This window comes from Culex quinquefasciatus, chromosome 1 (genome assembly GCF_015732765.1).
Source record: "Culex quinquefasciatus strain JHB chromosome 1, VPISU_Cqui_1.0_pri_paternal, whole genome shotgun sequence".
NCBI classification, from domain to species: domain Eukaryota; kingdom Metazoa; phylum Arthropoda; class Insecta; order Diptera; family Culicidae; genus Culex; species Culex quinquefasciatus.
The window spans coordinates 79,480,667-79,550,318 of NC_051861.1; the positions used below are offsets into that span (position 1 = coordinate 79,480,667).

A 69,652-nucleotide genomic window follows, 5' to 3' on the forward strand; every position below is an offset into this window, starting at 1 on the left:
GTTTTATAGCGCCACAACTCGCTCTTGCTGGCGGGTACAAATTTTAACCTTAAAACCCTTCGTGCACAAACACGCAATACATGCGCACGTAGATAACTCTATGGTCTCTCATTCCACCAAGATGAGAGTAAAAACCCGACTGAAAGTAAAAAGTCACAGTGAATTAGAGCATAGATCACGAAATGACTGCGAGGAGTTACCTCTCAGCTTCATTCTCAAAAAAAAATCACCCATAAAAAATTATCAATAGAGGAGAAAATCGTGACGTCATAAATGAACTCAAATCACTCAAAGATCATTTTTTGAGTGACTTTGACAGTTTGGCCTTGTTTGACAGCTACATTGTCCACAGTTTTCTGTGAGAGAGAAAAGGAGGCGAATACTTTATGAGTTCATACCTGTCAAAATTCCTAGCCTCAAAATTTTGTCGCGAGTTGATTTGCTCCTCTATATCGGGACAAGCTTATTTGTTTTTAAAACAAAGTCAAAAATGCGCAAAAGACACATGCGCGAAACATGTCTTTTGGAGAAACTCAATTTCTCTTATGAAGTATCATGTAAACTGTTTTTTTTTTTTTTTTTTTTTCAATTACAGTTAAATTGTCAAATGTTTGGTGATGCAATAAGTCTTTCTAGTCGAAAATTTACTAACACATTCATGCCTCCTTGCAGACATGCATCGGCAATAAGAGCTCTTCTTAACGGCACTTAGCTTGTTCTAGATGGCATTTTCGTTTGAAGTAATGTTATGCTTGCTACCCGTTTGCAAACGACTTGATTTGAACAAGAATAATGTGTAGAAAACGATAATTCATTAAAAAACAATTTTAGCTATATTTTCATGTGATTGTGCCCATAAGCTCTCAAGAAAAAAACTACTTAAAAGCTCTTTGAGTACACTTAAAAGATTCTTACCCTATATCTCACTTGGTTTTCAATGAAATCTCTCCGGGTCTTCGGGGGCCTTAAGATTAGCACAATTAGAGTGCTCTAATTACTTGCACAACATGCGGGAAATCATCTACGAAAAATGCCAAACAAGTTCTTCTGAAAAAGGAGTTAGAGCGGATGCATTTCTGCCTCTGAGTAGCCACAGAAGTTGGTTTGTTTGCATCGAATCTGCTTTCACTTTCTCGCAAAAGTTGTTCGTCAACAACTAAAGGGTGTTTAAGGCCTACCACCCGATGACAGTTAGCAAATTTCACAGGGACAGTGACAGTTCGAGCTCGATCTTTGTTTGCATCAGGACATTGTGACGAGGAGTTCGTCGAATTTGATAGCCTTATTTCGAATAACAGAGAGATTTATGCAAATATAAATTACCATTTTTGATGCTTCTTTGAGAGTTTGAAAGAGATTTTGATCATCAAGTTTCACAACGTCTCACTTTCATAAGAAATAAAAAAGTTTACCATGCAAGAACGAAACATTGGCATACAAAAATTGACAAAAAGAACTAAGCAGGCTCAACTTGTACGTATTCGAATTAAAAAGCACTTAATCGTCAAAACCAGTTGCCAAACTGATGTTGACATTTCAACCCCATTGACGATTTGCGAGCACGTGGTTGCATGCTTTTGACAGCTATCAGTCATTCCAATCAGCGAACTTGGATTCAAAGTGCAGTTCCATTCGAGTTAGCGAATCCACTCTGTGGTTAAATTCAGAATTTTGATGGCAAGTTGAAAAAAGTTGGAAAGCTGAACTCGTGTTTGCGTAACTTGCGCAAGTATTTTTTAAATATCTTTCCGAACTTCTCAGTTCTTCAATAGAAAATTCAGAACCCACAATTCCACCCCAATGAATTAAAACCAAATTAGGCCCATTTTCAGGCAAACATATCTCAAAAACATTTTCAAAGACATCAGCAAAATTTAGGTTTCGAAATTTCGGATGTTATGTGACTGTTTTTTTTTCAGTTTTATCAAATAGAGCGAAACCTTGGATGTAAACAAACGGTTTTTCACACTTGCTCTAGTGACAGTTCACGTTGAGTGGGAACAGTTGTAAATACCGTAATCTGGGGTGAATCGGGACTACAGTCTGAATAAGGACAGCAGTTTTTAGAGTGCTTAAAGCTTTTAAATTTGGAAATGGATGTACATATTTTGTTGGCCTGAGTCTGTTTTAACCGAAACCAACCAGAAAAATCAAAATATTGTGCTCCAACATGGTTAAAACTGCTGTCCCAATTCGCCCTATGTGTCCCAATTAGGCCTTCAATAGCCGATAACAATACATTATACTGTTACTTGAATCGGAATGCAACAATCATTTCAGTAATTCCATTGACCACGAGTAGCCCTCGTTAAAGGGACACATTATATTAATTACGAACCTACAGTCAAAACATTCCCAGGGTGCCAACCCAACCTCAAACATTGTTTAACCAAATCAAACAGTTGCAGTTTCCACAACAATAAAGGTCAATTAAGTTCCCATATACGGCTCGTTCTCTTCTGGGAATAGCCTTTCGTCTTAAGAATCGGAGAGTGAGCAAAGTGAGGAAAACTGCACAATTCAATTAGGGGTTTCTGAATGGGGTCATTATTTTCGTCACCCTACCGGTTCCCGTCTCCAATCACCGTCTGGGGCGACACCTGCACCAGAATCATCAAAAGGAAGTCACACACACGCACACATACGCCAAGATTTGGTTCCGAGAATCGAAAAGCAATTAATAATGATGGCCCTTCGTATCACTAATTCAATAATTAATTCCTAATTAATAATGCGAGCGGGCTTTGTTCATGGCCCGGGGCCATCGTTGCATTCCGGGCGAAGATTGTCGCCGGGACCGAGATTGACACAATGTATGACAAAATCGGAGACGAGGATAGATTTCAATAATTTATTGAAATTTATTGCTCGTTTTAGCGACAATTTGCATGAGCTATTGCCATCTGCTTTTTGCACCGCGAGATGGCGCGCGCTTTGCAACGCAACGGTGCATAACTCTGGGAGTTTTACTGTTGCAAAGTGACTCCACTTGACGGTCCAACTGTCTTATCACATCTAGCAGACATCGGGAGAGATAGAAGGATGGTAACAATCGTTTCCTCTACACTCTGGATGGCGCCGCTCACAGCTGAATCATTCATCAATTATTCAATAATTAAAAGATCCTATCTTCTTTCCGCTTCTTCGCTCGGGGAAAGGCAGGGAAATGCACAATACGCAATCTGTTCTCCGCTCTGAGCGAGTGCATTCGAGAAACTTGCAGATTATGTAACGAATGGAATTGCCAGAGCTAGAGTAATTGAATTTGAGTAAATTAATTGGAACTGAGGCACTATTATGGAAGGGAGAAAAACGCTTTAATTTTGCTCCTTTTCCGCCATGACGAAGACGAATTAGGTGGGTATTTGTGCCTGCATCAACTGCTTTTTTTTAACTCAAGTTTTTTCAGAGCGAAAGAAAGAAGCTTAGGTCGTAAATGATTATAGTGTTTAAGTAAATGATTATAGCCTTTAAGTTCAAGTATTATCTATGATTTAAAACTTGAAAATTCAAGAAGACAGAAGTTGTTTAATTTCAAGCTCGTCAAGCTACCAAGTACAATACCCAAAAATGTTTTAATAATTTGATTATGGTTTTGTGAGTCCACATTTTACACAAATTTTGTTTGGAATTTTGGGAAATAAACGAAAAATTGTAATTTTTAAAACCACTCTTTAGAGAAATAATCCGGAAATACCCAGAACTGAACTATGCTGTATCAGCATATTCCAAGTTTGATACAGATAAGCAGTGTTGCAAAAGAGTGATAGAAAAGCTATCAATAGATTATCTCTGCACCAAAAATATGCCGTCACTATAGCTTGTGAGATCTCTTGTGTCTCGTGATTCCCAGCGATGTCATTCTCCTCTATCACTTTCCTCGACTATGCGCTCACCGCTGAGTCTCAATCTCTCCGAAAATTGCAATGAGAGAACGCGAGATGGCGATTAGAGCCGACCACGCATGATTCAAACTGCGTTTGAAAAATTGGTTGGGCAGCTTTTGTGGTTAAACGCTGTTGCGGTAGGATGATCGTGAAGCGAGAATGAGAGAGAAAAGGAAAATGTCACTCGCGAGTGGGTAAACACGAAAACGTGTTCGGCTATGTTCGGCGCTGAGAGTTTTAATGAAGAGAGAAGAGCAGTTGTATTTGGGGCATGAATATTCAGGCGAGATAATTGTAGTTGCTGAGAGCTGATATTTTGATATTTTAACAACCCTGCAGATAAGCATTTTCCCTAATTTTGCTGCTAGCCAGTGGGTATTGGAAGCACATAAAAATGTCAATTACTAATTGTCCTACAAAAATTAACAAAACTGACTACGCAAGTTAAACTTTGAGGTCGAGGTTTTGTTGGTAAGTGTTATTAGTCTAAACATCAGGAACCCGAGCAGACGGAAATAACTTGGGAATAACATTTTTTGATATTTGAAAATACTAGGCCAATAACATTTTATGTTATTTATAACAAGATTTTTTATTCATCGTTATGAATTTTTTGTTATTGGATTGTTATTGTAACAACATTTTTAGTTATTCTTAAAACAAATCTTTGTTATTATTTTTTCTTATTTTAACATCTTATCCGATCATCCCAACAACAGGTATAAGGTAATCTTCCATAACGAAAAATGTTATTCCAAAGTTGTTTTGGCTTTCAACCAATATCAGACCAATAACAAATTTTGTTATGATAACATAAACTGTTATTAGTCAGTGGTTATTTACATGACAAAAACTCTAAAAAATTGCATTATGCAATACTTGGTTTGCAATGATGCAAACTATAGTTAATTTGACAGCACTGCACAGAAAGTTTAACTCCATGTTGCAGATTTGACAACTCGATTGAATAAACTCGTGCACACAAAAATGAATAATCATGCGTCTCCATGAAAGATGATAAACTCATTTGATGGAGACGCAAATTGCAACAATTAAATGATTTTTTTTCTTTTTGCCGAAATAGAAAGATTAACCACAATAACAAGCTTTACGTCGACCATATTTCATCAAATTACCAAGCGCCAAAAACGATTTCGAAACCAGTCTGACCACTGACCGGATTCACAGAGCGTTACTTCTGCATGGAAAACTCCACGAGTCCGGCAAAATCCCCTGCCAATTAGTCCAGTAACCGGTTCGCTTAATGTCATTTTCCAGTGAAATTTGCGTCCCAGATTGCAAAATTTCAACTCGTTGGCCGGGCGGAACCGGACTTGGTTGAAACTTTGAAGGGAAATTTATGAGGGAAAAGAAGGACGAGGGAGGGGGGGTGGTGGTGGTCCTCTGACGGCCAAGCTGATTGTTGTGTGATGGCAACGCCAGCAAAGATAGAGCTGCCATTTTTTGTCACAAACCACACACGTACACGTGCCACTTCAACTTCCCTCTCTTTTCCTCGCTTTTCAGCTGGGAAGGACCTTACCACGAAATTCAATTTTCAGGCTGCAATGTGTGGGTTTTTGTCCCTCTCTGAGTTTGTGGGAGTTAGTGTGGTTTTTCATCAAGTGAACGAAATTAAAATGCACTGGAAACCTAAAAGAGAAGTTCCCGGAAAACCTGAGTAATTATTTGGTTTTTCGAAATTGATTTTCTATTAATAAAGCCCTTGTCAGAATTGACTTTAAGGGGAACCAAAGTGAACAATATTGAATGAACACAATTTAGAAAGATGATTGATTTCAGCCTAAATCGAAAAATATGGCCAAAAGGTCGAGCACTAACAATAAATTAAGACAGGGATGGTTTTGAATTATAGCTTGATTGTCAGGGGATTTACTCTAGCTTACTTTTTCAAAAAAATCCTATCTACATAGGAAACCCATGGCACATCGGTTGTTTTGAAAAAGTGTACTAGACTACTACTGAGAATTCTTCCACACACGGATAAAAATTCTGTAAGCTGATCCGGTAACTCTATGTTGTCGAATTTGTAAACATTGCAATGTGTGTAAAATAGGATGTAACAAAAATGACTTTTTGGCGGGCATTCAGGGGTTTGTTGGTGGGCATACCAAAAGAAATATGAGCTTGATTGGAAAAAACAGGAGCTGGCGCTCCGCCCTTCAATTTTAAATAGTATTTAATCCGCAAAAAGATTTTCAAAATGTCACTTGAGGCGTTTTACAATGCGTTTACCAAAAACATCACTGGCGTGTAGGCCAGATCGCGCATCTTTTGGTATATATAACATTAAAGTTTACAGCTGGAGCTCGATACAGACCTTCAAAGTTTGGCATTTTTTCAAAAAATCGGTCCCAGCAAAATCAAATGGTGTCGGGCGTCGCGAGGTGCGACGCATATCTTTTGCCGGGGCCGATTTTGAAAAATGCCAAACTGAAGGTCTGTAGAGCTCCAGGATGCTCCAAACTTTAATGTTATATATACCAAAAGATGCGCAAGGATCTGCCTACACGCCAGTGATGTTTTAAACATGGTGGCCAAAACGCCTCAAAAAGTGACATTTTTGAAAAAATCTTTTTTTACGGGTTAAATCCCATTTAAAATTGAAGGGCTGAGCGCCAGCTCCTGTTACGTCCAATCAAGCTCATATTTGTGATTCAGGCTCATTATGCCCACCGGAACAAACCCCTGAATGCCCGCCAAAAAGTCATTTTTGTTACATCCTAGTGTAAAATCGCCAACATTTTTTCCGAATCCGAAGAACCATGTTGTCGATTTTGAAAACATTTGCAGCAGCGATGGGAGAATCATCATCAAAAGAAAATCATTTAACGTTCACAAAGAGAAAAAAAAATCCGGAGGGAACATGGCTCTCCTCTCTCGCACACGAAAGATCGGTAAAATGAATCTAAAAAATCATATTCGTGATTATTCTGCAGAACATCTTTTTCACTAATACACTTGGTAGTGTAATGTCACACGTCGAAAAAAGACCTGTCACCTTTTGCCGATAGATAATGTGTGTAAACAAAGCGAAATAAATAATTCAAAGTGATGCTGACAAGGAAATTCATAAAAAATCATCTACAGATTGAATTTCTTGGAGAAGTTCGGGAGTGATTTTCTTTTGCGCGATTTGCCTCCTCTCTTTCGTGGGTGAAGAAAACTCGTAAACGAACATTATTTTTTTCGATAATTTCATCGGTTTTTTTTTTGTCGATTTTTGAAACATGTTTACAATTTTGACAACATAGAGTTACCAGATCAGTTTGAAATTGATTTATTTTTTTCGATCCCTTTATGATTAGCGACATGCTCGACTTCTTAGAAATACGGTATTTGTCCCTATATTGGGCCTAGTACCTATTTTGGGTCTACCAAACTTAATTCAACGAAATTGAGCATTTCATCAAATCTGGCAGAAATCTGCCACTTGAGAAAAAATCGTGCTGTCATTACCTTCATTTTGGTGGGCAAGAATAGTTCACTTTTTCCTCCTAAATTAGAAATAAAGCAATAAAAATAGAACTCTTAACTTTTGTCTTGGCAAATCGCTAGTTTGCACATTAAGTTGAAAAATTTTGATCACTTTTGCTTACCGCTTGTTGAAACTCAGCGCCCGGCTTTCACCGCGGCAATATGTTATTATTGGTGGGATGCACAATCCCGTTGCAAAACACAATCACTAAACTGCCACCAAATCAACAAAATAACTGATTAAAGTTACTTCGTCCATCTCGGAGAGATGGCTCTATATTCAGTCCATTTAACACTTTTACAAATTGTGACAGTGTGTGTGCGGTTTGAACAAGTTACAGTCTTTCTTGCATATTAAGGTGTTGTTGTTTGGCTACGCAAAAAAAAAGTGAAATTATGTTTAAAACTCGTAAATGAATGATATAAATCATGTCCAAGCTTATTATGCACGTAAAGCAAGTGAAATCAATCATTCTAATGTTGATTTGTGGCTTAAAACATCACAATGATTATGCATATTTGTCGATCGAATTTGTGCGGCTGTCAGGGTTGGTATTTTCTCATTTCCTCGCCGATGGCCGAGGGCTTTTAGATATCGTCCCTCGCTAAAATCATCAAATTTTCGGCGTTCTTCCAAAACTGCATCAAGAGAGCGAAGCGAAAACGACGCCGATGAAATAGCGAGCAACGAACAAACCGATGCGTAAGACGGAAAAAAAATCTCTCACACAGCCAGTCCCCTCGCTCAAGAAGCAAGAGAAAGAGCAATCGTGAAATTCTCTCGCCCGTAAGCCCTGTAGAAATGAGTTCATTTGTGTGCGTGAGCTCCAGTGTATGTATACAGCAATTTCGTGTGCGTGCCTCTCCGGTTGGAACGATAGTTCCATCCGAGCAAGCGATAGGGTATTTCTCGTCGATGTGATGGGCTTTCGATATTCGCGATAGCAAGCCGACCATCACTCGGCTGCGAAAGAGAAGAGAAGTTTTAAGAGACGAGGAACGCACCGAAATATGCATCAATGATAGTGCGATGATGATGGTTTATCTACCCTGGCGGCTGTACTGTACGAGCTGGGGCTGAACCGTACGTCAAAAAAGTTCGCCACGTGCATCGAGATTTCAACCAACAGAAAGTAGTCCGAAAATATGCACAAAGAAGGTCGTATGTTAGGAGCAATATCCCCAAAAAAGAGACAAAAAATGTTTTAGTTTCTCGGGCTTATACAGAAATATTGAGTATTATCGTCAAAAATATGATTAAGTAAGAGCATTACCATTAAAAAACTAGCTTATTCATGTAATACAAGCAAGCCTGCCTATAGCAGCCTTTGAGAATACACGCAGAAAAATAAGGCATATTTGAATCAACAAAACGTTTTGGTGATTTGAAAATCAAGATTTTTGTTGAATTAACGCTTAACGTCAAAGCTACTTTTTCAAAACAACAAAAGATTTTTGTGGAATTGAGAAAATCAAGGTTTGTTTCAAATCAAAATCGGCGTTGATTATATTCAACAAAAATTTTGTTGAATCAAACCTCGTACAGACTGATCATACAAAATATTTTTCTGCGTGTACATAAAATTAAAAGTGCGCTCGGCTTAGTAGGCCCAAAATAAGGCCAAATACCCTATTGAGCTAAGAAATGATGAAATATAGAATCTTAGACAATTTTATCATTCAAATAAATTTAAAAATAAATCTCGGCCGTAATGACTAGGGAAAAAACTTTCGGTCCTGTTGAACAATATAAAACCATTTTTTTATAATGTCGATTGTTTAGCAAAACAATATTTTTTTTTTCTTTTTAATTCAAAAATATTGTAGTATATGATCATAAGTTGACTATGCTAGTTGAACAACTGTTGAATAAAAAAATCATTTCAAAATGTAGCAACATTTGGGTGGTCCAAATCTAGGCTTTCTCGGGGTTACCTCCTGAAATCAAATCACTAGGCTAAATTCCAAATTTGAGCTCATTCTGACCACGGGAGCCGTCTCCGCAAAAATGGTCATTTAAACAAATAGCTTTTCAGCAATAAATCCTAAAAATATAGTGTCTTCGGGAAAGTGGTTCTAAATTTAACGAAGGTCCTACATCTTAGAATTTATAATGATTGGACGATAATTGCTCCCTTCACAGGTAAAAACTAAAACAGTTGCTTTTCTCCATGCATTTTGAAGATATTTCCCGTACAAACTTCAAGCGATTAAAGGAGGGGTTCCCGTGGTAAGAATGAGCTCAAATTTGGAATTTAGCCTAGTGATGGGTCAATCTTTCATTCCTGAAAGTAGCCCTGGGAAAGCCCGGATTTGGACCACCCTAAGCAACATGTTGCAAGTTAGACAAAAAAATAAACAAAAATATGTTTGCAAAATATGAAAAAAATAAAGTGGTGCTGACAAGGAAATTTACAAAACATCAAAAAGATTCACAGTTTGAGAAGTTTGGATGTTAGTTTTTCAATTTGCATGTAGAACATAATTTCAATTGATTGCGGCAGCAAATTTGGTGAATTTTTTGGTGTTGAAAAATAAAATCTCATAAAAAAGTTGTAGGACAAAAATTCTGTGAAACACCATTTTTTCAACGGATTTCCCGAAAACCTGAAAATTTTCGAAATTTGAAATGTGTTCTCAATTCGACATATTTTAATTTATAATGCCTAGCAAAATAAATTATGAGAATGAGCAAATTAACACGAGGCTTGAGGAATTGAATTAAATCATTTTTTTTTTTTTCATTTTTTCAATGTTTCCTTTAATTCTCAAAACATTGGTCTAAAAAAATTGAGTGTTCAAAAAGTTTACAAAATTCCTAGGAAACGGGAAAATTTTTTTAACACTTTTCCGTGTGGTCCCCTTCCGGAACCCGCACCAACACACAGAAACCGGAACCGGGATTTTGATATGCAGGAACATATTCGCATATTTTCATGCTCGGACAACTGACTGACTCCAGGACAGCCGGCTAAAAGTGGAGCCGGTTCCCAGGCAACAAGGGCGCGCGCGCGCCCCCGGTCATGGCAAACTTGGATGGATGGAGATGCGAAAAAAAACCCTCAGCTGAAACTGTACCCCTCGGAAGCCTTACGAGGGGCGCAAAAAATCCCATTTAATTATTCCTCTTGGCCGGAATATTCCCTTACCGCGTGGGTTTTGTGTGTTTATGTGTGGTTGTGTGTGTGTGTGTATATGTATGTACAAGAAAAGATGAATGTGGTGAGACCATCAAACGATCAACTTTTCCCCTACATTAATTCAACTCGACAAGTGTGCGTGTGTATGTGTGTGTTTTTTGTGTATGTGTGTCTTTGTGTGTTTTTGTGTGGATGTGTGCGCGTGTGTGTATTTTCGTCCTAATAATCCGCTTCAGTACTCAATCAGAGCCTGCTTTGTGAGCGCAATGAAATGATGGCGAAAGCAAAAGCACACACACACACACACACACACACACACACACAAATACAAACACGCGCACGTTCGATTCAATGTGTATCCCGATTATAAGCGCACTTTGAGTGCCGAGAGCCTGTTTGTTTTGCCACTTGGCCACTTGGAGGCAACTTTCTTGCTCATTGGCCGCTGCTATTACTTAATTGGTCCGACGGCGTGTGTTTGTGTATGTGTAAAACCGTGTTTGAGCTGGAAGCGAGGGGGGGGGGTCGCATTTCAATCCAGCTCGGACATGAGGCGAAGCTTTGCTTGAATACTAACTGAATACTAGCTGACGTGTGAATGTTTGTGTGAGATGCGTTTAATTAATTTTGATTTAATTTTTGATCATTTTGAAGTACAAAGTAGCCCCGCACCCACACACGTTTTGCGTACAAATGAGCTAATTAGAGAGGGAGTAGCTCAAGGCGAAATGGATTTCCAGCAAAAACGATGACTGTGGGATTCGAACTGGCATCAGACATTACCGTCAATGTTCACACGCGCCTTTACAGCGTAAGCTAAGCTAATCTACACACAAAAAAATATTTCCGAATGTTACATCATTTATGATGTAACACTTTTGCACGTCATTAAACATTTAAATTTAAATTCAATTTGATGTAAATTTGCAACAAATTATACGTAAAAACATGATTTTACGTGTGATTCAACCGTTTACGTCGAATCTCAAGTTTACATCAACTGAGTTTACATGTGATTCATTTTTTCCGTGTCGAGTAAATTCACATATTTTTTTTCTGTGTTTCCACAATAAAGCTCCTTAATACCTCAATTTTAACCGATTAGTATTCTAAAAACAATGTTTTTGGACTGAATTGACTAAGCTTCCAAAGAGAAAATTTGCATTTCCACGTTCTAATCGTTTCCCGTTATCATTCGACCGTATAAAGCAATGTGAATTCCGCATAACGTCAAACAGTCCAGTCGCTTAAAAATACATAACCTCCGCAAAACAAACCAACCTTGATTCGAACCACGATACTGTCCGTGAGGTCCGAATTTTCCGCTCACTAAATTCAAATTCCGCAAAACTTTAAACTAACCTCTGTTGAAAAACCGTAAAAAAATCGACACACGTTCCGGTTCCGGCATAACCCATTCCATGGAACGATGGAAAAGCTGCTGCCCGATCACACCATCGTCCATCGTTTTTCCTTCCCCGAATTTGCATACCAGAATCTAGATCCACAACGCCCCAACGAGGTGCAAAGACGTTGGAATAACAAATCCGACAGCTTCTCTGGTCCGACTCTTTTTTTTTGCTCCTGTATTTGAGGTTAGATTCGTACTTGCAGGGGCGGGGCAAAACTTTTTTTTTCTCCAAAAAGAAAAACCATTCCCGCTCGGACTGTCCGGAACTTTCTCGTCAACCCGACCGGTGAAGCTTCCATATTCCGTCATTAGCATATAATTGAATGAATAAATTTAAATAATTTGATATTTTCCACCTACTGCACACTATTGGGAAAGCATAGAGCAACAACAACAACAACAACAAAAAACCTCTGGGAAAATATGGTCCAAATAAGTTGTTCGGTTCAGGGTTTGGGTGCGTACCGCGGAAAATGTCTTGAAACAACACAACTATTTCCCTCCGTGCAGTGGTAGAGCTTAAGGCACCACAGACAAGCAGATGCCGACAGGATTTCTTTCCGTGCACGTTTGACAGTTTCTTTCACAAGATCAATTCCATGTATCGCGCGCTAGAAGCGAGATGGAGCCAGTGAAAATTAAGAGTGTCAAATTTATTTGTCTGTGGCCGGACTAACAATTGCGGTGGCAAATTTATTCCAATTATAATTCACCTCGATCCTTTTTTTCTTTCGGTTCTTCGGTTCTCTCGGGATTCGTAGTCTAGTGTCTTCTCCAGCGAACTTTTGCAGAGTAAAAAGCGGGTCAAGTCTGTGGTGATAATGATAATTTGTGTTGTTGTGCCATCATTTGCACACCAATTCCTCGCAGAAGTCGTTGTTTCTCAGCAGATGTACTCTATCAACACTACCTCTATTGCTAGCACATCCCCTCTCATCTGCATATCATTACTCTCCTCACTTTATAGCTCTCTGTTTCTTTTACCTTACGTAGAAAACTGAGACATGAAAAACACAGACATTTTATTCTTCTGTTTTACTATCAAAAATTTATTCGTAATCCCTTGCAACGAATCAACCGTAGAACTGCTATGTAGAAGTATTTCTTGGCATAATCGAAAACTTGAAAATATCACTAAATTTGCGCCAATCGGCTCCGTAAAAGATTACCATTGTCATAAAGTCGAACCACGCGGCAATAGCAGTCACCGCGTCCATTGTTCTCTTTCGCGCGCACGACCTCTCTCCTTGACACCTGCAGCGCCCCTAGTGTTCGGTATCGAAACACTCTCCTACTCTCTCCCCTTTTCTCAGTTTCGAAGTACGCGCACAAACTCCCGCTCCCTGTTTAGCATATTCTCTCACAATTTCACACCACATCTACTACTTTGCGTGCTAGTTGCAAAACGGAACAGTTTTCGCCATTTTATTGATTCTCTGAGTTTGACACCAATCAAATTACTCTCACGCTCTCCCATTCTCTTCCCCATTCGTATTTACTTCAACCGTAGTGCAATCACACCATCCAATTTTTAGCGAAAATCCACACCAAAATATCATCCATCCAAACCAGAGCAGTGATGCAGTGATTAAAAACGAATTTTCTTCTCTTTTCTCTTTCTTCTTGCTGTTACGACCGAAAATTGGCCGGAACTGGCAAAAATATTACCAAAACCAACAAAATAAACAAAAACAAACCCTCACGCGCCTATTGTGCTTGTCCGCCAAAAAATGCCAACGGTCGTCGTCGTCGCCGTCATCGTCCGTCACGATGTCTGTGTGTATGTGTCTAATAAACGTCAAACAATAGCAAACTACCACGGCTCAAACACAGTATTTCTAGTCGGTGTACTAATGTCCGTTGTCGGGGGTGTTTTTGTAACGTTTGCTCTGATGGCTTTGTGCTACAGGTCAGTTGTAGTACATAATAACTTCTCCTTGTGCCTAAGGTTAGTGATTTTCTTCGATTTTTTTTTCTTCCGATTGTTTACTTTTTCCCTTATACCAAACAAACAAACAAATACCAACTGCTACCAACCGCAAACCATGCAAAAACATTAAACAAAAGTCAAAACTAACGAATAGCCGACAGAGAAATCAAACTAACCACTCAAAAACAAACAAACAGAAACCAAAGAAAAACCAGAAAGTACACAAACTTAACTCAGAACAATAAAACAACAAAACATAAATAAAACTCAAAAAACAGGACAACTATCTGTATCTCTTTTATATTTACTCCATCCAAACTTGAAACATATTTACATTAGTGCAGATTTTTTACCGCTCCAACTCTCTTTCTCTTACTCTCTTTTCAAAACTATTTAAAAAATAACCGCTACTTGTGTTACTAATATCAGTATCGAAAATTACTACTATTACTACTATTTCTGCAAAGTACTCTTCAAAAAAAAGCTGCAAGAACGCAACCAAAAGTACCACTTGCCCACAAAAGAGTTCGATAACCTCTCCGCTCTTGTTGGTAGTCAAGCCGGCCGAGCTGTCTGGCAACACTGCTGTCAAATAATGCCATGATGTTAGAACTGTTAAATTGACGTGACCCTAGTGCTCTTTGACAGATTCTGTTTAGCTAAACTTTTTAGAAGATGGTGGCGCTGAAGAAATAATTGTGACGGGCCCCTCGTTCGCTAACTAGTTTGCGATCAAGGGACTTGTCACTCTTATTTTGTTGTTGTTACCATTTCTTAAAAATAAAACAACCATTGCAAAATTCGACATTCTGATTGATCTGAAACAATATTTAAAAGGACAAATAAAACAATTGAAAATTGGCTTCAAAATTTCCACTTTCTCCGCCAGATTCTCAAACAGCTCCCGGTCTGTAAAAATTTAAGTTTTTGAGCAAAGTTTCCTTAACTTAACAATAAAGTTCTTCTGCTAAACTACTAAAACTAATACTTCACCTCACCTCAAACAACAAAAACTTGCCAAAACAGTAAACCATACAAAATAAATACACACCAAAACACTTACAATCACACTACACTCAGAGCTTCAGTTCAATCCAAAATTTTAATTATTCTGTATTTTCTAAATATTTTTCTAATGCTTTTCACTAGATTTGTTACGATTTTTCGTTGATTCTCAGATTAATACCTCATAGGCTGACAACAGTTTGTACTCTATTCGTTACGTTCAAACAATAAGAAATTCCTATGGTAAAATATCATAGAACCAACAAAAACCCTTCTCATTTTGCGCCTTCTCCGTTGCCCGGCAACTGTCAAGCTATATCAAACGTCAATCTTCCCACCGCAGTGCTGCCATTTCGGGCAGCATTTTCCCCAACTCCATGACGAAATCCTTTAAACTCTCTCGCTCACACTCTCTCTCTCTCTCTACCCTTTGACATTTTTCTGTGACATTCCCAAATCCCCGCCATTTTGCATGTGGTATTCGATGTCTAATAAATTTTAAAAATCGCTTCCTATAAGTGTCGTTCCAGACTCAACTCAAAACTGTCTGTCAGTTAGAGTTTTAGAAGCGAAAGCGTCTTGTGCTTGCTTTGTCCCTGACAACACTGCCGCAACCGCGCGCTGTCACACACACACGCATAATCGTAAACGAAGCAACAAAGCAAGCGTTGCCAAGCGTTACACCAATACACGTGCAAAAAAATGTCGTCTTCATTTCTCTTTCTGTGTTATCGTTCATATCGTGAACGAAGCATTTGCATTTAAGCACCAGTTCCTATTGATTGTTTTTATTTTTTCATTTTTCGTGATTTCAAAATTACTGGCATCACTTTAAGTTGTTTGTTTACATTTTTAAAACGTCACACAAAACCACACTCAAACAAAACAAATCGGTTGTCTTGCAACATACATTCACCCAAAAAAAAATCAAAACAGAAACAAACATTTCCATATTTCACACTGTGAGTACCTTTGAGAGAAAAACAAACTAAACTCTTCTATCGTATATTTAGGTACAAAGTATATAAGTACATACAAAAACTACTAATACAAACCCGCTGTAAATATGTAACAAGATGACTCCACTCTATACTTTCCAAAACTTTTTTTATTTGACTCCCTCTATCTCGTTCTCTAAAACTATATTATTACTAGTTGGAAGAAAATCGCTTACCTTCACACTTTTTCGTTTTGGGCTGTCCTTTTTTCTTATCACTCTCTTACTTTTTGTAAGCATGTTTTGATTTTCTCTGAATCATTCATTTTTTTCTTTGAACCTAAGCGTGCTTTGTCTTTTCTGCAGTGTATGGCTTTTGCATGAATTGTTTTATCTTTCTTTTTTTCTAGTAGTCTGTTAAGTCTGTGCCTGACGTGTTGTTAGTCATAATTAACGGTAGTGTATATTGATAAGAGAATTTTAAAACAAAACTTGAATTGTCTGAATGTCGCAACGAAAGTAAAAATTGAAAAAGATAACCGGATTTCAACAACTACAACAAAACAACAAAACCTCACTGTATAACGCGAAACCCCGAACCTAGCAGCACCGTAGACGATCTGATTGAGTACTGTACTAATACTTATAGTAAAGATTTGGTTGACATTTTAATGACATTGACTGAGAAACCGAAATCGTACTCTTTGAGGGCTGACCAGACGGAAACTGCTATTTTCTTACCTACCAAATAATATAACTATCTTATTAACTTGAAATCTAGAATATATTGCCATATATATAAATAATAAACTACTAGTTTCTAACTATAAGCGGGCCCACACCCGGGTTCGAATCCCAAACCCACCCCTTATTGTTTGTTCTACACCGAAATTGATCGAATTGTTTGTGATTTCTCTCCCGCCGCCACCCACCGCCACAATGATCATGACCTAAAAATGGCTTGAATGGTTTGAAATTCGTACACTGCAAAAATAAACTACACTTTTACAAAAAAAAAATCACTCAAATGTTGCGCGCAAACGCACACACACACGCCCACTGTGTGTCATTTTGAACAACAACAAATAAACAAAAAAAAACCTTGCAAAACCCAACAACAACAAACAAACAAAAAATATCAACAAACCATGCCGCGAAAGTAGAAAGAAAACCACTCGCCTTAAATACGACCCGCCGTACGCGAAGAAGCCCATGGCCAAGTACGTGAGCGGGGCTAACGCTAACGCTAACCACCATCACTCCCAGGACGACATCAGCCTCGACGGCTCCAAGATAATGTTCGGCAACCAGACGACGCAGTTTAGGTAAGTTTCGTGACACGTGTGGCCTCGTGTCCCCCATCCCAACTGCCCGGTGTTCCGGGAACGGAACCCCACCGCGCAAAAAACAAACGACAAACAGGGCTCAGGAAAACGAACCACGCAAAAACCGAAACGTCAGAAGCGCGACACACGGTACACACAAACGCTCTTGAACCACCCCCCCTACTTCTCTTGTGACACTGCGAAGAAGCGTTAGAACTCGTAAAACGGCGGTTGCAAGTGTTGAAAGAGTTAAGAATCAGCCTGTAAACACAAATTTTAACAAACAAAACACTGACTAGGCACGAAACTGTTCAACAGTGACCGACAGACACTACAAAAGAACATTTAAATATAAAAATAAACTTTTTGAAAAACTACGCAGTATTGGCAACACTGCTTTTGACAGATGTCTTGTCCGACATGTCAAATTTGCTCAAGCAGGCAAACAAACCTAATGGTACGTTCGTTTGATGGCTAGTTCCACACTGAGTGCCGCACTCAGAGCTGTCAGTTTTGGTTCAATCGAACGTCATTTGTCAGTGTGCGTGGAACTCGCATGAAACTGAAAAATATCGAGTGCGGCACTAGAGTTTCAGTTCCAATTGCGCGAAACTCGTGCGGAACCAGCGCGAGTTTCTTCAAAGAAACATTGACAGCTCTGAGTGCGGCACTCAGTGTGGAACTAGCATCAAACGAACGTACCATAAGGGTACGTTCGTTTGAGAGCTAGTTCCGCACTGAGTGCCGCACTCAGAGCTGTCAAAGTGTTTTTTAGAAGAGTTTCGCCGCCATCTTGGAACTGAAACTCTAGTGCCGCGTTTGATGTTTTTTCAGTTTCATGCGAGTTTCACGCACACTGACAAATGACGTTCGATTGAACCAAAACTGGCACCGAAGAGTGCGGCACTCAGTGCCGCACCAGCTTTTCAAACGAACGTACAGTGAGTCAAATATTTGTCCGTACCCCCCCGTACGGGAAATGTTTGTGATATAAAAGTACATAAAATTCGACTAAAGTGCCATGTTTTATACATCAATCGACGCGGCAGAATGTCCTCTTTAAGACACTGTCATTGGATTTGCAAAAAACTTTTTCTTGAAAAATACAAAAATTGTTTACTGAAAAAAGTCAAAAAAAGAGGTCAAATAATTGTCCGGAAATTTTGTGGTGATCAGATAGAGGACAAAAAAACCCACCTCTTGCAATTTGAAGCATCCAATTTCGTCCACTACAGCCCGATTACGATTCCCTAGTCTGAAATTTGAAATTTTCAAATTCCCCAAGCAAAACATTCTGACCCAGAACGGTACAGAAATTCTCAGCACGGAAAGTGAAAATTTCAAATTTCAGACTAGGACTCGTAATCGGGCTGTAGTGACGAAATTGGATGCTTCAAATTGCAGAGGTGGGTTTTTGTCCTATCTGATCACCACAAAATTTCCCTCCGAGGGGTTGAACCGGTTCCGGGACAATCCGGATTGTTTAACGGTATTGTTCCGAAACAGTATTTTTGGTCGAAAAATGTCAATAAAAAAGATGAAAACAATGTATATTTTGAACAAATATTGTTGAAACTTGTTCAATAGAGACTCTTACAACACAAAATAGCAATTTTATAAAAATAGCTGTTTATAAACTAATGTTTTGATAAGTTTTACTTTAAAAAACTAAATTTAATCCAATTTTTAATATAAATTAACTAAACAAACTTATCAGAAGTTCAAAGTTGTCACAAACTGGCTAAAGGTACTAGTATTTGACACTGAAACAACATTTCATAAATGAATTCACTTAAATCGATCAGATTTTGTACTTTTACTAGGGGGTACGGACAATTATTTGACCTCTTTTTTTAACTTTTTTCAGTAAACAATTTTTGTATTTTCAAGAAAAAGTTTTTGCAAATCCAATGACAATGTCTTAAAGAGAACATTTTGCCGCGTCGATTGATGTATAAAACATGGCACTTTAGTCGAATTTTATGTACTTTTATATCACAAACATTTCCCGTACGGGGGGGTACGGACAAATATTTGACTCACTGTACCATTTATGAGATCATCAGCAGCATGCACTGTTTGTTTACAAACCCACGTTGTCCCATTTTCATAGTTTTGCTTGAAAGTTCATGTAGGGCAAAACAATGGAAACGGACCAAATTGGGGTTGTAAACAAAAGAGGCAGCCTACTGACGTTAGATCAAGATATATGGATTGCATAAGGTATGGCCGATCTTAAAATCGTCAACAATTTAAGCAAAACAATTAAAACAGGTTTAAATCAAAGTTTAAACAATCAGTCCATTATGTCAGCTGTTGTTTACATTAGGAACAACCAGGATGTTTACATTTCGACTGTGGCCTTTTGCACTGTTTTGCTTACCAAAGTAAGCACCGTGGTGAATGGATAAGAGAAGGTACGGCGGATCATTCAGCTGTCAAATAAAAGTAAACACAGGTTAGCACGACCAGCGTGTTTGCACTAAACGAGGATATTTAAGGATATTTTCAGTTAATTAAAATTCAGAAAAAGAAAATGAAAGCATTGGTATTTGGATCCCTTGAATCTCTTCCAATTTTAAATGTAATTTCCCTATTCCACTACCATTTCTTCGAATTTGCTCGATTATAATTGCATGGAGAAATTCTTCGCTTCTTGGGAATTGCTACATAAGTTTTTGCAATGCAGCGTAATCATGTATCGCTGGGTAATAATCAGGACATTTTTCGCAGTGAAAGCATAGTTGTCCTATGTAAATGCTAATTGTTCTACAAACTATGGGATGATTCCTATCTTTAAAAACAGGTTTTTCAAACAATATGTCGAAATTAAATACAAAGGACATTTTGACAATCACTCCACCACCGTCAACTTCAATTGACATGGGATTGCCCATGGTAAAGAGGTATGAACGCTTTGAAGTCCAACTGTAGCGACATGGCTCGAACGACGAACCCCTCCCCCACGTGGGACCAGAGCGAAGTGAGTGTGCTGACGTTGGCAAGGTAGTTCAATCAGTTATGATGATTTATTACAAGCCAAGCGCGGGTTGTCAGCGAAAAGCTCCCAGCCCGACCGACCGTTTGATGTTCCGTGTGGTATCGGATTTGTGCCGATGTGGCACAAATGAAACTGGATGACGTTCGGGGAAACTCGCGCTGATGGGAATCCCTTCGGGGAATGTTTGCTATCGAAAAAAATCTGTTTGATAATTACCAATGCTACATATTGATTTGATTGGAAAATAAATAGTTTTTTTGCAATTCCGTCGTGAAACTACTAACTTTTCCTGTCATTCTTGAACGACGAAATAGCCTACTTTTCTGTACCAAAATAACAGAATCGAAAAGCAACACTTTTCAAAATAAATGCAGAAAAGTTCTACTTTTCAGCACTCAAATGGGTGCTGAAAAGTTGAACTTTTCAGCTCTTATTTTGAAAAGTAACACTTTTCAACATTTTTTTGATTTAAACGATTTATTGACAAAATACATGAAAATTTGACATAAAATTTCACTCAGTGTGTGTTTTTTGAAATTGCAAAAAATGTTGTATGGAACTCGTAGCAAAACTTGATTTTTTCAGCACTCTTCGTATTTATCCAACTCGGTGAACCTCATTGGATAAATACGACTCGTGCTGAAAAAACCCTCTTTTTGCAACTTGTTGCATAAACTACTTTTTTTTTGTATTTAAAAACTTAAACATCAGCGTAACAATTTTACGATTCTACAACCCTTTTTTAAAAGTTAACCTCTTTCGAAAAATTATACCAATTCATTGTAAAGAAATTTTAGAAAGAAGAACACTAAATAGCAAATCCAAATTTCACAAATAACTACATTTTTAATTCATACCTAATAAGCAAGACTGCATGCGGCACTCGGCACTTAAATCGAAACAATTGAAGCTAAAAGGAACAAAAAAAACGAAAACATTCAGACATTCAGGCTAGAAGATTGCGGAAACCCAATTGTGATGCCTTGACGAATTAGAGAATTTTTCAAACATACAGAGCGCTACACTCAAAGAAAAAAAATCCCACCAAATTTTGCATGTCCTCTTTTGGAGCCCTCCCTTATTCTGAATCACCGCAACACACTGCACCCAGCTTTTCCCTCAACAAAAAAAATCAATAAGAAAAGAACAAACATCTGGCATCCCCGGAAAAAAAGAAACCCCAGAAACACTTAAATCATCCATTTCATCGCGCATCAGCAGCTCTCATAATCATTAGACATCCACACCGAAAAAAAGGACACATCTCCGCGCGGGGGTAATAAATGTCACCTTGGTTTTTCTGCGTAATGAACGCAAAAAAACCTGGAAATAAAACCGCTAGATTTGTGTAACAAAATGCCATTACACAACGGCGAGGGGGCGAAAAAAAGAATGGCGACGACAAAACGGTTTGGCGTCGAAACGCGCCAAACCATCAATCATCGATTTTTATTGCGCTATTCCTCGAGATTTGTCGCCATTGAGACGCGGATTTATCCCGGGGAAATTAATTTAATTTGGGTACAATGGTGCAACATTGAGCTGAAAATGTAGAAGGTTTTTTACACATCATTAATTTTATGGAAAAAAAATTAAACATCAACTGATGTCATTTAATTTTTACTGAGCAAAAATTACCAAAAAAATACCGGGATAATTACGGATCATCTATTGATCTAAACATATCTCTTTCTCAATTTATAATATTCTGTTAAAATTATAACTTTTTTGTATAAATAAAGCAATTAAATACAGATTTTCTGACAATTGATTTACATCAACAAACTGAACGATATCATAATATTTTCTGAGAATTCTAAAATTATAAAATTAAAACGAAAACAACAGACACAGATTTCCTTACGTTTGTTGTTGTTGTTGATTTTATTAGGGAAACTTTAACCCTAAAACACAAAATTCATGTAACATTGTTATTGACCATGAAAAAAATAAAATGCATAACCAATAAAAAAAATCGAAACTCAACAATTATCAGTTTCTCTAATATTATTCATATTAATGCTAAATGTTCGTATTACAGTCGACTCTTATAATCGTTATAGGGTCATTCTTAAATAATTATTTATACGCGTTTTTGATCATTTTGCTGTCGTTTCGTTAGTTTGTCAACTGTACCTGTAGTAAATCTCATTTCTATTGAATCATTTATCGAGAGACGCGCTGTCATTTAGGATAGAACATTAGCGCGCGTTTTTGAATTTTTTTATTCGATTGTGAGTAGCGGTTCCTCACGGTTACTCTGCATCGTGTTTGTCGGAGCCTTTAATTTGATATTTTATTTTTCATAAGTCCTTCTTTTATCTTCGTTGATTGGAAGGCACACCGCCGGTTTAGTTCGTTTAAGTTATTGTTTTAATTTCATTGCAAACGTTTACGTGGCGTCCTGTTTTCTTTTCGTTTATATTCATTGATCGCAATAATTTATTCCAACTGGCAGTTTGAGAAAAACTCATCAAACTATCGATTTTGAGTTGCGTTCGTGAAGATGAACAGTGCGCGTCACGATCATCACGCAGAATTTTCGTTGCTGTTTCCATCTTTGTTGTCCCCCCGATTGCGTTTGTTTTTCTATCCGGGCGGATTCGCGGAGTTCGACAGTTGCGTTCGTGAAGTTGAACGGTGCACGTCGCGGTCATCACGCAAGATTTTCGTAGCCGTTTCCGTCTTTGTTGTCCCCCCGATTGTGTGTGTTTTTCGATCCGGTCGGTTTCGCGTTTTCGAATAATATTTGGTTTTATCTTTCCACAGCCGGCTGTCTAAGATTGAATCATTTATTCTAAATCAACACCAAATAACCGGGAATAGTCTCATCCGCATCATCCGATTGTTTGCCTTGAGAATGCATAATCCATCACACCATTAAACAAAATTTATTGATTGGGTCGCATCATCATCCTCTATGATGAATCCTGGCCATTACCCTTACCCACTAACAAAATCCCAAGTAGAAGTAGTTTTTCCAGCACACGTGGGGGTGTGGATATCGTATAGAACCCACCCTTGGTAGCAACCTGTGCTAACTAACATTCCCGTCCCAATCCCCCGAGATCTACAAACTGACATGGCGGGCGCCGTTGGTGGCCAACGACTGTTACCTATTTGCTCCAGATCTAGTTTTGATGATCTTGATGTTTTATCTTTTCAGCGCATTCATACATGCTGTTGATAAGGGAAACACCATTAGATCGTTCAGTGTCTTGCGAACCTTCGTGGTGAACGGACACTAGAGCTGCGGTATTTTTTACTACCTAAGCTCAGAGTTATTTCAAAACAAAATTCACAGTCTTTTTAAAGACTACCTGAGTTATTTTCCAAAATTCTAAACAGTCTTTTCAAGACTAACCCCACCTGAAATTTTGTTGTATTTTACAAACGAAGCCATCTTTTAAGAGAACTTTGCTTGCAAAATGCGTCAAAACAAAGGTAAACGCAAATCTTCTGAAGATTTGGTCGTTACGTCGGTGAAGCGTTTGAACGCTAAACCGGCTAACGGAAACAGAAAAAAAACAGCCTCTTCTGAGGTCTGATTCTGATTCTGAATGTGAGGTCAATCCTCCAATTCCATTGACAAACAGTTTCGGTGTTTTATCCGAAACTGATGACAAGGAACCTTCTCCTCGTACTGAGCCTTCTGCCGTCGAGAAACGAGTAAAGGCTCCGCCAATTGTAGTGACTTCCGTCTCCGATTTGGCCAGCTTTCGAACGCAACTGAAGAATTGCAAGGAAACTTGCAATTTGAAGGTTTCGTTCCAGCTTGGTCGAAGAGGAGAATGTCGCTTGTTGACGGAATCTTTACAAGATCACCAAACTTTTGTTGGTTATTTGAAAAACCACAAACACAATTTCTACACGTATGAGACCAAGAATGCTCGGCCATTCAAGGCGGTCTTGAAAGGTCTCTCCAACGACTTGTCGGTGGATGAGATCAAAAACGAACTTAAGGTGTTGCTTGGCTTTGCCCCATCCCAAGTAATACCAATGAAGAAAAAATCAAACGGGAATATTTCTCGCTTTGGTTTGACTTCACAATTTTATCTGATTCATTTCAACAGAAATGAAATCAACAATTTGAAACTTTTGGACAAAGTTCAGTTTTTGTTCCATGTACGGGTAAAGTGGGAGCATTTTAAGAAACATGGCGGTAATGGCCAGAATCTGACCCAGTGCCGGCGTTGCCAGGCATTCGGTCACGGTACTGATCATTGCGCCATGGTTCCAAAATGCATGGTTTGCGGGGATTCTTCTCACGACAAGGACAATTGTCCCGTGAAAGAAGTCACCCAATTTAAATGTGCAAATTGTGGTGGAAATCACAAATCAAATTTCTGGGATTGCCCCATCAGAAAAAGGTTTTGGATTCTCGTGCTAAGCATCAGCCGAAATCCAAACCGAAATTTTCTCAAAGTCAGGTTGTACCTGCATCTTTAAATCAAACGTTCGTGCTGTCTCACTCGAACAATTCTAGAAATACCCCTACCGTGGAAAAGTTAGGTAACAACAATGGCATTTCTTATGCTAACGTCGTTTCGGGTTCATCCACGAATTTTAAATCCTCTACCAATCTTTCTGAAATTGGGCAGGTACCTCAAATCTCATTTGAAAATTTTTCTGCTGGCAACGCTTTGGGATCTTCTGATCTCGGCGATGTTACGTTTGAAAAATGACTTTTTGCAAAACTCACTGTTTGGTTTGATTCAAACAATGAGTAATGCTACATCCATGATGGAAGCAATCCAGATTGGATTAAAATTTGCGAATGATGTTGTTCTTACCCTGAAGTTTAATCATGGATCTAAGTAATTCCATCAATATTATGAATTTTAATGCTCGCTCTTTAAAAGCGAAAGAAAATGAATTTTTCAACTTTTACGAGTTCATAACGTGCATGTTGCTGTTATAACCGAAACATTTTTAAAAACTGGCACTTATTTGAAAAGTGATCCAGATTATAAAGTTATAACTAATAACCGAATGAATCGAAATGGCGGTGGAGTTGCAATAGTTATCCACCGTAGTATGACTTATAGCACGTTACGTGACTTTAAGTTAAAAGTTATTGAAAGTTTGGGCATTGAACTTGAAACTTCTTTTGGGAAAATTATGATTGCAGCTGCATATTTGCCATTCCAATGCACTGGGGAAAATAAAAATTATTTCAAAGGGGATTTGAATAAACTTACTCGGCATAGATCTCGATTTTTGATCATCGGTGATTTTAATGCCAAACACCAATCTTGGAATAATTCAAAAGTAAATTCCAATGGTAAAATTCTGTTCAGAGATTGCACTTCTGGTCTTTATTCGGTTTTATACCCGAATGGGCCAACTTGCTTTTCTTCTGTTAGAAATCCATCAACAATTGATTTGGTGTTGACAAATCAAAGTCAGTATTGTGGTCCTTTAGTGACTCATGCTGATTTTGATTCTGATCATCTTCCAGTAACTTTTTCACTTTCTCATGAAGCAGTTACCAGACCCAATAGTTCTGTGTTTAATTACCACAAAGCTAATTGGGACAGGTATCAGCATCATATTGAGAATAATTTAAATCATGATTTTGTTTTAGAAACCAAAGCTGATATTGATTCAGCCTTGGAATCTTTAACTAATGCAATTTTGGATGCTAGGAATATTGCTATTCCTAAAGTCCAAGTCAAATTTGATTCTCCCATTATTGATGACGATCTTCAGCTTCTGATTCGTCTGAAAATGTTCGCCGAAGACAGTATCAACGTTCTCGTGATCCTGCACTGAAGCGAATTCAAAAGATTTGCAAAAGGTTATTGACCACAGATTCACTCTCCTGCGAAATGAAAAGTTCGCAAGAGATGTCGAACAAATTAAACCTTATTCCAAACCTTTTTGGAAACTTTCAAAGGTTCTTAAGAAACCTCAAAACCCATCCCTTCTTTAAAAGATGGTGATAATATTCTATTAACTAATGGGAAAAAGCTCAAAAACTTGCTCAGCAGTTTGAGAGTGCTCATAATTTCAACTTGAATGTTTTGAGTCCTATTGAAAATCAAATTTCAATAGAATTTCAGAATATTGTTGAACAAGAATTTTCATCAGATGAAGTTTTTAATACGGATCTGAATGAAATAAAATCTATTATCAAAAAATTAAAAATATGAAAGCCCCTGGTGAGGATGGCATTTTTTACATTTTAATTAAAAAATTACCAGAAGCAACTTTAAGTTGCTTGGTCAAAATTTTCAACAAATGTTTTGATTTGGCATATTTTCCCAGTAGTTGGAAAAATGCCAAAGTAATTCCGATTTTGAAACCGGATAAAAATCCTGCTGAAGCCTCAAGCTATCGGCCCATTAGTTTGCTTTCATCTATTAGTAAATTATTCGAAAGAATAATTCTTAATAGAATGATGACGCACATTAATGAAAATTCAATTTTCGCTGATGAGCAGTTTGGATTTCGCCTTGGGCATTCAACTACTCATCAGTTGTTGAGAGTTTCAAATTTAATTCGAAGCAACAAATCTGAGGGCTATTCTACTGGCGCTGCTCTTCTAGACATAGAAAAAGCATTTGACAGTGTTTGGCATAAAGGTTTGATTGCGAAATTGAAAAGGTTTAATTTTCCGATTTATATCGTGAAAATTATTCAAAATTATTTGACGGATCGTACTCTGCAGGTATGTTATCAGAATAGCAAATCTGATCAACTACCTGTACGTGCTGGCGTCCCTCAAGGAAGCATTTTGGGTCCAATTTTATACAATATTTTTACTTCTGACTTGCCTGATTTGCCCCCAGGATGTCAGAAATCACTTTTTGCTGATGACACAAGCATCTCCGCCAAAGGCAGAAGCCTTCGTGTCATCACAAGAAGATTACAAAAAAGCTTGGATATTTTCAATTCTTATTTGAAAGAATGGAAAATTACTCCAAATGCTGCAAAAACTCAACTTATTATTTTCCCTCACAAACCAAGGGCTGATTTTCTTAAACCAAAAAGTCATCACATTATAAAGATGAATGAGGTAAATTTAAAGTGGGAGGATCAAGTGAAATATCTTGGACTTGGTTTTGACAAAACCTTACTTACAAGGATCACATTGAAAGTATCCAGGTTAAATGTAACAAATATATTAAATGTTTGTATCCACTTATAAACAGGAATTCTAGACTTTGTCTCAAGAATAAACTGTTAATTTATAAACAAATTTTCAGACCTGCCATGCTTTATGCTGTGCCGATCTGGACAAGCTGTTGCTTAACCAGGAAGAAAAAACTTCAGAGGATTCAGAACAAAATTCTGAAAATGATTCTGAAACTTCCTCCCTGGTTCAGCACCAGTGAACTTCATCAATTAGCCGAAGTTGACACTTTGGATGTTATGTCCAATAAGATAATTGATGCATTTCGACAAAAATCATTGCAGTCTTCAGCTGCATTGATCCGCTCTTTATATAGTTTATAAGTTAGTTTTAAGGTATCCCTTTTCCCTTTTGTACATGTAGGACCTCCTACATTTGAAATCACTGAATAGCGAAAGCTACAATATTTCATGAATAAATGAAAGTTGCTAGTATTTAAAATTGAGGTGAAAAGTCATCGTTTGTGATTGGACACTCAATAATATTTTAACTGAATGAATGTACATGGAAAAGAAATTTGAATAAATATAAATTAAAAAAAAAAAAAAAAAAAAAAAAAACCATTAGATCGTTGAAGCGTATGACCGGTTGTATTGATAGGATATTACGGTCCTGTTCAGCAACGGAGAAGGACAACTATGGGTGGTCTCTCATGCTCATGCTCATGCTCAATGTTCGTATTACAGTCGACTCTCTGGTTGTCAATATCCAAAGGACCGTCGAGGAAGAGAATCATCAGTTTACAGAACGATGCACAATGAAGACTCGATTGAAAATATGTTTTTCTTGGTACCCAGCTATGGGAGAGAATCATGGCAACGTCCAGCAAACAAAAACAAACTAATGTCAAACACCCTTCAAAGCTTCGTTTCGCAAAGAAAATGTCTATGCAAGCCATGAGATAGTGACAATATTGACAACCGGAAGAGATTTTTAAAGCATACAGAATCCAAGGGACCGTCGAGGAAGAGATCCTTCAAGCAAGAGAAAATATCGAGGAATAAAGCCAATCGAAGTATGCAGTTTGAAGGGACTGAAGAATTAATCGATAGATGGAGCAATATTGATATCGAGAAGATCGACAGCCAGAGAGTCGACTGTAGTTTGAAATTAAATAACAAAAACAAAAACAGATTTCTTTGCAGTTGACAAAACAAAAAAATAAAAAATAAAACATCACTTGTTAATGAGCAGTTCTCTAGGATTTCGGTCATTCGATTTTTTTTTGTATTTTTTAATCCGACTGAAACTTTTTTGGTGCCTTCGGTATGCCCAAAGAAGCCATTTTGCATCATTAGTTTGTCCATATAATTTTCCATACAAATTCGGCAGCTGTCCATACAAAAATGATGTATGAAAATTCAAAAATCTGTATCTTTTGAAGGAATTTTTGATCGATTTGGTGTCTTCGGCAAAGTTGTAGGTATGGATACGGACTACACTGGAAAAAATAATACACGGTAAAAAAATTTGGTGATTTTTTATTTAACTTTTATCACTAAAACTTGATTTACAAAAACACTATTTTTAATTTTTTTATTTTTGATATGTTTTAGAAGGCATAAAATGCCAACTTTTCAGAAATTTCAGGTTGTGCAAAAATCACTGACCGAGTTATGAATTTTAATCAATACTGATTTTTCAAAAAATCGAAATTTTGGTCGTAAAATTTTTCAACTTCATTTTTCGATGTAAAATCAAATTTGCAATCAAAAAGTACTTTAGTGAAATTTTGATAAAGTGCACCGTTTTCAAGTTATAGCCATATTTAAGTGACTTTTTGAAAATAGTCGCAGTTTTCATTTTTAAATTAGTGCACATGTTTGCCCAGTTTTGAAAAAATATTTTGAAAAGCTGAGAAAATTCTCTATATTTTGCTTATTTGGACTTTGTTGATACGACCTTTAGTTGCTGAGATATTGCAATGCAAAGGTTTAAAAACAGGAAAATTGATGTTTTCTAAGTTTCACCCAAACAACCCACCATTTTCTATCGTCAATATCTCAGCAACTAATGGTCCGATTTTCAATGTTAATATATGAAACATTTGTGAAATTTTCCGATCTCTTCGAAAAAATATTTTGGAATTTTCAAATCAAGACTAACATTTCACAAAGGCCAAACATTCAATATTACGCCCTTTTAAAATGTTTGTCTTGATTTGAAAATTCCAAAATATTTTTCGAAAAGATCGGAAAATTTCACAATTGTTTCATATATTAACATTGAAAATCGGACCATTAGTTGCTGAGAATTGACGATAGAAAATGGTGGGTTGTTTGGGTGAAACTTAGAAAACATCAATTTTCCTGTTTTTAAACCTTTGCATTGCAATATCTCAGCAACTAAAGGTCGTATCAACATAGTCGAAGAAGCAAAATATAGAGAATTTTCTCAGCTTTTCAAAAATATTTTCAAAACTGGGCAAACATGTGCACTAATTTAAAAATGAAAACTGCGACTATTTTCAAAAAAGTCACTTAAATATGGCTATAACTTGAAAACGGTGCACTTTATCAAAATTTTAGTAAAGTACTTTTTGATTGCAAATTTGATTTTACATCGAAAAATAAAGTTGAAAAATTTTACGACTAAAATTTCGATTTTTGAAAAATCAGTATTGATTAAAAATTCATACTTTTACACCGAAATTTCTGAAAAGTTGGCATTTTATGTCTTCTAAAACATATCAAAAAATTAAAAATAGTGTTTTTGTAAATCAAGTTTTAGTAATAAAGTTAAATAAAAATCACCAAATTTTTTTACCGTGTATTATTTTTCCAGTGTAGTCCGTATCCATACCTACAACTTTGCCGAAGACACCAAATCGATCAAAAATCCTTCAAGATACAGATTTTTGAGTTTTCATACATCATTTTTGTATGGACAGCTGCCGAATTTGTATGGAAAATTATATGGACAAACTAATGATGCAAAATGGCTTCTTTGGGCATACCGAAGGCACCAAAAAAGTTTCAGCCGGATTAAAAAATACAAAAATTAAAATTGAAGAAAAAAGACCGATTTCGTAGAGAATTGCTCTAATAAACTTTGCGTGTCTTTGCGATTTTTACTAAATATTTTAAACATCAACATTTACAAAAAGCCATAACTAAACAATTTAATTTTTTAGAACAAATCAAGATGCAAATCGGACTGTGAATACATCAGCCGATATCCATTATATCAGCTGATGTACAATATCGTTGAATGTGGTGCAAGTTCTCTTGTTCAGTAAATTGCATACGTTTAATGCAACATGATTGGTTCCAATTTACATTTTTATCCAACTATACTCAACTCTCTACCATCCAACCCCACCACTATCAATTTTTAAACCAATTTTCAATTTTTAATAAGCATTGCACAGCCCGGACAAAATTCATGCCACTTCAATAACAAATATTGTTAGAATAACAAAAAGTGTTATGGAATCTTCTTGAAGAATCCATTTTTGCATACGAGTTTAATGACAGTTTATGTTAGCATAACAAAATTTGTTATTGGTCTGATATTGGTTGAAAACCAAAACAACTTGGGAATAACACTTTTTGTTATGGAAGATTACCGCCAACTGTTATTGAGATTAGTTGTAACAAAAAAAAACAATTATTTCTTCGAAGAATAGATAAAATTGATATTAGTCTGTTATTACAATAACAATCCAATAACAAACAAAATTCAAAACGACTAATAACAAATTTTGTCATAATATATTATAGGCCAAGTAACCTGAATTGCCCTGAATTAGAGGTGGGCAAATAAAGAGCGAGCCGCTCAAAGAGCCGGTTCATCAAAAAGAGCGAACGAATCATGGCTCACAAAAAAAGAACCGCGGTTCTTTTTTAAACTCCGGCCTTTTGAAAGAATCGTTCCAAGATGGAATAATTTTTAAACGTGTTATAAAAATAATTTATCGAATTTGCAGCAAATTCCAGTGTCAAATTTATTTTTGAGAATTGAAAACACAATTTCAAATATTTCAATGCTGATAAAAAACTCAACATTGTCCCTTGGTGTACTTTTTCAAGTACTTTAGGAAAAAAAATGGCAGGTTAAAAAGGTGTCTGTAGCAACTTTCACATCAATATATATATATATATATATAAAGACTCATTGATGTCAATATGTCAATATTTGAAAACCACTCAATAGTTTTTAAGCTTATATTTTCAGTTTTCAACTTTTTTTTATTCCAAAAGTAAATGATTTTCTAAACGAAACTTTTCATTGTACTGATCATACATTAAAGTATTACCCGAATACAAATTTGAGCATTTCAAACTGCTTAACTTGTAAATTATTACGAAACTTAGAGATTTTGCCTCTAGTCCAATTTCGGCAGAAATAAACGCAATTTTAAAATTAATAGCAATCACTCCAAAGTCCTAGATTTTAGTTCGGATGCCATTCAGTTATTCGAACGTTTAGGTTCGAGTAGAAATGTTGACATAGAGACCGCCAGTACTACGGCGTTCAAGGACATCGCCTCGCTTTGAGTTGATTTGTTTCATATAATTTATATATTTCCAATGTGAAAAAGGTTTCAAAATCACAACATTCTTTAAAAATATCCTTTTCCACCATATTCGGAGAAAGAGCGAAAGAGCCGTTCAAAAGAGCGGCTCTTTTTAATGAGCGAACGAAAATGAGCGGCTCCTAAAAAAGAGCGGTTTTGCCCACCTCTACCCTGAATTGTCATGTTCAAACAACTAATTTTTGAAGGTTTGCTCATATGCTTTCTATAAATTTGATCGTAGAGGGCGTAGATTACGAGAAAAAAATTTGGTTTCTTCGACAAAGTTGCTTGGATTGGCAAGCTCAACATTTTTTTAGCAGGTAAAAAATCCAAATAATCACCCCAATCATGGACCACCCTAATTTTCAACCCAACCAATATTTGTCCCTTTTAATTTGCAAAAACTCTTCTGAAGACACCAAAGCTCCAAAACTTCACCATTATTCGGAAATTTAATTCTCTACTCAATTCTGCGATCTGGACAACTGTGCATTGGACAGACAAACTCTCAAGTTTTTAGAAAATTATGGGTTTGGTGAGATGACTTAATTTTTTTTTGCCCGAATCAAGCTCCAAAATGCCAAATTAAAATCGATAAGAAAAATATATAAATTTCAAATAATACAAACTTCCATTTAGAACTGTGTAGTTTTCTTAAGTCAAAAAAAAGTCAGAATCGTTAGCACTGTGCTATTAAAATATTAAAAGATTCAATAAAGCAAAACAAATATGTTGAAGAGCTCAAAAAAATTTCAATATCTACTGGACTTCACATGAATTTATCATGGTGTCGATTTCTGGAAAAGTCAGGGAAAACCTGGAATTGTCAGGGAATTTTATTTGACCTGGAAAAGTCAGGGAAAGTCAGGGAATTTTAAGCTGGGTCAGGGAATTTCGATGATCTTAAAAATATTACTACAAAATTTCATTTCTCTTTGAAAATTTGCCCTTGATGATGTATTTGAATGTATTCCAGGCCATACTTTGCAACATTGTGTGTAGGCCAGATCCTTGCGCATCTTTTGGTACATATAACATTGAAGTTTGGAGCATCCTGGAGCTCGGTACAGACCTTCAAGTTTGGCAATTTTTCGAAAATTGTCCCCGGCAAAAAAGATATGCGTCGCACCTCGCGACGCCCGAGACGCCATTTGATTTTGCTGGGACCAATTTTTCGAAAAAATGCTAAACTTTGAAGGTCTGTACCAAGCTCCAGGGTGCTCCAAACTTCAATGTTATATGTACCAAAAGATGCGCAAGGATCTGGCCTACACGCCAGTGATGTTTTTGGTAAACGCATTGGTGGCTCAAATGCCTCAAAAATTGACACTTTTGAAAAAATCTTTTTTTGCGGGTTAAATCCCTTTTAAAATTGAAGGGCGGAGCGCCAGCTCCTGTTACATCCAATCAAGCTCATATTTGGGATTTAGGCTCAATATGCCCACCGGAACAAAACCCTGAATGCCCGCCAAAAAGTCATTTTTGTTACACTCTAATAAATATTCTATATTTTAAAAATTCTGAATTTCAGATATTTTGGAATTGTTGATTTATTATTTTTTCAAATTCTTATTCTAAAATTCAAAAAAATTGTAAGGTTAGAAAATTTTCCAAAATTTCAATTTAGTATTCGTTATCTAAATTTTTATTTTTCTCAAAATTCAACTAAACTATGATTTAAAATTGATCCAAAGTAATCTAATTTTGTGTCTTCTAAAATGTAAGCAAAAAAGTGATGGTGAAATGGAATTAAAAATTTAATTCAAGAATTAAAGAAATAAAACAAAAATTTATGGAATAACAGGGTTGTTACGAACGGCGTGAATTTGGCGCGGATTTCGCGCGGTAGCAATTTTGATTAAAAACATTATTGAGAGAGATAAAATTACATTCAACTTATAAAAAAATCAAAGATATCAATATTCAAAACTAATAAAATTAAATAAAAACAATCAAGAGAACAAACAAATATTATTTTTAAATTCTTAAATTCTTAAATTCTTAAATTCTTAAATTTTCTAGGTTCTCGAATGCTGCCATTTTTGTTACCATCTTAGATTACAGAAAACCTGATAAAGTTTGAAGTTTTTTTGGAGTTTTTTTTCGGTTAGATAAATTTTGTCAAGAAGATGTAGGAAAATTTGCTTCGATTTTCCTAAGTGACGCTTTGGTAAGATCATCGAGTATGAACTGTATCTTTAATTTTAAATTTCAAGATCGAGGATTTATTACAATTTTTATTTATTTTTTTATGAGGATTTAAGTCAGTTTTTAGATCTAAATTTGTAAGTGTTAAAATTTTTGATTTTTTTTTGCCAAAATGTTTGTTTTGGCTTTTTCCTCTAGTTTACCTAATCCTAGCAAAAACACATTTTCAGCGTTTCAAGATGCGTTCTGAGATTACAACATTGAATTTATTATAAAACTCTTTTGTATGTTTGCCGCAAAATTATTTTTCTTAAAATGACGTGGATTTTGCGCGGATTGGGTTTTAAGCTGGCGCGGATTTTTTTTCGATTTCTCCGTAATAACCCTGAATAACGGAATTTGAGAGTTCAAGATTTTATAAAATATGACATAAAAAATAAAGTTGTTTCCAACATCCGAGATTTCATAGGGATTATTATTATCATATATTATCATAGGGATTTCATAGACATTTTACATATTTTTCCCAAACAACGTTCAAGGGGTTACAAGGAGGAGTTCCCGTGATCAGATCGAGCTTAAATTTGGAATCTATTCCAAAACACCCAAATATCTAAGTTTGATAAATAATGACTTTTTGTAAAGCTCGATCAGGTTGTAATTTGTTTTAATTTTTATAAAATGTTTTGATCGTGTGAATTATCGTCTGTGAGCTCTGGTCAAGGTAGAAACCATTCTTTTAAATTTTATAGCAAACATATTTGTTTTTGAAAAATTATTTAAGAAGATGTTTTGTTCAAATATCCAGAAAACCGTTTACTTTAAATACAATCATTGTTGAAAAAGACCGTAAAAAGGTGCTTGAAAAAATCAATTTAATTGTATATTTTTCTAAGTTTTTCAGTTTTGTTTTAATCTTTCTTAAGGTTCTACAAAATTACATATTTTTGAAGGTTTTATCTCCAAAACCTTTTTTTTTATAAAAACACAATCAAAAATGGCATCGGCCTTTAATTCAAATTTTCAATTGATTTTTTTTGAAAACTTTTAACTTTAAATTTTCTTTAGTAAATGAAGTGAAACTAACTAATCGCAATTTGAAATTTGCAACAATTGTAATTATTAATTATTTCCAGAGTTTTTTTTTTAAAGGTCCAGTAAGCTATTTCAGGGTTGTTACGGACGGCGCGAATCGCGCGGATGGCGCGTTTCGCGCGGATGGCGCGGATCTGGCGCGGATTTGCTGGCTAATTTTGCTCAGGCGCGGATTTCGCGCGGATGGCAATTTTGAAAATGTTTGTTTGTATTTTCTTAGTACGATACGTCGAAAAATGAAGATAAAGATTATGTAGAAATTATTTTTTATATGTTTCTTGTCATTTTTTAACATCTCCGGCTCTGAATATTTAATTTCTTTTGAGTTTTGAGTAATGATTTTTAACCTTATTTATTTTTAATTTTATACTGGATTTATTCAATTTTTAATTTTGTAAATCAAATATTAAAAACTTTTCCCTAACATATAGACATGAGAATGTGTAACAAAAACTATTATTGGGGCTTGTTCTGGTGGGCGCCAAATATGATTGGACGTAACAGAAGCTGGCCTCCACTTTAGAATTTTGGAATGGAATTTAATCGGTAGAAATATTTTTTTTTCTAAATTTAAACATTCTTGGCGAAAATAAAAAGATCAGAACATTCCAAAGATTAGAACATTCCAAATTCAAAGCTTCAGAAATTCAAAAATTCGAAAAAAATAGTTTTATTAGTTTTTATAATAACATAAAAAAATCAAAATACATATTAATTTTTTTCGAAATTTCTAAAATCGTAATTTAAAAAAATCTGAAATTTCGAAATTCAAAATTTTAGCAATCTGAAATTCAAAATACAAAAAAATTGGGTAATCAAAAATTTGAAGATTTAAAAAAATCAAAAAAAAAATCCAAAATTTAAAAACTAAAAAAAATCAAATTCAAAACAATATAGAAAAAAAATTCTCAAATCTAAAATTATTTAAGTATCCTTAAGCTTATAAATTCTAAAATTCTAAAATCCTAAAATTCTAAAATTCTAAAATTCTAAAATTCTAAAATTCTAAAATTCTAAAATTCTAAAATTCTAAAATTCTAAAATTCTAAAATTCTAAAATTCTAAAATTCTAAAATTCTAAAATTCTAAAATTCTAAAATTCTAAAATTCTAAAATTCTAAAATTCTAAAATTCTAAAATTCTAAAATTCTAAAATTCTAAAATTCTAAAATTCTAAACCTCTAAAATTCTAAAATTCTAAAATTCTAAAATTCTAAAATTCTAAAATTCTAAAATTCTAAAATTCTAAAATTCTAAATTCTAAAATTCTAAAATTCTAAAATTCTAAAATTCTAAAATTCTAAAATTCTAAAATTCTAAAATTCTAAAATTCTAAAATTCTAAAATTCTAAAATTCTAAAATTCTAAACCTCTAAAATTCTAAAATTCTAAAATTCTAAAATTCTAAAATTCTAAAATTCTAAAATTCTAAAATTCTAAAATTCTAAAATTCTAAAATTCTAAAATTCTAAAATTCTAAAATTCTAAAATTCTAAAATTCTAAAATTCTAAAATTCTAAAATTCTAAAATTCTAAAATTCTAAAATTCTAAAATTCTAAAATTCTAAAATTCTAAAATTCTAAAATTCTAAAATTCTAAAATTCTAAAATTCTAAAATTCTAAAATTCTAAAATTCTAAAATTCTAACATTCTAAAATTCTAAAATTCCAAAATTCTAAAATTCTAAAATACTAAAATACTAAAATTCGTAAATTCGTAAATTCGTAAATTCGTAAATTCGTAAATTCGTAAATTCGTAAATTCGTAAATTCGTAAATTCGTAAATTCATAAATTCGTTAATTCGTAAATTCTAAAATTCTTAAATGTTTTTATTTTAAATTTTTAGTTCTTAAATTCTTGAATTCCACAATTTTTGAAGTCCTTTTTATGTAAGAGACTTTGAAATTATGAGAAGACATTATTTTAAATATCGGAATTTGAATTTCTCTCGGAGTGAAATTTTAGCGAGGATTTTGGATTACAAACTGTATAAAAATTCTTTGATTTTGAATATTTAGACTTTCGGAATTTAAAATTTTATCATATTATAATTTTAAGGTTTAAATTTTTAGGTTTTTATATATTTTATTTTCTATTTTGAAGATTTTTTTTTTCATGACCCTTGCCTTGACCGTCTCTTGAGGATTTTTTTTAAATGGATTTATTGCTTTCATTCTTTTGGAGCCTTTAACCATAAAACGAGTTTTTTTTAATCAAATACCTTCTGAATTAGTTTTTCTTTATCAAAAAATAAAATTTCTTAAATGTTGGTCGCGATAATTTTTTATATGGCGTGGATTTTGCGCGGTTTCGGATTTTAGGTCGGCGCGGATTTGGCGCGGATTTTTTTTCGACTCTCCCATAACAACCCTGTAATTGTGTTTCATATGTTTATAGGACCCAAACTCTACAGTAAAGGGCAACATTTAAAATTGCATCACCAAATAAAAAACACAGGACAATTTTATAGTTGCTCATTTTGGATGTTCGATAAGAAAAAAATGATTGACAAAATGAAAAAAAAGTTTTTAAGTTTTTGCAGAATCCATCGTTTAAAAATAAAATAAAAAGGTCATTGAAGTTTTTCAATATCTTAAATTTACAATATTCAAAAAGGAAAATGCATGAAACCATAAAAACGCTCCAAACAATATGTTAGTAAAAAATAGAAAATTAAAAAAGAAATTGGTGGTCTGGAGAGGTCAGGGAAAAGTCAGGGAATTTTATTTTGGGATTTGGATCGACACCATGATTTGTAGGCAACGTGCTAAGCAAAAACATCGGATATTTAAGCAGAATACATGGTTCTATCCCATTTCCTAGAATTTCATTTCTCAGAAACTAGAACAAATCCTCTCCAAACGGACCATATCCCAGAAATAAGTATTGTTGTTTTACTAAAAGAACTGTAATTTTTTATGAGAATTATGAAATTCATAAAGACTCACTTTTCTAAGGTTTGAATTTTGAATATTTGACGTTTTAGTATTTTGAAGTTATAAAGATTGAAAGATTTGATGATTTCAAGATTTCAAGATTTGTGTAATTGAAGATTTGAGTAAATCTCTTTGAATTACATTATTCTTATGAAAGTTTACCATTTTTTTGGTGAAACCATAAATTTATATATAAATTTATATATAGTTTTAAAAATAATAATCGATCAAATTTTCAAAGAAATCGACAGACGAAGAAAAAAAACCACGCGTCTCCATCAAAAATCCAATCCTTTGAAATTCAATTCCAAACCCAATCACTATTGATCTTCCACAATTAAAAAATGTTTACCAACTGTTTGAAGATATAATCGAAGGCCTCTCCTTCACGTTCGAGTAAAGATTCATTACAGCTTTCCTGGAAGCAATAACCCGCAAGGGAGAAAAAAATGCGGAAATTTTCCACCCATTTTCGCAATTGGCGAAGGAAGGGGAAGAAGGGTCAAAGAAGATCGAACCAATTCAACCTTTTTCCTCTCACTTTTTTTATCATCTTCATTTTTTTTTTCACCACACCAACCTGCTGCTTTTACCGCCGTTTTCCGAGCCGATAGCTATTTTTTCTCGCGCGCGCTACAACAAAAAAAAGAAGATCATTATTCGAGTTTTAGCCGCTCTTACTTTGTTCTTGGGACCTGGTTTTAAGGCCCACTTCCCCTCGCCACCATCCGAGGGGGCCTTTCTTTTAGGGGGTTTGCTAAACACACCTTAAGCGTAGCGTACAAACCCACACTCACAAATACACACACACACGCACACTTGCTATCCGATGGGTGGCGGCGGCAGAGGCGGTGGGTGGTGCGCGGTGGAAAAGCATCATCGTTGGAAAAACCGACGAAAATTTGCGGAAAACACCTAACTGGAACGGTGCAGAACTTTCTTGATTTTTTTTTTTTTTTTGATTTCGACGAAATGTGTTGATTTAGGAAAACATAATTGCAAACTTCCTTGAAAATTGAGACAAAAAAGAAAATAATCTAGGCGAATTGAAAAGTTTAAGAAATTTCAATAAATACAATACAAATTTTGTAGAACCCAAATGATGATGTAAAATCCTTCAAATAAGAAGAGTGATTACAAATCTTTCTTTCAGTTCGCCAACCTTTACCTTGGCTCGGTTTTGCTGCCCACGCAAATTTTTCCCCGGGCAAACCTTTTACAACCCGCGCGGGGAAAATGTTAAGGCAACCTTCCCCCAAGCAAACAGATTTACTGGCGAAGAAAAATGAAGTTGATTTGGCTTTGCCCTTCCCCTCACCAAATGAACCCAAAGATTTTCTTTGCCTCGTGCGCGCAAAAATGGCCCCCCCTTCGCGCTTAGAGCAAACCATTAATCACCGCAACAAAACTCCAAGAACAATGCTTTATTATACGTGCATGAGGTCGCGGAAAATGGATTCACATTTGCGTAAATGGAAAACTGGACGAGCAATTTCCTTGGCCATCAGAGATAACCCAGCCCGGCTGGTTTGGACACCCGAAAAGTGGTCCCCACAGTGCTCGCCCTTCTCTCCCGGTTGAGGCTAATGGTTGGGGAAATTAACGGCCAAGGGCCATTAAAATGGACAACAAATGAAGAAAAATTGCTCGGTTTGAATTGATGGAGCAGTTGTGGTGATAAAAAAGGAATCTAATGGAGACGCTTGGTAAAATGTTCTAAATAACAATACATTTTAACGAAATTTGTTGACTTCGAAATAAGAAGTCAGAAATTTCAAATCGATCTGATATTTTAGATAATGTTACAAGTCAAAACAAAAAAATTTATGCCTTTGCTAATTATCCCAAAAAACGATGGATCTAAACTTTTGAATAAATTTTAAATTATTCATGATTTAAAGATTGATGTTAAAATTAAATAAAATAATTGTTTGAATGAAACAATATTGATCAAGTGAATTGAATTTCACTTAACTTACTGATTAAATTACTGATTTAAAATAGTAAAAACATGTTGGAGATATATTAGAGCGATTCCATGCCAAATAAAGAATCGATTGTACCCGACATCGATATCAATGAAACTTTGTAAACATTAGATAGAGCCACTCTCCTTAAAATGTTGGTTGCGCAAAGCACTTCCATTTTTTGTAGGAATTTGCTTGAGAAAACCAACATTTTTGATTTTTGCAAATTGCGAACCAGCTATAATCAACAATAAAAATAAAATGAAATTTCATTTTATCTGCCAATTAAAAAACTGCTATAAAAGCAAGCAAATTTGCTAAAAGTTTCCCGAAAAAAGTATCGCCCAATCTTGCTTCTGGCAAAAGGTGCTCAAAACTGGTCCAAAATGAAAAAATCGCGTGTAAAATATCAAAAAGTGATCAACGACAAACTTGCAGGAAATTCTGACATAAATACACTGAATTCTTAAAACAACTTTTTTATTTTATGAGATTGTATGATTTATGAGCTTTATCGTCAAATTTAATAGCGAACAGGGTTGTTAAAATATCAAAGTATCAGCTCTCAGCAACTACAATTATCTCGCCTGAATATTCATGCCTCAAATACAACTGCTCTTCTCTCTTCATTGAAACTCTCAGCGCCGAACATAGCCGAACACGTTTTCGTGTTTACGCATTCGCGATAGACATTTTCCTTTTCTCTCTCATTCCCGCTTCCACGATCATGCTACCGCAACAGCGTTTAACCACAAAAGCCGCCACAAAACCAATTTCGCAAACGCAGTTTAACAGGACGTCATGCGTGGTCGGCTCCTAATCGCCATCTCGCGTTCTCTCATTGCAGTTTTCGGAGAGATTGAGAGACTCAGCGGTGAGAGCGCATAGTCGAGAAAAAGGGGAGGAGTGATAGAGAGAGAATGACATCGCTGGGAATCACGAGTGACCGCTATACTCTCGGATATTTTTGGTGCAGAGATAATCTATTGATAGCTTTTTTATCACTCATTTGCAACACTGATAGCGAGACTTATTTTTTTAAATCAAATTTTTTGTGGAATGCTTTCTAGTGAAAATCTGTTTGAGGCTGAAGAATCAAGTCTCACAATAAACATTAAAAAGTCCACCCTCTGTATTTTCACAAAAATTGGACTGAAGACAACTTAAGAGACATTTGTGTAAAATTATCTGAAAAATCAAATCCTGCGAAAGATTCAGAAAAAATCTAAAAATCTGTTTTTAAAAACGGTTGTTTATTGTGGTTTGGTTGAGCGTTTTGAGGTTGTTTATATTTTTTTAAGAAGAGACAAACCGTTCTGCATTTTGAGGCTATTTCGACGAAAATTTTGAGCAAAAAAAACGTGAACTCACCTTTAAATTTAACTTTTAATCTTAATAAAAATAAAATAAAAATCTCATAGAAGGGGCGTGTATTTTTACTCCAGTGTTTGCCCGTCCAGTTTTTTGTTCGAAAATACAATGAATACTACAATATTGAAATAACGAAAAAAATATTAAAATAGCTATTATTATCCAGTAATGGCAATGCGTTAACGAATCAAAATGTATTTTTTTTAATTCAAATCAAAATCTATGAAGATAATTCGGAAGATAAATGAAGATTTATTTAACAAGAAGATCATGAAATCTCAGTTGATTCTGCTGATTTGATAGACATTTTAGTAATTTTGTAGCATTCATGTCTTAACAAAATATAAAAATATATTATCAAAATTTAAAAATCACATACAACACTTTTAAAAACTTAGAACAGATTGTTTTGCCTTTTTGAAATGTTAGGCGTGAATGTTTCTTTCAAAACAAATCATCCTTAGCATTGAAAAACGGATTCACGGCTTATTAAATAAAAATTAGAAATATTATTTTCCTAACATTCATTCTTTGAATGACCATTCAGTATCTCAATTACTGAAGGTCGGAGCGACAATATCAAAAAAGGGAAATGGTAGACAATTTTCTCAGCTATATGGTGATATTGTTTACAGTGATGAACAAAAAAACAAAAAAAATAATATTAAAAAAGCATTTTGTTGAAATTTGAAATGGTTTAACTTGAATTTTATAATTACAATTCAAGCAAAACAATGTAAATGGGCCAATGTAAAAGTGTAAACAAAGAGACTATCCTGCTCGGCCTTAATGTAAACATCAATTGACATGAGTAGGGTAGACTCTTTGTTTACACTTTGGCATTGGCCCATTTACATTGTTTTGTTTAAATTATATCTTTACATTCTAAGATGATTTTTGAAAAACAAAAATTGAGCTTTTTCAAAACTTTTCATAAATTCATAACATGACCGGATAACGTTTGTCCATCATGCACTATAGCTCAACATTGAACTTTTGATCCTCTAAAAAATAACAAAATGAAAAAATCGAAAAGGGTAAAGTTTTTCAAAATCAAGTTCTTAATAAAGAACATGTAGTATTTGAGAAACTCTAATTCACAGAATTGGATTTATTCGATTTCAAATTCAACTAGATATTTTTTTCAATTCTCGGCAATTGTTTATAAATTGATTACATTTTTTAATCAAAGCTGTCCGCGAAACTCGAATTTGACGACAAATTGACGTATCTGTGCTCTCTTGTACTAAGCTTAATGGGTTTCCCATCTAGTTAGCATTAGAGAGCACAGAGGCATCAAAATGTCGATTGTAGCAAAACTGAACATCTTAAAAATAAACATAAAAACAACATGTTTCTGCTTGGAATAAACTGAAAACTGTTAAAAACGTTTGTAATATTTTGTACGACACAAGTTAAATGAAATAATAAGGATAAGTTAAATTTGTTGTAAAACAAACACCAATTTTCCGGATTTTGACAACAGATTGGCAGAACTTTTTAACAAATCAAATGGTTCCCAAAACAAATATGTATCTAAGTTGGCTCTGATGTACAATTAATATAAATTATTACATACAAATGTGTTCACAACAATAAACGACCATCAATTGATCAAGGCTATCGCCCTAATCAACACAAACCACCCCTCATTTCATTACTGTCGGTAATTTTGATGAAAATGCATGTCCTTTCATCGAATAAAACATCCGACTGCATGATCGCAATCACTCAGGGCAATCATCCATCTCATCTGCCTGCAGAACCCATTTCGCCGACAAATGAAAAACTTGCATGCAATTTACACTAACACTGATCAATCGCAGCAGGCCCATCGCTCATTTCCCCTCAAGAGATAAAAAAAAAAACAAAATATGAAACAACAATTGGAATTGCTTGACAAACCAATTCGAAGTAACATACACATTTAAGGAAAAACACACACACACACATGCACTCCCAAACAATCACACACACACACTGTTTGCTGTGAAAATTTGCAAGCTCGAAACCAGTTCTCTAGTATATACCAACATTACAATGCTTTAGCAATTCTATACCATTATTATAAAAAAAACATATTATAAATATACACCGTTTGTTTTCGATTCTAGCTTACTTCCAGTTACTTTCGTCTTATATACCTTTACATATATAAATATATATATTTAAACTAGTGCCGTTTTAGTCTGCAAAGTGACAGAATGAATTTTGTCTTAGCCAGTAATTCCAGTGAGGAAACGTTACTTACTACTACTACTACTACTACTATATTATGCAACCAGAAAGTCATGTTTTAAAAAAAACCGCAAAAAAAATCAGCAACTTTTGTGAAACCACTACTTTACTAGGGAACGCCGATTGAAACTGATTTGATTTTACCTCCAGCTTGATCCCCGTGATCCACCAGAAATATGATTAGCGAGTTTTTAAGTTTTAATTACATACCTTAGTTTGTGTAACCTTTTAGTTATCTTAGGCGAGCTTACCCGAAGAAAAAAAAACTTTGTAAGATTTTTCTTCCGCAGAAAGCGTTTCGGTAAACAGATTGTGCTGCCCTCGAGAAATCGAGATATGTTTTTAAGTTTCCCATGCGTTTCATTCCTCGTAGAACTGTTTTTCGATTCTTTTCGTTTTTTATTAATTTATATGTGATGATTCCGAAGAAAAAAAAGAGACAAATTGGCATAGTTTTCTGTTTATCCGAAGCGTTGCGCTAGAGAGAAAAAAAGATCTATTCTAAAAAGTAGCGCACCCTTGACCGCCAATGACTAACAGAATCTTTTTCCCTACTATTACGGGCTCCCGATAAGGGACAAATCGATCCGCAGGCTAACGGCGACGTCGGGCAGCGAGGACGATCCCACGCACTCTGGTGAGTAAAGTTTGACTTTTAAGTATTCCACTTCCTTTTAGAAGCATCACATTTTTCTTTAGTCACAAAAATTCACCAATCCACCCTGTCATTTTTTGATAAAAAATTTCGATACAATTACCAAACCTAATGATTACACCCTTGGATCGGGTTAAGATCGGTTAACCTAACAAGCCTTTGTCCTCTAACTTCCAAAAACATTCCTTCCAGCTTGCTCCTTTTTGTTGTTTACGTAATATCTTCAAAAATGTTGTAAATAATTTTGAACAGTGTGCTAGAATTTCTGTAGAAAAAACACATCAATTTCATCAAAATTTCCCTAAGATTGTGTCAAAGAAATTTCCAAATCCTCTGACATATTTGTAAGAAGTCCTGGGATTGAATATTTTAAAACGACGATCTTACATCCAAAACAAAAAAAAAGCATACGCCGAGATTTGAGCAAAACCCCTTTGAATGAAAGTCTAACTCTTTACCTCCGTGCCACAAGAGCTTTTTGGCACACCCTTACCAAAAATCATGATTTTTTGAGTGCCAAATCCCACTTTTCATACGATTTTTTGAGTTCAGGTACTACAACCATAAAAATGGTTATACGGGTTGAACTGAAAAATTCGTATGAAAAGTGGGATTTGGAACTCAAAAAATCATGATTTTTGGTAAGGGTGCAATAGAGAGGCAGAACGCAAACAATCTCTTCACAGTTTGCACTCTTTTTCTATATACAGTACTGGTCAAAAGTATATGACATTGGGCGATTTGTCAAATCTAACTCAAAATTCAAATTACTGAGGGCTTTTGTTAATTTGATTTGGTTAACCACGGTGGATTTTCTTGAAATAATTCGAACTGTCAAAAATCCACCAAAGCATCTACCACATTGATCGCACAAAAATCTGTGGTAGAAAAGTATCCACCGGTAGATGCTTTGGTGAATTTTTGACAGTTCGAATTATTTCAAGAAAATCCACCGCGGTTAACCAAATCAAATTAACAAAAGCCCTCTGGTGTTCTCAGCTACTCATTATCGTTTCAAAGTTATTGTCATTTTCGTCAAAAATACGATTTTGACCGACACACACTATTTTCACGATATCTCCAAAAATATTGATCGGACCAACTTCATATTTAAAGGAACTTAATCATGCGATAGTTTCTTCATTCCCTTTCACATGATCGGCACTGCCTTCTTAGTTTTTTAATGAATGTTATAGAATAATTTTCATGAATTTCGTCAAAACTTTATATAATTTTTATGGTTCATAAAAAAAATATCAGAGTAGGCAGTGTAAAGGGAATAAAATCAAGAAATATTGGAGAAAGTCACTATTTATTTTAGGAAATTGGGCATATCTCTGCTAATATTGAACCAAAACTGATACTTTTTAATGGAATTTGTCCAGAAAACTGTTCTCTACAATGTGATTGATTCTTAACTGTTTTAAAATGTAATGGTGTAATGTGGAAGAAGAATAAAAAAATATGTTTCGGAGCCTATTTGGGTAATAAACAGCTTATTAATCAAATAATCCATGTTTTGCATTGTTTGTTGCTCAAATTCGTATCCGGGCAATGTATTGCTGTATATTCATAAAAAATGTACAAAAAAAAGATTTATTTCGGTCGTATCGGGGTTTCCAGCTTGGATTTTGGGGTAACTTCAAAGAAAGCAAGAAATCTGGTAAATTTGACTCGATTTTTTTTAGTGGAGGTCAAATATTGGTCAAATATAGTTGGTTAGAGTTCTCAAAACATATTCATAAAAAAATTGAGTGATATCAACATGAATGATTTTCTGTGACTTTTATGAACAGATATCCCATAAAATCGAAAATTAATCATAGAAAAAAGTTGCTCTAGACCCCCCGACGAAATATTTCGGTAGAGCCCGCAAAATGTCGGGAAAGAGCCCTTCTTTCACGGTGCCAAATATCAGACGTACCGATTTTTTCATCATTAAGGTCTCGAAAAAATACACCGTGACTAAAGCCTGATCTACAATGGCAAATCGCCGAACGTGGCGTCTGTCACTTTTTCCCTTGTTTACTTTGTTACCTCGATGTCAGACAGTAATCGCAGCAACCGATAGTCGATACTGGATTGACAGCTGGATCAACTTGATATTGTTTTCGCAAGAGTTTGCGTCATTTAATCGTAGATGATTGCTTTAAGCAGGACTACTAAGATTGTGAAATGGTCTCATCATTTATTTGCAGTAGAGTTCTGAAGTTTTTTTAAAAAAAGGTCCAATAAAGCAAATTTTTAGTTTTTGCTTTTTGGGTGTTTTTTAATACCCCTTACTCAAGGCGGTTTCAAAAACACCCAAAAAGCAAAAACTTAAAATTTGGTTTATTGGACTTTTTCAGAAAAAAACTTCAGAGTTGCAATTTAAGAGCGAGTCCATGAACAGGACATACCCCTTTGTATGGGACATCGTCTGGACCTCACCAATCTGCCTGAAAATTTTCAGGGGTTGTTTGTACATATAAAGCTAGCATCTGGCCAAAATATGAGCACTCTAGGTCAACGGAAAGTGGGGCAAATCGGGACACAATGTTTGAAGGTTCAAAAACGTCAAAAAACTTAAAAAGGCTATAACTTAGACAAAATTCAAAATGCATCTGAAAGGGCTTAAAAATGCAACAAAATGCAGGGAGAAGCATCCCAATTGGTCAAATCTAAAGGGAGTTATTGGCATTTTAGTGAATAAATAGCATAATTTTCAAACTCAAATAAAAAAGTGTTCCATCCAGATATCAACTCGGTTCGACCTGCAGCTTGTAGGGGACATTTGGGACTACCATCTGAGACTGAGAACGCTTTGGATAAGGCAGTTTGACATATTAAATAAACACTTTAACTTTTAGTGAATTTTTTGGTAGTAAATTTTATGCTCGGGGGACCCCTTAGATCAAATTTCCCGGTGATAATTTCATCATATTCGTGTTCCTGAAACAATTTCACAATAGAAACATGCACAAAAATGTTTATTTTCATCCATTTTAACCCTTTAAAAAATGAAAGTTAAAAAAAGCTGCTTTTTCTGGTGTCATCTAGTATCCTTGGAAACGAACTTGATTTTCAATAAATGTGAATTGAAGATTTTTTTTGACTTTCATTTTTTAAAGGGTTAAAATGGATGAAAACAAACAATTTTCAGGCAGATTGCTGAGGTCGATGCGAGATGGGTATGCTTTGCTCGTGGACTCGCTCTTAATGTCATATCCTTGAGATAACATCACTTTGCAGAAATTAATGGTTGATAATAGTTGATTTTTCGTAGGTTGGAAATTCAACTCATGAATTAAATCTCTTTCCAAAACAAATTACAACCTTAACGTAGAAACAACTTAAATCTTCAGCATCACGCGGTCTACGAAGCATATTCCAACTCCCAATTCATTTAAACTTTACGATGAAAATGATGAAAACTTTGCCCCGGTCGTCGATGTTTCCACCAACTTTAATCCCCCGTTCGTATAGTTCGTAAAGCGATTTCAACCAGCTTTCGTTCCCCATACGATGGAGGAAAATCCTGATGAAGTTCTCTCCGAGACTCTTCGAGCAGCAGAAAACAACATCGACCATCAACGGCAGCATCTACAACACATAATGAAGATAACGCCGCGATGAGTGTAATAAAGCGCGAAAGGATGCTGTTATTACGAGAACTGAGCGGTTGAGTGTGTGTGTCTGCGTGTATGTGTGACGAAGAAGAAGGTATTCACAATGTTTTTTTTTTCTTTCTCAAAAGCCATCCCAGTATATCTAACGGTTGTTGTGTGGCGCTTCTTGTAAAGAGTCGACTTAAGAAGACGAAACGGCAAATTCTTAGCAGAACAAGCGGATTTGTTACGCGAAGAGAAGCTTTTTGCAGAAATTTGCCTGCTCGTCCAACAACAACCACCGGCTTATCGCTCTTGTCGTCATCGTCGTCGTCGTTACTGTGGGACTGACTTACTGTATTTTCAGTCTAATAGAAGCTGCAGAGATGTTTCGATTTCGAGACTGACTGAGCAAATCCCAAATTTGGCGACGAGACTTGGCATATTTCTGTTGTTTTACGTTTTCTTTAGAGCGCCGCTATTGAAGTCTTGTTTAGTTGCTTTTCGGATTATGTTGAGCCGCAGGAAAACAGCATACATACAATTTAAAGCTAAACGCAGAACAAACACAATGGTTCGGAGCTTAATTTGTTCTCGTTAGAACGTGCGGCGAGGATAAAACTGGTTCATCGGGTACAATCTCAGAGGATTATGAGCGACGATATCTCCACAGAAATTCTAGCACTTTGTTCACTTTCAATTCCTTAATTTGTACTATTAAACAACACAATCACCAAATAAAGTGCTACTTTGAATGTCCGCCACCGAACATCCCAAGTAACACCTCTACAGCTTATTCACAGTCTGGCCAGCCAGGCTAAATCGTACAAAAGCACAAACTCCGGGGTGTAGGTAGATGATAGATCACCGAATTACTAAAATTGACACCTCTTTAACAAAGCTGTAAATAACACCACCGGGAACTCGGATACTCCCGGACCAGAAAAAATCACCAGGAAAAAAGACGCCATTTTGCATTCGTTTTTCATTTCTTAGCATCAACCACATCCTGCACAGTTCCAAAATGTCCCGTTTCGCTCTCCCCTCTAGATATGTTATTTAACCTTAACCCTTTCGAGTAGGGGTGCGACGCTGGAAATATGCATAATTTGTAGTGCGAAGGCAAAAGCTGAATATCCGAACTTGTGACTCTATTAGTTGTTCCAGTATATCATCAGAAGACTGTGCAAGGTGTTTTTTTTTTTTTTTTTTTTTTTGTAAAGAGATCACGAATACCTTTGAGTCCATGAAGCCAGATTGAAAACCTCATCCACGCACACCAACACAACATTACGTTCATTCTTTCAATGAAACAGTTCATCCATTGAGTGGATTACCCTGGCAAAAAAAAAATCACGGATTCGATTAGTCAAAGGTCTCGGGACCGAATCTCGTTACCAACACTGTTCTTAACGCTGAACTTTTTTGAAAATGAACCCGAGAGTAAAAAGCTCTCGGCCATATCATGCACAGAATCCATCTGAATCATTCTTGAAAAACAGTAATTAGGGTTAAGCCACGACTACCGGTGATGATGCGCCTCCGAATTTCTCTGCTGCAGTTGTAATCCGACGTCACTAACAATCCGAGGTACACAAACTCCTCCACGACCTTGAACTCGTCCCCGTCGATCGTCACGCTCGATACTTTGCAAGCCCTAAGGGGCTCGGTTCGACGATGTCCATGTCGGCGGCATAGCAGATGACCTGGCTGGACCGGTTGATAATCGTGCCCGAAGGTAGAGGAAATATGCCCTTTCTAATCAAACACCTATCTTCGTCATATGGAGAGTTTGATGCTCGATAAAAGCTCCAAAAATACTATTTAGGCTATAAACTTACCAGCCACAGCACCGCCTCAAGAAAGCACGCAAATATATGCCACTTACTGGCCAAAATGATCAAATTTAATGCACTTTTGATCATAATTTTTATTTTGCGAGACCATTTCTCATCATTTTGGTGGCACACATATTAACACCCAAGATGAGAGCTTAACTGCTAAATTGCTTCCAACTACCGGCAACATGTTCTTTTGGACATTAGTTAGTCACTCACTTGAAAAATAATACCAAAACATGTAAATAATTAGCAAGCGCCATTAAAAAAACAAACGCGCCAAGTCTTTTGACGTTTAAATTAAGACGACCCATTCCAATCGAATGGCTGAATAAAAACCGAGCGAGAAGCGAAGGCAAATAAAGAACAAAGGGTGGCCACCACCCAAGTAACATTTTAGGCTTTATCAAAGCTGTCACAACCGCTATAAAACCTATCAGCCAAAACCAAGATTAAAACCACTTAGTCGTAACAAACTCCCCAGAACCTCGATAAACCCCACTTAAAACACAAAAGGACCTCCGCAAAAGGTTGTTACGGCCTATTTATAAAACCCACATAGGAGTTCAAGGCTTTACAACGAAATCCTAACAACCTCCTTAAAGCCTTGATAAAACCTTTGTTAAAACATTATTAGGAGTTAGGAAAATGACATTTCATACGTCTTCATGCGTCTTATGACAAACAGATTTTATTCTGGCAAAAAATAAGTCTTCGTCTTGCCAAATGAAATTATGGAGATGGTTGTCAAAAATGGTGATAGTGATATGATAGATATGGAGGTAATTAAAATAATTTCAAACCTTATTTCTCGAAATGGTGGAAAAAAGATTGTATTGCTAATCTTTGCAAAAAAATGTTCAAATTATGTTTGAACTTCTGTGGCTATGCTAACGATGTCACAAATTCATCATAATTGTGTGTTTTCATCAAATTTATGATTTTTCATTTTTTTCTGCCAAGATGGCAGTCAATCATATTCAATCAGAGCACGCGTTTAGCGCCATATTTATACACTGCTATTTGGCCGCGATAAATGCTCTTTGGGAGCTTATGGTTGAAGTGAGCTTTTACATGCCTAATGGCACTTGACAGCCTTGTTTTTAACAAAGCATGCGATAAAACCGTTTGACATGGCATTGCCATCTGGTTTTCAAGCCTCTATTAAAACTTTCATAAAACCTTATTGAAAGCCAGTCGGCTTTTATTTTCACCCGGTTGTATGTACGAGGCATAAACCCTTGTTAGAACCTATTAATTAGCTCTTGCTTGTTAGTTGTGGGGAATGCCCAAATAAAACTATTAAGCAATCAAGATGCTACAATAAAACCTAAATAAAACTTGGTGGTGGCTAGTTGGTTTATAAATGTTGCTTGGGCAACACCACCAGCAGCGCCTGTTGGAGCGAGCCAGTGATGCCAGGAAACTTTCGCTTTTCGTGAGTGTTCGCTTAAAATTTCATCAATTTTGGCAGCACTAAGCAGACCCAAAAGAGCGCTGGAAGAAAAAAAGAACTAAGCTGAAAAAAGGAAAATGGGCGTGGCCCAATGCATTCTCGATTGATTAGAATACATTTGGGAAATATTTTTGTAAAATGCTTGTAAAAGAAATTGAATAACTTTTAGTAAAAGTAAAAATAAACAGAAATGTTCACAAAAAGTGGCTCTACTCGTTGGTGTACTTGGCTTTAGCAAATTTCAAGGAACATTCCCGAATACCCAGCATCATTCAAACACGACCGCTTATTAGGCTTAAAATGAGTATATTTCCCCTAACATGTGACTGTCCGACACTGTCGTAAAGATTTTTGGAAACAAATGCTCTAAATATATCATATCCCTGAGAATCGATGGATCACGAAATTGGCAGATAAAATTGCCTTTTGAGACCATTATATCGCAAAGTTCATAATTATTTGCATATGAGGGATGACTGTATATCATTTTGTTTCCGGTTCGCGAAACAAAGTGAACCAAATGATCCTTTATCAGGTGCCAGACATTTCATGAAAGCTTCTTTCGAACTTTCGGTTGCCGAGCTACCGTGGCCGTAAGGTTACGGGTTTCGCCTTGTAAGCGGAAGGTGATGGGTTCGATTCCTGTCTGGCTCAGCAAAGTAATATCCCTTAAAAGAGTAATTCTACTCACTGGGAATACTCCGACCGGTAGGGGATGGGTTTCGGCTAGCGGCGTGCTGGATTTCCAATCCAGAGTTCGCGAGTTCGATTCTCGTATCGGGATGATGATATGGGATTTTTTTCAAAACTTCGCTCCACAAATTGTTCCTTGAGCTATTTTAGGACTCTAGGTCAAATATGTCAACATTTATCCATTGATACTCGAGAGTGTAGTTTTTATGGGAAAAATCGGAAAAATGTATGAAAAACTCATTTTTTCTACAGTTTTATCTGGAGGGGGCGTTACTTTCATAGAAATATTCTCAAACGTAAGAATCTTATTGGAAATTAAATGTTCTACAACTTTGTAGTACATGCCAAAGTTGTGGAACTCGATCCTTAAAAGTTATTAGCGATTTAAAAATGTCATTTTCTCATGAAAAACTTTTTTTTTCACCAACTTCAGGCTCGAGTATCAACGGGTTATTCTTAACCAATTTTGCTCAAAATTTACACAGTTGTAACCCAAAAAAACAGTTTTCCGCTTGTGGAGCAGGGGTCATTTTTTATGGGCACCCTAATCGTACCCTATTCATGCGATGGACTTGTGCCGTAAAAAAACATAGCTTTTGATCAACTACACAGTATTCAGATTTCCAGTGTCGCACTACCTACTTGCAAGCAACGTTTGTACTAGATTTTTGACCGAGAGTTAAGAAAGAACTAACACCCCACAAATGCAACTCGCAATCTATTTCTCTTATCTCTACAAAAAAAAACACATTATTTTAAAACCTACCCACACTAGTCCGGTTGAACTACTGAAACTCGAACCGCAACTTGGTTTTCTTTTCTTCTCTCTTCTTTTTCCCGATTTTTGTGTGTCGGTATACCCGTTTGAACCAAAAACCCAAAACCAAACTCGCCGTCTTAAAAAAATGTATCTGTCTGGTCTAAAAAAAGGCGAAGAAGAGACCGTATCGTTCATCGATCTACCCCCAAACAATATCTCGAAAATCCCGGAAAAGGGCATACTTAAAAAACAACAACAGCAACAACAACAACAACAGCAACAGCAACTCCAGCAACAATTCGGTGCCCTCGTGTTGGGCGATGCCAACAAAGAAAAGTGGCCCGATGACACACAATCCGATAATCTCGAAATGATGATAGCTCAGCAAGAATCCACTACTATTCCTCCATCAGGTGGTCCACCGGGCAGTGGCATCGGTGTTGGCGGCCAGCCCGTCGCAGCCGGCGGCGGCGGCATGACCGGGGTCATCATTCCGGGCGTGTCGGACATCGAGCGCACCGTCAAGAGCCTCAACGGGTACCATGAGGACATTCTGGAGGCGTTACGCCGCTCGGCGGCTCAAGGACCTCCGCGCAGTAGCGCCAACACGCCTTCGGGCAGCATCAGCGAGGAGCTGCTCCGGAAGACGATAGCGGACTGCGTCACGGCCGGCATACCGCTGGGGCCACCCCCGAGCGTGTACCCGACGGAGCGCGAGTACAAACGCAGCTGCAGCTCGCGGACCGGCTCCAAAGAGAACATCTGCGAACCGTCGCAGCACGTCCTCAGCGATACGGGGGCCACTTCGACGCTGCTGCAGCACCACCGCCAACAGCAGCAGATGCATCCCCAGGACGAGGACGATACGCCCACGGCGGGACCGCTACGCATCCGAAACCTGGAGGACCTCATCCGGCAGCTGGAACACCACTCGTCACGCCACATGAGTCCCAGCGGGTCCGAGGACATTCGGATGTCCGAAACCGAGGTCGACCGCCACTATAGAGTAGATAGTTCAGCCGCTTGTAGTGAATCTTCGCATGGGTAACAAAACCTCCCTCTCTGCTTCAGACATATACTCACAAACTAATCTCTCCAAACCATTTCAGCTCAAACCAACAACTAGCTCAATCGCAGAAAACTGCCACGATACTGCCGCCCTACAGTAGTCGGTGTCGGCCACCGCGGTCCGACGACGAGTCCCGGTTTTCGTACGGGGCTGGCGGTGGCGGCGGCGGTGGTGGCACCGGTGGCCCCGGAAGCAGCGGAACCGGCCGCTACCGGCATCCGGCCAGCCGTCACCCGGCCCACCAGTCACACTCACCGCACTCGCCGCACGCCTTCGGTCATCACACGCACCATGGGCACGCCCACGGTCATTCCGGACACGGTGGCCACTCGTCACACCACTCTTCCCACACGCACCTGCACCAGGACGATGAGGGCATCTACGAGAGTGCGGACCCGGTGCACCCGGGCGTCCACCCTGGAGTGGTCCACGGGCATGACCGGAACGCGCTGAGCGACCAGCGGGACACCAACGATAGCGAAAGGTAAGTCCCGAACGAGGGGTCGTGTCACATGTCCCATGTTGTCATCATGAACCGCTTCTTCTTCTTCCGCTTCTAACCAACGTTGTATGAGCACCTCAAGTCCTGTTTGCACCTTTTCCCTCATAAATTGAAACTAGTAAACGCTTCTTATTGAGTGATTCAAGTCCCGTACTCCTCCCCTAACCTAGAAATTACGCTGGCTTGGCACCGAACTATGCACAGCTTATTGTACAGAACTTTGAACTAGCTTGAACGGCATCGTCGGCGTGGATCGTCACTATTTGTGTGTAGTGTGAAAAACGGAACGGGAACGGTGGTTGATGAAACGGAAAATTGAGCAAAACCAAACCATAATCAATAAATAAATACTGCTCAGGTATGTCTTAGGGACCCAGACTACATCAATGTTCAAAAATGCTTTGGAATCCTTCTAAGGAACCAAGCGCCTCCATTGAATCAACCTTCCGTAGAACAAATACATGGAGGCGCTTGGTTTCTTAGGATAAATCCATAGCATTTATACCGGCAACATGACCTTTGCCTTCCTCACTGAGGTAAGGCTATAATCCTGCTCTAAAAATGAACTTTTTATTAAAAGCTCGAAGACCCACCTTCATGTATACATATCGACTCAGAATCGAAATCTGTGTCTGTGTGTGTGTATGTGTGTGTGTATGTATATATGTGACCAAAATTCTCACTGAGTTTTCTCAGCACTGGCTGAACCGATTTTGACCAAACCAGTTGCAATCGACTTGGTATAGGGTCCCATACATCGCTATTGAATTGTTTGAAGTTTCGATTACTAGTTTAAAAGTTATGTATAAAAATGTGGTTTCACATATATCCGGATCTCATTTAAAGGCATGTAAACGATGTCCGGATCCACCATCCGACCCATCGTTGGTTAGGTAATCGAGAGACCTTTTCAACGAGCTCACAACTTTGAAGATCTGGCAACCCTGTCTCGAGTTATGACCACTTAAGTGATATTTATGTACTTTTTTTGAAGCCGGATCTCAATTAAATGTACACAGAAAAAAAATATTTCTGTAAATTTACATTATTTATCATGTACCAAAAGGTATCATGATAAATGATGTATATTTACATTAGGTTTATTGGAAATTTACATTAGATTCATTGGAAATTTACATTACTTTTGAAAATTTACATTAGTTTTGAGATTTACATTACTTTTGGAATTTACATTAGTTCAAATCAACTAATTCTAATTGGCCAGTGGGAATGAGAAGCTCGACTTGGATTGCAGTAGGAAAAGGGTGTGGCCTATGTTCTATTTTAAAATGAGTGAAGCGGGCAGCAAAAGGAAATTATGATTTTAAAAAGTTGTTCCACAGGTAGGGGACGCTTTCTCGTCGACGGCCAAGTGGAATAACGCTGAACTGGAATCGAACAGACGACGGGTAGGATGTTTGGTGTTACTGCTGCTACCCGTTGCCGACTGAGACATCTTCGCATTTTATAAACGAGCGGCTAAAACATTAACTTCCTCAGGTCGAGACACAGGCAGTGGGCCAGCGAAATATGAGAGCGATAGAAAGAGAACCAAATATAACTATTTTTAGTTCGGGTAGTTTTGAAGTCAACGTTTGGCAGAATTACATTGGATATATGATTTACATTAAATAGGAATTTACAGGAAGCCGAACACGGGTAGAAATTCATCAGATTTGAGTTTCCATGCTTAACGTTTCCATTAGATTCATGATTTACATTAGATTTAGATTTACATTGGAGTAATTTCCATGACTTTTTACTCTTTACATCATATTTCAACATTACATTGAGTGAGTTTACATAAGAAACAGTAATTACATGCTGTGTAAATTTACATATTTTTTTTCTGTGTATGCAAACGATTTTCGGATCCATCATCCGACCCATCGTTGGTTAGGTAATCGAGAGACCTTTCCAATGAGTCCACAACATTAAAGATCTGGCAACCCTGTATCGAGTTATGACCACTTAAGTGGTATTTATGTACTTTTTTTGAAGCCGGATCTCACTTAAATGTATGCAAACGATGTCCGGATCCATCATCCGACCCATCGTTCGTTAGGTAATCGAAACCCCTTTTCAACGAGTCCACAACATTGATAATCTGGCAACCCTATCTCGAATTATGACCACATAAGTTATATCTGTGTACTTATTTTTCTGGATCTAAAAAATAGCTGAAATATGTGTCCAAACCACTCATATTACCCATTGTTGGTAAAAAGTGAGGAAGGCATCAACCACGTAGGTGGATTAATTTAGTTTTTATTATACCAATACTGAAATTAGATTGTAGAAAATCACACGATGCTGAAAACTGTAAATCGGACCATTAGTTGCTGAGATATCGTCATTAGAATATGGTGGGTTGTTTGGGTGAGACTTAGAAAACATCAATTTTCCTGTTTTTAAATCTTTGCATGGCAATATCTCAGCAACTAAAGGTCGTATCAACAAAGTTCAAAAAGCAAAATATAGAGAATTTTCTCAGCATTTCAAAATATATTTTTCCGAATGTGGGCAAACATGTACACTAAATATAGAAAATGAAAAACTGCGACTATTTTCAAAAAAGTTACCTAGAAATGGCTTTAACTTGAAAACGGTGCACTTTATCAAAATTTCACTTTGGGACTTTTTGATTGCAAATTTGATCTTAAATCGAAAAACAAAGATGAAAATTTTATGGGACCACTATTTCGATTTTTTGAAAAAAATCAGTATTGATTAAAAAATTCATAACTCTGTCAAAGTTTTTTTGTCCATTCTGGAAATTTCAGAAAATTTATTGATTTGATTGCCCCCTAAAACATATCAGAAAATAAAAAAATCAAAAATAGTGTTTTTTGCAAATCAAGTTTTAGTGATAAAAAGTTAAATTAAAAATCACCAATTTTTTTGTTACCGTGAATCATTTTTTTTCAGTGTGGTTCTATTCCATACCAACAACTTTGCCAAAGTCACAAAAACGATCAAAAATTTCCTTCAAAAAATACAGGTTTTTGAATTTTTGAACATCATTTTTGTACGGATAGCTGCCAAATTTGTAAGGAAAATTTTATGGACAAACTAATGATGCAAAATGGCTTCTTTGGGCATACCGAAAGCACCATAAAAGTTTCAGCCGGATTAAAAAATACAAAAATTTAAATTTAAAAAAGACCGATTTCGTAGAGAATTGCTTTAATCATTATGATGTTTATGTTGTGGTCTTTTGTTCAGCAAAATATTGAATAAAATCGTAGTTTCCCCGAAGTTCCTTCGATTCTTTTTATCCAAAAAAATCATCCAAATTACCTCAAATATTTATCAAACATTCCTGAATATGCGTATGTTCTTGAATTTTTCATTGTCTACATCAAAAAAATATTAAAAAAAATAAACCTGGAAAAAAATTCGACAGGATGGCAAGTTTAGTTTTCTCACGAGCCAAATTATAATTTTACATCAATTTTATATTCAAAGAATTTCATTTTAGATGTTTAAACCACTCGTTACAAAATTTTGGAACTGACCACACTGAAAATATCAATTCCCGTTATCGTGAATTGTTGTTCATGAAGGAGAGAACTACGAAGGAACTAATTCATGAGTATGGTGTTTTTGCACTCTAAACACAACACAATTGACGATAACATGAATAAACTTTTTTTTCACGCACTCTTTCGTCTAAGTCGGCAATGAACTTTTATAGAGTTTCAACGTCAATATCAATGTCAACGAGAGCAACAAACAATAAAAGTAGCAAGTAAGAGTAGATTGTTGACTGAAAATAAAACTAACATGAGATTTTTTTTATGATTCTGATTGTTATTAGAAATTGTAATTAAAATTGTATGTATTTATGAATAAGAACTCCCGTCTCGGCAGGACTTTGCCATGACACTAGTATAAAAAATGGTTATTGAATTCTCTAATTCAACTCGGTATATATTAGATAAGCATATGATTTCAAATTATTTTGGAAATTCCATTTGAAACGAATTAATTTACAAATTTAAAAGTAAGGTACATTTTTTCCCATGACCCACGAAGAGTATCGGAGCCGCATTTACAAAGCGGATTCTGTGGCTATTTCTTAACGTTATATTAAGGTTAATGTTAACATTCCATCGGTCGCCACCACCAGTTGTGTTGGCCAAATTAAAAACCGGCTTAAAATTCGAAAAGTTCCAAGAAAAATATTAATGCCACTAATATTTTAAGTGATAACAAGTTTGTCAACCACCGTTCCTCGTACGCACACATTTACACACTGTTACATCATGCGCCCATCTGCCGTCCGCCTGCCTGCCTTGTAGTCGTTGTGAATGGAGTGCGTGTGTGTGTGTATGCCACCACCCCCCCAAAACAATTATCTTTTCCATTACGTAGAATTTCTTCTGGTCTTTATGAGTTTTCTATGTTCTTTTTTGAATGTGTCCAATTTTTTTTCCGCCAGCGATCACGCTGGCAGAAAAAGCAAGAAAAAAAGAAGAAAACACGATCGAACGCAACACCCTGCACCCACTTATACAGAGACATGTTGTTAGGAGCACGCGCGAGCGCGTCGCGCACCCACCGATTATCGCACCAATACGTTTGCAAGTTGTATGCTTCGAGTGAGTGTTTCGTTCGCACGGTGGGATTGCTCGGTCGAGTTTTGTTTTTTTTTTGTGGTTTCCCCTTTTGGAATTATTCTTGATTTGGTTAGTGACCTGAAAGACCAAAAGAAAGTTTTTCAACCATTTGTTTCTTTCTTTGTTTGTTTTGGTATTATAACATAAAAAAACACCACACCACGAAATTGCCCCGCTGCCTGTGTATCACTGTGTTTAGTGATGACTTATTTCAAGCTCAACAACAGTTAGCCCGATGGGCGAGTGAGGACGTGGTTTCCGTGGTGGTAATGGAGCAAGGATCGGATTCGTCCCACGCGCAAGGTCCATCATCAGCCAGTACCATGCACGGCCATATTCAACAACATCCATCGCATCAGCAACAGCAGTTGCATCATCAGCAGCACGACAGCAGCAGTTTGGCATCGGCGCCCAACACCACCACCAACACCAGCCAACACGTCAATGGAGTACCAGCAATGGGCAGCTGTCACAATATCAACAGTTTGAGCCACCAGTTGGTGAACAGTCGCGACTACTATCCTTCGCCACCCTCCACCGAGACCGAGAGCAGTGGAAGCGTAATCCAGCCCCCGTCGAGACGTGGACCCATTATGCAAGGCCAAGGACCCGACGGAAATCATATAATGGAGAGTACAGGTCGCTATCCCGAATATAAACACTGATAGTAGCTACACGGGATTTAATTCCGCTCGCAAATTGAATCCCCTGAACAACACTACTAAAGCGAAACACTAGCGTTAAAACAAGCAAACAAAAAAGAAACACACACAAACACAAATTACATCATCGAGTCGAATTTATACTATGGTAGCAGTAGTGAGCTCAGGCGTGTAACGAGCGCCCGAACACGCCATTCACCAATACGATGACAAAGTAGGCGCGTCGAACGCTCCTTCGCAAAATGAAACTCACACAATCGCGATGAAGAAAAAGCTCAAAGAAGGCGGGGTGACAAAGATTCCCCTCCACGAAATAGGGATAATAGGGTCGGTAAACACTTTCCATTAATAATTCCACAGCGCGCGAAGATCAGTCTAAGGAGCAACAAAGTGTTCACCATTACTGTGTAGCACACACACACACACACCAACACACAGACACACCTTTCGCCGCGGGGTGCCTCCGAAACACACAGGGCTAAAACAGGTCGCAACCGCCTAACCGTGCAGAGAAAGTATGTAGAATATGAAAAATTGAACAAAAATGTCTCCCCTCTAAGTAAAAAGGCCGCCCGCGAGCCTGTTTTTGCCAGGCCGCGGCGCCACGCCATCACCGTGTGTGTGTTTGTGAATATTATAGGCAAATAAAAAAAAGAAGCTCATTCCCCCTCGCCACACTCACTCAAACAAAGCAGAAAAAAAACGTTAAGCTCCCTCCACCTCACACGCTCACATTCATTATTACGCGAGGCTGAACAAAAAAAAACATCAAATCGTGTCACATCACTCATTTCGCCATTCATCGACTGGTTGTTCGAACTGCTGAACGGAGAACAAACACAAACAGAAGGAAAAAAACCACGATAGGATAAATTGTTTAGAAATTTATATCAATAGCGCAGCAACAGCGATGTGGCCGTTAACAAACAAAAAAAAACATAATAATAATAATACAAAAATAATATACGAGATTTTTTACTACATGCATCCGACAAATACACACACACAAAAACTCACAAAACAGAACAATATTGGCAGATAAAATAGCACATGTACGCAAAAAAAAACATAATAGAAAATCAACATGGTAAAACGAAAACACTCACGCAGACTTGTATGCGAGTTTTGTTGTTGGATTCAATGAATTTAAAATACGAATCCATGTAAACGAGAAATGTTGGCAGTTAAGACAACTTAAAAATGAAAAGCTTTGAGTGACCGTTCACGTATGGTTAAAGAACTGCTTGTATCACACATACCAACATGTGAAAAGTTTTTCGTGCTTAAAAGTATCGAGGATGCACTCTATGCAAGCGATGCGACCAGCCCGGGAGCATGTTGACAGCTCCCATACAAACTGAGCGTACCCCGTTTTGTGAGCCCAGTGGGCCTAAGATGGCGGCCTTCGATATTATCTAGCCATTTTTTTGAAAATGGTTAATAGTTTAATTAAATATAGTTTTTGCCTTGTTTTGGTTTAAAACGACAAAATAAGCATTATGGAATCATTTTCTTTAAAAACTTGTTTAGAGATACGCCACGTTCAAATATTAGTCCAGAACTGTTGAAGTGAGCGTGCCACAAAAGCCGTCACGAAAAAAAAGTTTGCTATACAAATTTTGAGTTGCGTATTTGATGGGCGTACTACGACGAGGCCCACTTGCCATCTGTCGGTGGATACGCGCATCTCACGAAAACTGTCATGTTAGGGGATGGTTGGATGCGACCCACAATGTTTTCAAATCAATACACGTGACTCGACTTATAGTAAATTTCGTCTAGGGATCTAAACTTTAGGTTTTTGCCTTCCTCACCTTACTGAGGCCATAAAATCACTCGAAAAATTAACTTGTTAATTCAACCTCGTAGACCCACCTTCACGTATACCTATCGACTCAGAATCAAATTCTGAACAAATGTCTGTGCGTGTGTCTGTGGATGTGAGTCCGTGCACCGAAAATATGCACTCGATTATCTCTGGGTTGGCTGAACCGATTTGAACCGTTTTGGCCTCCTTCGATCTGTCTTGGGGTCCCATAAGACCCTAGTTAATATTATGACGTTTAGTAAAGTACTTCAAAAGTTATGATAAAAAAACGGTTTTAACAAAAGTCCGGAAAATTGTAGAAAGGGCGGTTTTTGTAAGAAAACCCGTTATGTTATTCATTAAAAATGTATAAGTATTTAAAAGACCTATCCAAAGAGCCTAAAACAACAGCTATTAAAAGTTGTGAGCACTTAAGGGTTATTTTTAAAATTTTCAGAGGTAAGATCTCACATATTTCGATGAAAATATTGTCCGGGTCTATCATGCGACTACTATTCGTCAGTTAGATAATTGAAAGTCCTTTCAAATGAACCTAAAACATCGAAGATCTGATAACGGAAAAAAAACGGAATCGACGTAACACCTTATAATGTGTGGCCCTCTTAAACCTTGCGGTTTCGTCAACGGATCCACAGGCGTGTATCGTTCTTTTAGCGACAAGACTCCGCCTCCCGGGTCTGCTAAGTGTGAAGGTATGGGCACGGGGAGAGGGCACCGAATACCTATATTTACACTTTAGCATTTTTGCGTCCGCCTCGGGATTCGAACCGGCGACCTCTGGATTGTGAGTCCAGTGCGCGGTCCGATTGATCCACACAGGCAGACGATCAGATAACCCTATCAAAGTTAACTGCACTTAAGTATAAATTTTGAGACTCAATTCGGAATGAAAACCTGTAAGCACATCCGGTAACTCTCTGTAGTTAAATTCGACAATATGGAAATGTTTCCAAAATCTTAAAAAAAAATCGATTTTGTACAACTATCGAGAAAAATGTCGATGATTTTGATAACATTTCCATGTTGTCGAACTCAACAACACAGAGTTACCGGATTTGCTTACAGGATTTCTATCCGTATAGTCTGATCACAATGCATATCAGTTTTGGTTATATATAAATGTGAGGAAGACTCCAACCACCTAAAAGTGGATTAAGTAACGTTTTTTTCATATATTTCAACGGAGGCGCACAATTATTCTTAATGCTGTGTGTAGAAAAAAATATCGTTTCTCTTTATTAACGTGAAGACTTCCATCATTGTCATGATTTTTCCTTCAAAGATATAAATTTTGCGTCGTTTTCAATATTTTGACAAAATTCCTTTAACAAGTTGTTTAGAACAGTGCCCTAGACATGCTGATTCCTTTTGGTAACGATTATCCCATTCCTTGTTAAGTTATGGAAATCAATGATTTAATCAATGATTGCCAACTAGGACGTCAATGACTGTGCCACAAAAGTATATAAATTTTGAAGCACAATTGATTTAGATCAAAAATTCCTTCAGTCGCTTCAAGAAGGCAACAACCGGCACATGCTGATTCCTTTTGGTGCTGAAATTCGTCAAATTGAATTTAATACACAATTTTTTATAGTGATGATTAATTTTCTTCGAAAATGATCAACGGCTTCACCTTAAACCACAAGTAAAACTAAATTTTGTGAAAAACAAAAATTCTTAGACCAAATATTTTCTAGGTCGCACAAAAGTTAAGGGGTAAGCTAAGCTACCATCATACAAAAAATGTACACCAAGCCAAGCACTTTTCAACAATAATTTGAAAGTTATAATTTATAACTGATTTCTAAAAATAACTAAATTAGTGGTTTGACACTTTTCGTTTCGTCAAACAAAATGGTTCCTTTTCACACGGCACAGCGCTCTCACTCACTTTCAAAACACACATTTAGTAGAATTGTGACATCAAATCCGTTTTAACGGGATTTCAAACACAATAAAGGGGAAAATCGTGACATCAAAATTCAAATCGAAAGTTCAATTTGAAAGACTTAAAACTGTTTCAGGTAGTTGATAACAACATTATTTTTGATAACAAACAAAACTTTAGTTCTACTTTTAGACATCAGAACTTAATTTCAAATTTGATTGTATATTTTTGAATTCATACAATCTGTAGAAATTTGCAAATGTAAAATTCACGACTCCTGGATCCTTTACACCAGGCCTGTCCGACCTCTGTAGCTCAATTCTTACGTTTTTGATAAAAACTAGTGTTTTTATTGATGTCACTTAGAGTGTCAAATTTTCCGGGGTTACAAAATTCCCGGGAAACGGGAAACTTTCAACAAATGACCGGCAAATTAAAATTTAAATTTTAATTTAAACTTATTGTGATCCTGCTTCTGTTAATATTTTTAATTGTGAGGATCAATACTGGATTTTTTTTTAGAGGTCCAATAAAGCAAATATCCAGTTTTTGGTTTTTGGGTTGTTTTGAAACCACCTTGTGTGAGGGGTATAATAAAACACCCAAAAAGCAAAAACTGAAAATTTGATTTATTGGACCTTTTAGAAAAAACTCCAGAATTAATGGCTTGACTGCTTGTAAAAAATCATACAGCTTTAAGAAAGTATATAAATTTTGTTATTTTATATGCTGACTTTCAAATCGTACCAAACCAACAAATGTTCATTAATATTTTTGTTGAGAAGTATTATTTTTTAATCGAAGGCAGTGAGTATATTACATGCTCCACAACCATTAACCAACCATTGCTTGTAAATTTGTCTCTGTGACCAGTTTGAGAGAATATATTTAAGAATAACATTGACACATAAAGTTGAAATTAAAAACAAATTATTTACCTTAAAAATCTAATTGATGCTTTTTTACTTGAAACACTTATTCATGAAATCACAACACAATTTTTCCAAATATTTGAAGCGAGTTTTTGAAATAGGTGCATTCTTTGGTCACCTTTGATATGATACGAAGTTGTGTTAAATTTTTCTTATGGTTTCATTTAATGTATTTTTTTTTGTTCATAACTTATTTTTATTAGGTCCTTTTAGGTGCTGTGACCAGGTTAGGACCGAGGATCAAAGTACAAAAATAATAAAAGAAAAAAAACCGAAACTGATCTAGATTATCATTTTCTCGTGCCATGTGTCAGCAAGTGTGCGATCACGTCAATCTGTTCCTCGGGAGTCTTGCACTGCCTCAAGCGACCTCTGTATTCTCTGTAAATGGACCACAGCTCCGACTCGCTGTACAGCTTCGGTTCGCCTTGATCCGCCTTCGGGGTTGCACCGGCGCCGGCGCCATTCATTTAATGTATTCAGCCTAATAAATGACCTAGGACAAAAAAAAATCAAGCTTTAAAAAAATCAAACTTGGTCTTGGCCAGAAAGGGTTAATACGATCTAATTACTTCAATTTGAACAGTAGATTATAATAAATAACATAAAGTAATGAAAATGTAACTTCCGCTTGAATTTCGGAAATTTACAAATTTATACATAATTTTACACCTTCCAAATAAACACAATTTTTATTGTGTACCTTTCAGAGGATTAACTACGATTTTAAGTGATTTGCAATCTTATCTGCGAAAATAAATATTCTAAATTTGTGCAAACAGGGCAATTGAAATGAATTCATTATTAAGGCGCACTTTTAAAACTCCTTGAAAATTATGGCCAACCACAGCTTGCATAATCGCATGCAAATTTTCGTGGTTATTCAATTATGCATTATTGCATCAACCAATTATGACCTGTTTACAGTGCGACAAATGGACAAAATAACTATGCTCTGTCAATAAATGGCAACTGCCGACTGCCAAGCATTGCATTGTCTAGTAACCGACCAAACAAAAACCCAGCCACTACTCATCCCCCAAAAATACACTCCGAAAATAAACAAACAAATTGACCGGCGGCGCCATCATTCGAGGGCGGTGGCAATTAATTAGCGGACTATTAATTAGCTCGGTCGATTAATTGATGCGAAAAAGCTGGTCACTGCGGCGCCAAAAGCGTTTTAAACTCGAAAAACACCCGGGTTTCGTATAGGCAACAACAACTGAACCAAATTTTAATTTCATTATGCAATTTTAATGGGTGGGAAGTGGGGAACGTGAGGGAAAGGAAGCTTGTCACAATAAAATCAGTTGCAAAATCACACGTGTGTGATTAAAGATGAGGACCTCTTTTTGCAATGGCACGTCAAAGTACAAATTGTGATATTATCAACATACCTTCAGACATTTTTTCTACAATAACAATACAAAATTTGGCGAAATTCAACGCGAAAGTAAGTAAACATAAATTAGTGTGCACTGCAACTTTGACAGTTGAGGCAACTCACACTACTACACGGGCCACGATTGATTTTTGCAAGCAGTAACATAACCAAACTTTTCGACACCCTTCTTAAACGTCAAACCAGTGCAAAGTTGCTGCCGGATCATTTTCCGGATCCGGCAGCAAATTTGTATGGTTTGACGTTTGCGGAGGGTGCCAAAAAATGTCAACAAATCACTCGGTGCATTGGCCAATAAGCGTATATAGTCTGCGTGAGAGTTCTCCTAGTACACTTACAAACAAGCCACAGCCACATACAACTCACATGTACACATACGCTGCAAAATGTCACTAAACTAAGGGATTTTTGTACTGAAAAACAAACGGGAAACTTATCTGTCTTAAAATAACCAACATTAGCAAAAGGAGGAAAAGAATCAAAAGAATTAAATGCAACTCAAACATACTGTTTTTTATTTCAACTTTTATTTTATTGTTTCGAAACAAAAACAACCTTAACTAAAGGGTAGGCGAACAAAAGTATCCGTAAATGGTGTGTAAAATAGAAATAAAGTCAATTTTTATACGAAAAACTAACGAAAAATAATAAAAAATTAAGCAAAAGTTGAGATAATTTTCAAAACTATGAAAAAAAAACAACAAACTGATTCGGTAGACTTTTTCGGAAAACGTTTTCTAAAACTTACACGTATAAGCAACACTGGACAAAGTGTGCCATAAAAAAAAAACACTGAAAAAATCGTTTATAGGATAACCACTACTACCACTACACACTGAAACACAGTAAAAAATATAGACATTCGTTTTTCGTTTCACCACCACCACCACAACGCAGCAGGCGGGAGGAGAGCATGATGTGTTAGTGTGTAGGTTCCCCCCAAAATAGTTGGTGTTACCACATTGTACCCAATTGTGGGGCTCATTGTTACCAGCTGTCAAGTGAGCACGCGAGAGTGAGAGACAAAAATATGCAAACAAAAACAAACATACGATGAGTCAGGCTGATGGAAGAAAAAAAACACACACATACACAGATAGACACACATGGGAAAAGGTAATCACAGAACCCTAACGTTAAGTAATTTGTAAGGAAATCGTAAACGTCATTCTAAAATAGTTGTATATATTTACAAATAGTGAGTAATTAACGGAAAATAAAAAAGAAACTAAAGAGGAAAAGGAATACAACACAAAACAGCATTAAACAAATTAATGAACGGACGTAGCATAAGTTAAAATATTTGTATAAACAAATGAAGGAAGAATGTGGAAAATTAAACCATAAAACTAGATAAATTCAGTTACAGAGAGCAAAAAAATACAAACACAAACTCACTCTTACAAGCAAACAAAACGATGAAAGAGACACTAATACACACTCAAAACACACACACACACAAACAAAGCAAGAAGAAAAAAATTGAGCGTTATCAAACGTGTAAACTTTCAGTATTTCCCAATACTATATTCCTCCTCGACAACGTCGTCGTGAGACCCTGCCAAGTGTTATTACATAATACTTATCGGGGAAGCAACCGTTCGCGAACCGTAAAACGAAATATTAGCAAAAAAATAAATAAATAAATGCAAGACAGGAGCTCAAAAGTTCCAGCCCGCCTCGTACGGATTGTATATAGTTACTGAGAGACACAAACAATTTCTAAAACCAATAAAAGGAAACATGTTTTTAAAACATATGAAGCATAGCAAAGAAAAGAAAAAAACAACACACACACAGAAGATGTTCCGAAATGAAAACAAAAAAACAGAATAAATAGAATGTAAAAAGTGGTAAAATAAATATTTAATCGTTTTATATTAAATCAAAGAAAGGAACCCAGAAAAAAATGGTATTTATTAAAGAAAATGAACAAGAAAAATAGTTAAATAAATCAAATTAATAGATTTTAATTAATTGAAAAACAGAAGAAAAGAAAAAACAACACAAGTGCAGTATCGACCGAAGGCGATAAAATTAGTTAAAAACAATGAAAAAACAAGATTGACGAATCAGAGTAAAGCAAAACGAAATCATTAAAAATCAAAAACTCTCACATTTCGCAAACGATTCGATTGCAGCGTAATGAAGAAAAAAATACTTTTGCGTTATACTTTCTGAGGAAACAAAACAAAACACTTTAATACTTCATACACACACACACACACGCGTATAAATAAACATGAGAATACAAATTCACACGTTCACCTGAACTTACTCGTAACACTCACACACAAAAACACAAACACACACACATAGACAACAAGTAATCAGTTTTGTTATCAAGCAATTCTAAAGTTTATTGTAAAATGAAGGCAAGAAGGAAAAAACATTAGAATAAAACAAACAAAAAATCAAGCGAGCAGAAAGATAGAGAAACTTTTTTAAATTAAATCGGAATAAAAAAAGAAAACTGTTACAAACAGTAGCAGTTGAAAAAACACAAACAAGGTGTAGAATACACGCATGCATTTCCGACTATTAAAAGAGTTGAACAAAAAAAAGAAGTAAACCATACCAAAAAAAAAAAAACAACACAAAAAACGATGTTTCTGTTGGGTATTGAAAGGAAGAAAAAAGAGTAAAGAAAAATACAAGTGAAAACGCGCGAAAGGAAAAAAAAACCTGTTTGATTTTATACGTAGATAAACCATTTTCTAAATTTGAATATGTAAAACGCGTCGCGAGAAACGGAGAAAAAAAAGGTGTATGAAACAGACAACCAAAAAAAAACAATATTTTCGAGATGTGGAGTCATGTGTTCACTCTTTCGTTGCTGTACAAAGGAAAACAAACAAAAGGTGAAATGGTTTTGTTAAACTAATTTTATGATAGAGAATAAAGTTTATAAGTTACTAACAAATGAAAATCGTAATTTGGGCTGAGTTTTTTTTTATTTGAATGGTGTGTGATGACATCCTATGCATTTACGCAAATTCCAATATTGAATAGGTGAACAGCACGTATTTCCATCGAGCACCTAATGTCGATTTTTCAGCACATTGAGCATTTATGTTTCATGCCAAAAAATCGGTTGTACCCGACCCTCCCTATTTCAATGAAACTTTGTAGACATGTTATCCTATGCTTATATAAGCCATTTTTTGTATTTATGGAGCCACGAGAATAGCGTTAGTTATTTCAATATTTTTGTATTTTAATTTTAATATTGCTGTGTTTCGAAGCCAAAAAAAGTGGTCAAAGGTGTAGACAATTTGACAGGCTTTAAAAAAATACAAAATCAAATCAAAATCAAATTATTCGCTCTACAGCATTGCCTTGGCGTTTCCGATTACGGGATTCCTACTCGAAACTAAATGTCCAAAGGCTTGATTGTTGAGGCAATTGCAAACCTCTTTTTATACCTAAGCTTCCATCCACTCCGGGATTCGAACTGACGACCTTTGGATTGTGAGTTCCAACTGCCTACCAGCGACTCCACCGGGGCAGGACCTAGGGAGACGACTCCTACACCTGGACTGAGCTAACGACCTAACCCTATAGGTTAGACCGGGGCCAACATTTACTTCCCCATCCGACGGAAGGCGTGATCAGACAAATCTCGTCTCAAAATTTGCCACCGGGACCTTCTGGGATCGAACCCAGGCCGACTGGGTGAGAGGCAACCACGCTTACAGCTACACCACGGTCCCGACACAAAAAAAAATACTATGGAAGAAAAAATAATTTAAGTTTAAAAGAGCAATTCTCCACCAAACCCGGAAATGGATTTTACTTATGTTTTTTTTTTATTTGGCTCAAACTTTGTGGGGGCCTTCCTATGACCAAAGAAGTAATTTTGTGTAATTGGTTCACCCAAATGGTAAGTAATATTCGAAAATCTGTAACATTTCAAGAGCGAGTCCACGAACAGGGCATACCCCTTTGTATGGGACGTCGTTTGGACCTCACCAATCTGCCTGAAATTTTCAGGGGTTGTTTGTACATATAAAACTAGCATCTGGTCAAAATATGAGCACTCTAGGTCAACGGTAAGTGGGGCAAATCGAGACACAAAATTTGAAATTCAAAAACGTCAAAAATCTTAAAAAGGCTATAACATAGGCAAAATTCAATTTAATTTCAAAATGCATCTGAAAGGGTTTAAAAAATCCAACTAAATGCAGGTAGAAGCATCCCAATT

At 36.4% G+C, this 69,652-nt stretch overlaps 1 protein-coding gene across 1 annotated transcript; it reads left to right on the plus strand.

Annotated features, from left to right (window-relative positions):
* The first annotated feature begins 13,726 nt into the window (after positions 1-13,726).
* On the plus strand, positions 13,727-60,459 carry LOC6047404. Its single transcript, XM_038249676.1, has 6 exons — positions 13,727-13,845; positions 16,972-17,133; positions 44,112-44,185; positions 52,708-53,581; positions 53,647-54,090; positions 58,930-60,459. Exons 1-6 carry the CDS (start codon positions 13,790-13,792, stop codon positions 59,393-59,395), a joined length of 2,076 nt encoding a protein of 691 aa, XP_038105604.1. The 5' UTR covers positions 13,727-13,789; the 3' UTR covers positions 59,396-60,459.
* Positions 60,460-69,652: the final 9,193 nt, after the last annotated feature.

Coding starts and splice junctions, on each gene's coding strand:
- LOC6047404 (XM_038249676.1), top strand. CDS start 13,790: ATGTCCGTTGTCGGGGGTGTTTTTGTAACGTTTGCTCTGATGGCTTTG. Junction 44,186..52,707: donor GGACGATCCCACGCACTCTG/GTGAGTAAAGTT, acceptor GTCTAAAAAAAG/GCGAAGAAGAGACCGTATCG. Junction 53,582..53,646: donor TGTAGTGAATCTTCGCATGG/GTAACAAAACCT, acceptor AAACCATTTCAG/CTCAAACCAACAACTAGCTC.